This window comes from Arachis stenosperma, chromosome 8, assembly GCF_014773155.1.
Source record: "Arachis stenosperma cultivar V10309 chromosome 8, arast.V10309.gnm1.PFL2, whole genome shotgun sequence".
NCBI classification, from domain to species: Eukaryota; Viridiplantae; Streptophyta; class Magnoliopsida; order Fabales; family Fabaceae; genus Arachis; species Arachis stenosperma.
Window position 1 is genome coordinate 11,261,492 of NC_080384.1, and position 61,384 is coordinate 11,322,875.

The 61,384-nt window shown below is 32.2% G+C and overlaps 4 protein-coding genes, 2 long non-coding RNA genes and 1 other non-coding gene across 7 annotated transcripts; 5 read left to right on the top strand and 2 right to left on the bottom strand.

The window, feature by feature from the left end:
• The first annotated feature begins 9,801 nt into the window (after window positions 1-9,801).
• On the top strand, window positions 9,802-11,572 carry LOC130946883 (uncharacterized). The gene is made up of 4 exons (XM_057875775.1): window positions 9,802-10,069; window positions 10,598-10,879; window positions 10,992-11,484; window positions 11,556-11,572. The coding sequence occupies exons 1-3, from the start codon at window positions 9,880-9,882 to the stop codon at window positions 11,276-11,278; spliced, it is 759 nt and encodes a 252-aa protein (XP_057731758.1). The 5' UTR covers window positions 9,802-9,879; the 3' UTR covers window positions 11,279-11,484; window positions 11,556-11,572.
• A 403-nt stretch (window positions 11,573-11,975) lies between these two features.
• Window positions 11,976-12,475, top strand: LOC130944179 (uncharacterized). Its single transcript, XR_009071981.1, has 4 exons — window positions 11,976-12,050; window positions 12,138-12,203; window positions 12,284-12,352; window positions 12,428-12,475. It is a non-coding gene; the product is annotated as an uncharacterized LOC130944179 (long non-coding RNA).
• A 2,490-nt stretch (window positions 12,476-14,965) lies between these two features.
• Window positions 14,966-15,374, top strand: LOC130943689 (uncharacterized). Its single transcript, XR_009071865.1, has 3 exons — window positions 14,966-14,987; window positions 15,058-15,151; window positions 15,236-15,374. It is a non-coding gene; the product is annotated as an uncharacterized LOC130943689 (long non-coding RNA).
• An 11,054-nt stretch (window positions 15,375-26,428) lies between these two features.
• Window positions 26,429-28,172, top strand: LOC130946316 (transcription factor CSA-like). Its single transcript, XM_057874999.1, has 2 exons — window positions 26,429-26,669; window positions 26,800-28,172. The coding sequence occupies exons 1-2, from the start codon at window positions 26,510-26,512 to the stop codon at window positions 27,543-27,545; spliced, it is 906 nt and encodes a 301-aa protein (XP_057730982.1). The 5' UTR covers window positions 26,429-26,509; the 3' UTR covers window positions 27,546-28,172.
• An 11,697-nt stretch (window positions 28,173-39,869) lies between these two features.
• Window positions 39,870-41,816, top strand: LOC130945377 (probable indole-3-pyruvate monooxygenase YUCCA11). Its single transcript, XM_057874102.1, has 4 exons — window positions 39,870-40,487; window positions 40,735-40,968; window positions 41,219-41,344; window positions 41,625-41,816. Exons 1-4 carry the CDS (start codon window positions 39,870-39,872, stop codon window positions 41,814-41,816), a joined length of 1,170 nt encoding a protein of 389 aa, XP_057730085.1.
• A 2,447-nt stretch (window positions 41,817-44,263) lies between these two features.
• Window positions 44,264-47,673, bottom strand: LOC130946751 (cullin-4-like). The gene is made up of 6 exons (XM_057875594.1): window positions 47,254-47,673; window positions 46,053-46,165; window positions 45,592-45,937; window positions 45,468-45,522; window positions 45,128-45,250; window positions 44,264-44,557 (listed from the first exon to the last, which is right to left on the bottom strand). The coding sequence occupies exons 3-6, from the start codon at window positions 45,606-45,608 to the stop codon at window positions 44,450-44,452; spliced, it is 303 nt and encodes a 100-aa protein (XP_057731577.1). The 5' UTR covers window positions 45,609-45,937; window positions 46,053-46,165; window positions 47,254-47,673; the 3' UTR covers window positions 44,264-44,449.
• Window positions 47,674-59,835: 12,162 nt separating this feature from the next.
• Window positions 59,836-59,938, bottom strand: LOC130947115 (small nucleolar RNA R71). Its single transcript, XR_009072525.1, has one exon. It is a non-coding gene; the product is annotated as a small nucleolar RNA R71 (small nucleolar RNA).
• Between the last annotated feature and the right edge of the window lie 1,446 nt (window positions 59,939-61,384).

Sequence of the window (61,384 nt, forward strand, 5' to 3'; positions counted from 1 at the left end):
ATTAGGAGTTTTGGATTTCTCTCTGTGTGTATGTTCAGGGATTAGCGGGAATGGGGCGGGGATCCCGCTCGGGTCCCCGCACCTGCCTCGAAAAAATTTTGTCCCCAATCCCCATCCTCACGGAAAAAATTCCCCATAATCAGATCCCCATTCGAGGCAGTCTCCGCAGGGATCCCCATGTCTCGGGTAGTTTTGCCATCCCTAGCTGTTGTGCTATATATTTGCATCTAATTAGGGGCAAAAATATATTTTAGGATAAAATATGATTTTGTTTTTAATGTTTTTATTTTTTAAAAAAATACACTAACTTTTCATTTAATTTAATTTTATCTCTAATATTTTCAATTTATATTAAAATTACTTTTAGATTTAATTTTATCTAAAATATTAAGAATAGATTTAAAAATATTTAGAGATAATTTTGGTATAGAAAATATTTGAGATAAATTAAATGAGATAAAAATTCAGATATAATTAACTTTATGTGAAGTTGATAGTTGAGATCAGTTAAATAATTTTATTGATTTGATTAAATTTTTATCTGATAGCTCTCAATTATTTATTTTACGTGAAATTAACTGTATTTAAGTTTCTATCATTAAGTAAATCAAAAATATTATAAAATTAAACATCAAGATAGAATAATTAAAAAAAATTACAAACGAACGTTAAAAGAACAAAAGTATATTTTACCATATATATATATATATATATATATATAAAAGGCCGGGGTTGAATGGGAATTGAAGAATTGAAGAGTCAAAGTAGTTTGTTGAGGATTTTGAGGGCATAATAATGTTGATGTCAAACTACGATTGTGTGGGTTATGATGATGAAAGTGTTGTGTTTTGGTTGCTTAGGGTTACGTGGGAAGGTGAGAGAAAAGTATATAATTGCTTTCATACAGAGACAGTTTAAGCAAAATTAATTAATGGATGTTTGCCCCTCCAAGTTTTAATTTGAAAGCTCTTTCAAACCCTTCATTATTTCTATTTTGTTGTATGCTTCTCGCTCCCACGCACACTCACGCAGAGACAAAACACATCATCATAGAGGAGGAAAAAAAAAAGAGTTAATTACGAATATAGCATCTGTCTTCTGTCATATTTATTTTTAACGGTCTATTTTCTTTATACAAGTGAAACTTTAATCATATATATGTATTACTATGAAATATTTATCGTGATATGTAACTAAATGTTTGTGTTTATATGAATTTTTATATATATTAATGATAGCACGTTCTACCTTAAAAGCAAATTCATATGGCACTTCATATATACACATCAAAACCATGACGAAGTTCTTATTATTTGATTGACTGCTTGCTGAGTTTCTTTTAGGTAGTGGAGATATGTTTGTAAGTTATAACTAATATATATAAACAAGAATAAGCTAACCACACAAAAATAATTTTCAATGAGGCAATATTAGTTAATTTTTTTTATCGTAAAATTGTTTTAACTTTAATTTTTTAAGAGAATTTAGGATTTAGAATAAAAATCTAGGATTTAAAATTAGGATTTATTATTTAGAATTTAAAATTTACGATAAAAAATCATTTTTAAAAAAGTAACTGATATTAAGTAAAAATTAACTTCATAATTAAATTTTAAAAATAAAATCATTTTATTTGATTGATATCTAACTAGATAAAAAGTCTTCATTCTAAAGGTGTTATAACTAATTATTGCATTATTATACAATAAAAAATAGACTTTTTAATTCATTGTAAATTGAAGTCAATGCAATAATGCTCAAATTAAAGTTAGCTCCATCTGATTTAAGGTTGATAACAAATATTGCTGGTGCCAGCAAACTACAAGATCATGAATATCCCATTCTATACTATATCTGGAAAATCATCATTCCAATTTGGAAAACTAATAGTACATAGGAGTAAATTAAAGCATTAATAAAAAACACTTTTTTGACAAGTAATTATTTTCTGTCGTCTTCTTATTCTTAACTTCTCTAGTGTTTTTGTCTATGGTTTATTTAATATAATTAAGATTGCATTGCATCCATCAAATTGAGACTTCAATGGTTTCTGTTGATGGAGTCATTATCAAATTAAACTTATTGAGAGACTAACTCAACTAGGATGTTTCTTTTTGGTTGAACCTTTACTTAATTGGTCATGTAATAATCACAATCCTTCCTTATTACCCTTATCAATATAGACACTTCATCTTGTTTACACCTCCAATTAGTTTCCTAATCTTGGTGGGAAGCCAAATATGTAACTATATATTGATACCTACAATAATGTTTTTATTTATTTTATTTTATTTATCTATTAAAAAGAAAAAAAAAACTCTATAGGATTGCATGCACCAAAAGCATTGTCACTACTAAATAAAAAAAATTAAAATGACATTTGTATTGCGGCAATTTTAGAGAGTCGTCGTAATATTTAGATATTACGATTTTTCAATTTTGTGGTGGTTTTTGTTAATTTTGACGGCTTTAAACTACCATTATCAATAGTTTTATTAAAAGGTACAAATTGACCAAACCCTAATTTCAAAAATGCTACATTATATCACTGTGCGAGAGCAAAAAGTTGAAACATTACGCGATCTGATCTCCTCCTGCGTTTTCCTCTGACGGCGATCTTTTCCGACGATTTCTTCTTTGGTGACGATCTCCTCCGATAGCGAAATCTTTTGCACTACAAGAAAATGGAACATTTGTAGCAAAAATTTTGTAACAAATTTAAAATTGTTACAAAAAATTATTCTTTTGTAACAAAAATTAGTAACTGTTACATAATAATAATGTTTTGTAACAACAATACAATTTGTTACAAAACGTTTTGATATTTTGTAACGACTTGATTTTTTTGTTACAAATTATATTGGCTTTTGTAACGAACCAGTGTTTTGTTACAAAATTTTAAAATATTTTGTAACAAAAGATGAAGTTGTTGCAAAAGTTTAAAATATTTTGTAACAAAATATCCATTTATTTTAAAAACTCTAATTATTTTGTAATAAAAAATTAATTTATCACAAAATTCAATACTTAAAAAGTTATTTGTTTGTCACAAAATGTAAAAATTTTTGTAACTAAAAATTATTTTAAAATGTTAGAATCTTTAAGATAATTTTATTTTATTTTAAAAATTTTATTTTTTAAAATATTATTTGTGTTAATTAATTATTTTTTATAAAAAATTAAAGATTAAATGATTTATTTTTAAAAATGGTGTATATTATTTTATATTTTTTTATAAAATTAATATATAATTTTACTAATAATTAAGTCTTAAATGTTGATTAAAAATTAAATTTTTAAATTAAAAAAATTAATTATTAAATATAAATAAAAATAGTTAAAATTTAAAAATAAAAATAAATATAAAAAATAAAAATCCTAATTTTAACCCTCACCTTTATTTTTTATTTTGCTGTTTGTTATTCTCGTCCATTTAAATAAAATTTTAAAAAACTCCCTTAAGTATAAAATATAGAGCTTTGATTTTTTTTTCTCTCTACTAGTCCTAAACCCACTTTAACCTAACACTCATCATTAAGCCGGTAAAATCTCCAAATTTATTTATTTATTAGCAATTTTATTTTCAAAAATTATTTTATTGAGAATAATTAAATCAAGTTTTGGTAATTAAAATAAAAATTTTCATAATTATTGAATAATTTTTCATATTTAAATTATAAGGCTTAGTAGTTGTAAAGAAAAAGAATTTTATACTATTTAGTTTAAATAATTGAGATTTTAGAATTTAATATTTTAATTTTTATAATTAATTATATTATATTATATTTTAAATTAGAATACTTGATTGAGAATTAATTAGCAAATTGATAATTTAATTAATGTTTTAAAGTAATTTAAAGGGATTAAATTAGATTTTTAATAAAATACTCTATTTCCTATTTTAATTAAAATTACAAACCCTAATTCTTAAATTGGGAAAATCCTAACCCTAGAACCCCACCCCTCTTCAGCGTGCACATATACACATGGGTCTTCACCTGTTCCACACACCCACACACAGAAATATGAAAGAAAGAAAGAAACGGAAGAGGGAAGAGGGAAGGGGAAAGAGGGAAGAGAGAGTCGCGCCAGGAGAAGGGAAGGGGGGCTGTCCGCAGTGCCACTGCGTCGTCGTCACCTTGGAGTCTACCGTTCGTCGCTGCCCAGTCACTGTTTTGCCTTCTATCAAGCCGATTTCGTAGCCTGAGAAGAACCACGAAGAGGAGAGAGAGCGTGTGTGAAGGGCAACGCCACCACGAAGCTGTCGCCGCTGTTGCGTCTCACCAAGCCGTCATTATCGTGCTTCCTGGTGCCGTCGGTGGAGTTGTGTCTTGCCGGATCTGCTGTTGAAAGTCTGGAAGAAAAGCATTCTTTCATATGGCAAATAACTGCAAACAGCGACGGAACTTTTCTGACCCTCAAGGCTTGAACGACGACGGCGACAACAACTACTTCTTCTGCTGGTCTTCTTCTCTTCTCTAGCCCCTGCTCAAGTTCAGTTCAGGTAAATTATATGTTTTGAATTTCTGATTAGGGATTTGGTTATTAAAATTTCTTATTAGGGATTTGAATATTGGAATTTATGATTATCGATTTAGGGTTCTAATTATTGGAAATTTGGAATTTTCTGATTAAGATTGCTTCTTTTATGAAATTTGAGATTTGGTTATTAGAAATTCTGATTAGGTAAATTTAAAATTTGCTTCTCTTCTCTTTCGATCCTGTTAGTGAATGGTTCTGATTTTGTTCTTCCTGAATTCTTCTTAGTGTTTTGATTAAGGCTTTATAATATTGATTGATTTTGTTCTTCTTGAGTTTCTGTTAGTGTCAATCATCTAAATCTCCTTTCATGTATATAAAAAAACGTTAAGTCATGTCCTATTCCAGACTTAGATGATGGTTAATCTAATGGATGGATTGATATATTGATTTATTTATTATATATATGGAATTAAAATTGATGAGATAATGTGTAAATACTAATATTTAAAGCCATTTGCATCCAAGTTATGTAGCTGAATTGATAGCAAGAAGAAGATACATGTAAAACAAAATGTGAATATTCCTATAAAGAGATTTTCAAAGAAAAAATACTATGAATTGTTAAACTGTACTGATTATAAATTTTAATTATTGAAATTTATGAATTTTGATTAGAATTTAGGATGGGTATATAGTTTCTGTGATGAGGATATTGATGCTTTGATAAGCATGTGCTTATGCCTTTGGTTGGTAATGCAATAAGATTTTAAATTTCAACATATTGTTGAATATTGACAAAATTCTGCCATTGTACATGGAGCTTCAAACCTTAGGTGACAGGACGTGAAGAACCATGCTCAACAAAGTGTCTTGTTTTCAATGTTACAGGTCTCATTTAATTTGAGTTGAACCATTTGGTTATGTTGGCTGTGTGATTTTCTCACATGTTTGTGCTAACTGAATAATTTGAAACTATAGGCACTAGAGAAAGTAAAGCTCAAATTTTCTAGACAATCTTTTAGAATTGCATTAATTGACATCATATTGTTATTAATCTTGTCCTATATATTAATTGCTAATTTCATCTTATAACTATCTTTTGATCTTATAGGTATTTTACATCAACAAAGTGTTGGTGCTGAAGGTTTGAAAAATGTTTTAAAGCTTAGGAGGAATGGCTCTGCTGCATCTAATATAAGTAGTGTTGCTTCTTATTGTGTTGCAATATTATGCTTACTATTTCAGATTTTGTTTGTAGCTCTTTTAAAGTGTATGAGTAGCTTGTGTTTCAATGAAAAACTATTTGTTCAGTCACTTTACAAGGTGATTTAATTTTCTTAAACTTTTATTATCTCATATTTGATAACAACCTACTCTGTTACATAGATTTCGAAAAAAGAAGTTCTAACTTCTAAGAACATTTTCTTTGTGTAGGTCTTGGTTTCAATCTCAAAAACTGCGCCCATCATTTTATACATTAGAGATGTTGAGAGGCTTGTTCTACAATCACCAAGGTTATACAACTTGATACATAATACTTCACTATTTTTGAAAATTGGTAGGCATTTATCCTTTTTCGTGCTCTTATTGACAAAGAATCTAAGTTATAATTAGTGTTATATCTTATTTCTAATTTTTGTTTTGGTTTTTTATATCTTGTTTTTTATATCTTGATACATAATTCTTATTTTTGTTTTTTGGTTGGTGGTCTTTTCAGGTGTGTGGCACTTATTAGAAGTTTCTCCATGAAAAAGGAGTTGTATGAACATGATGGAGTTTGTAATTTGTAATTTATATTTTGGAGATTTATAATTCCTTATTTTTCTTGTCTTATGTATCTATCTAGTTCATCAGGGTTCTTCAATGTATTTTGTTAGTTTGTACTTTAAAGTTTATATATGTTGAAGATTTATAAAACAATCTTATTTAAATGAAAGATATTGAACTATCTATGTTATTATATATTATATAAATGTTCACTTGCTGAGTAAATTAGTTAATATATTAATTAATTAAAAAATAATATAATTTGGCAAATTATGCGTGTACTTTGTATTAAAAAAAATTATTACAAAATAAATAGTATTTTGTAACTAAAGAAAAAAATGTTACAAAATCAAGTTACATTTTGTAACAAAATTTTATGATAGAAAAAAATATATTGTCACAAAAAATATTTTGAAAATTAAAATTTGTTATCACTTTTGTAACGACCTTTGGTCTTTTGTATCAGAAAAAATTTGTTACAAAATATTACTTTCAATTGTAATAGTTTCATTTTTTGTTACAAAAATTTTTTGTAACGGGACATACTGCAACGGCCCCTTTTTTTTGTTACAAAATCCTTTTGTTTCAAATTTTCGATTTTTTGTAACAAATTTTTTTATTACAAATATTGCTTTTTCTTGTAGTGTCGGCGATGTCTCCTCCAGCGACAATCTCCCTTCTCCAATGTCTCCTCGATCTCCTCTGACTTCCTCCTTAACATCTTTTATGTCTTTTCTGTCAAATTCTCAATGTCTCCCTTTCGTTCTGGATCGGTAGGTCAACTTGCTACTTTTTTACATTCTAGGATTTAAAAGTGCGAATTATTTCTCTATTTTGCTAGATTTTTTGCCAATTTGATTAAAATTTGAGAGTGCATGAATACGTGGATATTAAAAGAGTAAAGAAAGAGCAAGTGATGCAGAGGAAGCAATGTACTATAAATTGAAAATTGAAACAAAAAATATATTTCAATGAATTACTAAAAGTAAATTTGATACACTCACGTTACATTCTACTCCTAAAAGACTTATATAGAGTGGTTAAAGTCCTTTCATAATAGCAATACACACAACACAACTAGTTATCACCTTTTAACAATTTCTTAGCCTTTCCTGATCAGTCCTTGATCTTATGCTTCTTTACTTGCCTCAACAATCCTTCTCAAACTCGAGTGAAGTCTGTGAATCATTCGAAATTTGTCCTTCAATCTCTAAAAAGCAGTTACCAAAAGAGGCTTGGTTAGTATATCAGTTACCTGTTCATGTCTCGAGATGTATACTACATGCGGAGAATTTGCCTTAAACTTTTCTCTAATAATTTGAACATCAAGTTGAAAGTGTTTAGTTTGATTGTGCTGAATAGGGTTGGCAGTAAGAAGAACTGTACTGAGATTTTCACAAAAAATTGTGAAAATCTCTTCATGGGTATCTTTAATTCAGTTAGCAGATTCGTGAGCCACACCAACTCTCCTTCACAGGCAGCTAAGCTTCGAAATTCTGCCTCAGTGGAGCTCTTACTTATGATAGTTTGTTTCCTACAACACCAAGTAATCAAGTTAGGCCCGAAGAATACACAATAGCCAGAGACAAAACGCATGTCCTCCAAGTCTGCTGCCCAATTCGTGTCTGCAAATCCATAGAGCCTGTAATCAATGCTGGGATGTATTAGCAATCCATGCTTTTTAGTGCCTTGTAGGTACCTAAGGATTCTCTTTACCACCTTCCAGTGAGAAAGTAAAGGAGAATGCATAAACTGACTCACTTTGCTCAATGCAAAAGATATATCTAGCTGGGTTATGCATAAGTATTGTAATGTACCTACCACATTACGATACAACTTAGCATCATCAAAATTTTCAGACCCGCTAGACAACAACTATAATGATGAAATTATTGGTGTAGGCATTTTGTTTGCTTCACCCATTCCTAGTTTAGAGAGTGGGTCATTAATATATTTTGTTTGGGACAAATGAAGCTTTTCTTGACCTGTTTTTTGAACTTTAATTTCCAAAAAATAATTTAGCTCACCTAAATTTTTTAAGAAAAATATTTTATCCAATTGAATGATCATATTACTAATATCATTTGAATGATCATCAATGATAATGATATCATCCACATAACACAAAATATACATATCAAAATCTGACCTAAATCTAATAAACAAAGAAGAATTAGAGTTAGAGTTATAAAAGTCAAAGGAGTTTAAAGTGTTAATCAATTGGTCAAACCACTCCCTTAGTGATTGCTTTAATTCATATAGGTACTTATTTAATTTACAAATATTTTGAGCAGCTTGTGTTTTAAAATTAGCTGGTTGATGCATATAAATGGTTTGATGCAAATTACTATTTAAAAATATATTGTTAAAATCAAATTGATGAATTATCCAATTTTTGAATACTGCAATACTCAATATAAGTCTCACAGTTGAAGACCTTACCACAAGATTAAAAATTTGGTCAAAATCAAAGTCTTTCGATTGATGAAAACTCTGAACTACCAATCTAGCTTTATATTTTTTAACAGTCTCATCTACATATCTTTTAATAGCAAATATCTATTTACTCCGAATAACCTTAGCATTATAAGGTGTTGGTACCAAGGTCCACATGTTATTCTTCATTAAGACTCTAAATACCTCATTCATAGCATGATGGCGATGAAGAATTTGTAGAGCAGATTTTGGAGATTGTTCAAGAAAATTGTTGGATAAAATTGTGGCTGCTAATGCTCTTGGCCATGATGAGTGAGTTTTAGGGTTTATAGGAGTAACTAATAGTACATAGAAGTAAATTAAAGTATTAATAAAAAGCACTTTTTTGGCAAGTAATTAATTTCTGTCGTCTTATTCTTAACTTCTCTAGCATTTTTGTCTATGGTTTATTTAATATAATTAAGATTGCATTGCATCCATCAAATTGAGACTTCAATGGTTTCTGTTGATGGAGTCATTATTGTCAAATTAAACTTATTGAGAGACTAACTCAACTAGGATGTTTCTTTTTGGTTGAACCTTTATTTAATTGGCCATGTAATAATCACAATCCTTCCTTATTACCCTTATCAATATAGACACTTCATCTTGTTTACACCTCCAATTAGTTTCCTAATCTTGGTGGAAAGCCAAATATGTAAACTATATATTGATACCTATAATAATGTTTATTTATTTATTTTATTATATTTTGTTTATTTATTTATTAAAAATATAAAAAAAAAACTCTATAGGATTGCATGCACCAAAAGCAATGTTAATTAGGTATTGACGAGTTTTCAGGTGTGGGATGCAAGAGTGTTATTGGGTGTGATAGGTCCATTTTTTTACTTTGACGGTCTGATTAAATTTATGATAATTAACTTAAAAAGAGTAATACAAGGAACTTAACTTTTTTTTTGGTCAATATTAGTTAATTTTTTAAAATTTATTTTATTTATTTTAAAGTCTAAATTATAAATCATAATTCTTGCAATTCTAAATCGTAAATTATAAATTATAAATTTTACGGGCCTGCTACACATACAAGCATACAAGCAACCAAGTTGGCCCAGCCCAAACACGAAACACGCGCACGAAAGAGAGATAAGATGCCGCGTCCAAATCACGCGCTCAGCATTCGAACGGTTACGTATGGGAGACTCTTCCACTTCTTCCACTTCTTCCATTTCTCAAGGCACTTTCAAATCAACGAAACCCTCTCATTTTCGAGCGAAGATCAACTTTCAAAATATAGAAATCGTAGTTCGAAAACTGCATCAAAACACCATCAACCTCTCTGTGAAGAAGAATCTGAAGAAAAAACAAACCAAGAATACTCAACGTAAGTGCATTAAAATACTGTATATTTTACTTTTCTTCTACGTCGTTCTGATAGGGTTTACTGTTACTGTTGCTTCTTTGTTATACGTCGTTCTTCTGAGTTATACGTCGTTCTTCTTAGTTCTACGTCGTTCTAAGTTCTCCTGCTATTTTTGTTGATTTTTGGGGGTTTATTCCGTATATTCGGGGGTGTAAACTGCTTAACCTTGTAATGTGGCTTTATATTGAAGCATGGCTGAGTGATATCTGTCTGATATCTATATGGATGTATCTGAATAATATCTATGGGTGTATGTCACTGTAATCAATGGGTGTATCTTGTTTGAGATCTTTGGGTGTATCTCACTGTTATGAATGGGTGTATCTCACTGTTATGAATGGGTGTATCTTGCGAATATCTGGCTGTCTTGACTCATATATATGGGTGTATCTTACTGTTATCAATGGGTGTATCTTAGTTGTTATCAATGGGTGTATCTGAGTCATATATATGGGTGTATATTACTGATGTCTTTGGGTGTATTTTTAGTTTCAGAGAAAATGGCAGCAAGAAACCAAACCAAAGACCTCAAATGTGCCACACATCTCCTGAATGATAAGTTCAGAAACATGACTGAGGAGAAGAAGGCCATTGTCAGGGATCTTGGATTCGGTGGGTTGATGCACATCCCACCACTGAGGGTGGATCACCAACTCTTGAGAGAGTTGGCAAAAAACTTCAAACTTGGGGAGAACAAACTGAGGACAGGATATGGTTCTTTCCATATAACCCCGAAAAAAATAGGTGATGCGCTTGGCATCAATGCAACAGGTAATTAGCTCAAAATTATAGATGTATATTAAGTTGTTGCTTGGTGTATATTAACCTGATGCTTGGGTGTATCTGAACTGACTTGGTTGCTTTGTTGTTTTCCTTTTTGTAGGAGATCTATTTCCTGAGAAAGTTGACTACAAGAAACTTTCTGAATCTGACAAAATAATTTATAAAAGATTCCAGGGTAAGACCCTCAAAAGTCTTACCGATGAAATGATGGAAATCGGCGTTGGCAACGAAGAGGAACGCCTGATGTTCAAGAGGATATTCATCCTCTACATACAGATGGCGTTCCTTTTGCCAACGACGATAAACAAAATATCGCCGGTGCACCTGGTCCCGATTTTTGAGATGGAGGGCATAGAGGAGAGAAACTGGGGGGGGGGCATGTCTTGACCTTCATGATCAGGGGCATAACAGACTACCAGGAGAAGAAGAAGAAGGCAATCAATGGCTGCCTCTTCGCCCTGATGATAATCTACTTTCACCTTTCAAAAAACAAACGCAACAACAGGGGTGAAAGACCACCAAAGCCATGGATTGCCAACTGGACTAAGGAGCAGTTGGTGAAAAGAATGAATGAAGAGAGAGAGGAAACTTTGGTGAGTAATCATAATAAGTTAGTGTACTTTATTTACCCTAATGGTGCTAACTAAAATATCTCATGTTTCAGGGGATTCTGAATTTGGCAGAGACAAAAGAAAAAATGAGAAAAAAAGAAAAAAAAAAACAAAAAGAACAGGAAATAAAAAAAACAAAAAAAGGAAGGCGAGCTCAACATCGTCTTCGGAGACAGAAACTACCGAGAGTGACACTTCTACCTCTGAGTCTGAGGCTCAAGAAGACTCGGAGGATTCGGAAATTAAACACCCCGGCAAAAAGGGGAAAAAGTAAGTACCATACTTGGGTGTAATTTCTTTATAGGGTTTGGGTGTATTTTGCTTGTCCACGTTGGGTGTATGTAGCTTATTAAGCAGGGTGTGTTTCTTTTGCTGCGTTGGGTGTATATTGTATACTCAGTTGGGTGTGTCTCATGAATTCAATTGGGTGTATTTTTAGTATGTTCTAAATGATGATTGTTTGCCTGCAGAATGGACTCAAGAAAAAGAAAGCAGAGGGAAGAGGAGTCGGATTCTGATTCAGAATCTGAATCTGAACCAAGTGACGAGTAATGTCCTGAAATTATTACTCCTTTCTTTTGGCTTCGTTATAAAGATTTCGTGTATTAACTAAAGCGTCTGTTATTGACTTATAGGAGCGAAGAATCATTGCCTGCGGAGAAGGAGAAGAAAAAGAAAGAAACAAAAACAACTCCAAAAGAGTAAGCACTTCTTTGGATAAAATTCTGTGATAAAATTAATTTTTTATTTCTGATTGGTACTGTTTTTTTTTTCCACCCAGAACACCACAAAAAAAGAAAAAAGTAGTTGTGGAGGATTCACCTCCTGAAGAAGATCAATACTTTGACGGGTACAGTACCTCGTAAGCTATACTATGGTCTATCATCGTAATTATTTTTGTTAACGTCTTATTTTATGAATGTAGTGAGACATATGAAATATCGAGTGACGAACTCGATGAATGGCTAGGGGAAAATGTTCGTAAATCTGCTGCAGAGGGGTATGTCTTGTTGTGCTGTGTATTTGAGATTTTGGTGTCTTTTGTTTGCTAATAATTGTATCTTGTTTCGCAGGGACAACCAGCCTGACCTGGGATCGACAGAAGATCGCTATGTGTCCTCTGAAACGTAAGAAGCTTTATTATTTAATAAAATCTTGTTATGTATTCTGTGAAACAATATGGGTGTATTCTGTGCATCAAGTTGGGTGTATCTTGTTCACTAAGTTGGATGTATATTTGTTTTGAATAACATGAAATCTGTTTAGACTACCGGCTGTCAACTTGGGAAGTGATGATACTTCCTCTCAAAGACGCACAGAACAAAGTAGTGTAACCCTGCCGTCTCAGAGCATGTAATTTCTCTTTCAAATAACCGTTACTTTTCTTCTTCTAATAACTTCTACTTCTAATTCTGTATATATTTTTTTAGAAAAAAAAGCCCTTTATTATTTTATTCAAGAAAAAAAAGGCAGCAAAAAAAAGCAAAAACTGCAACTATGTAAGTTCTCAAAAAACAAAGCCCGTCTTCTTTTTGAATTGTTCGGGTGTATTTGTTGACCTTCTTTGCGTGTATTTTAGGTTGACTCCGGACGATTCGAATATGATGGTTGTTAGGGAACAAACGCCGTCGGAAGCGCTTGCAATGTGAGATATGCAAGAATATTTCAACCTTATAACCTTAATATTTTCAAATATGTTGTTAACCTTTCATTTTTATTCTTGTTTAGAGTCCCGATCCAATTTTTTGTGCCGCCATCCCAGCAAACAACCACTGACGCAGATTCCGAACCAACCCCTATGCTACAGATTGAAGGGGCTAGAGAAACGTAAGAAAATAGTATTGGGTGTATATTTGCTTAATGTTTGGGTGTATATTTGCTAAGAGTTTGGGTGTATACTCTTCCTGATCGATTTTGTGCAACTGTGCAGCACTCCTGAAACCCCCAAACAACATCAAGAAACAACACCCAAGCTTCCCCCAGCTCCAACAAAAATGTAAGTTAATTAGACTAGAATCAATCCTTGCTTGTCATCCGTATATTCTTATTCTTACTCTCATTCTTATACATACTGATGCAGTCATCCAGACGCCGAGGACGCTGCTGCCCTGTTGATGATGGCACGGACAGCAAGCTATGTTCCTAAAACAGATCTGCCGATGCCATCATTCAGCCTCGGATTGACAGATTCAAGCCAGGAGGGGGCGTCGACGCAGGAGACAGAATGGGAAAAATCTCCAGAAACTGCAACTATACTGGAACAATTGGACAGTTTGGTCCAAAAGTTAGCAAAGGGAAAAGACGAAAGTCCGCAAATTCGGAGGGAGACTGGGGGAGAAAGTTCTGCTAAGTTTGAAACACCGGGGGGAACAAATCAAATTCCGGATGATATGAAAGAAAAGTGCTACATCTGGGGGACGAGACTGAAGGAGGATGCAAAGGGCGATACTAACGAGTTTGAGGAGATATGCACTGTGACTGGCCAAGGAGAGTACATTTTGATGAGAACGCACCTTGCATCCCTCCAGGCAAACAGTGATATAGAATGTCAGGTAATTTTAGACTAACATTAATGTTTTTACACCAAAGTCAACTGCAATGGTTATTAATTTAAAATTGATTTCTAGGTTGTATCTGCCATCTGCCTCATCCTAAACCAGAAAAAGGAAAAGAGGTTTCATGCACAAATATACTGTCTCCCCCCAGATATTGTGGTAAGTGTTACTTCTACGAACTTTGGGTGTATTTTATGCATTGGTTTGGGTGTATTTTTTTAGCTTAGATTGGGTGTAAGTTGTTTATGTTCATGTTTTCATTTCTTGTATTGCAATTCTTGCAGAGCATGGCACTTTCTGATCACCCAAAGGGGGAATTCATATCTCCGAAAACGAACAGAGAATTCAGGGTGGAAGCCTACCCCAATTTCATTCCCTTCATAGATAGGAAAAAATTAAGTTCGCATCCATATGTAAGTTTTTGTTTCGTAAATTTGTTAGTACGCTTATTTACTTATATGCCAAGTAAAATAACAGACTGTTGAAATGTGGCAATCTTTCAGATTTTTGCTCCTGTTTGCCACTCGGGACATTGGTGGTTATGGCTGATAAATACAAGAACGCGGAAATGTCAAATACTTGACCCGCTGCACAAAAAGCTCCAAGCCATGAGAGAAAAGACATTAATAAATTCACTGTAAGTTCCCTCTGTCTTCTTTACTTTAATAGATACGTCTGTTTTGAAAGTTGAGTTGGGTGTATATTCTATATTCAATTGGGTGTATATTCCATATTCAATTGGGTGTATATTCCATATTAAGTTGGGTGTGTCTTGTCAATTGACTCGGGTGTATTACTGACTTGTTTTGGTATTTAAGGGATATGTATTTTCGAGATTGATAGCATATGCCGGCGGGAAACCTCTCGAGAAAGGCGAAAAGGAGAAGGAAATTAAAGCCCCATATGTTAAATTTCAGGCCAAAAAACAAGGTATAGATTTGTGACTCTGAACCTTAAACTTTCCTAAATGAGATTTGTAATTTATTTTCTTCGTTTTCAGCTATGACTGCGCTATTTACGTAATGAAGTGGCTTGAGTTAATAGAGCCGGAAAACATTAAAAAGGGGAAGTATGAATGGGATAACTGGACACAGGTAACTGTCTTTAGAAGTATATAACTCTGTATTACTTACTGAATTAATATTTCTGTTTAAACATAACATACTTTTTAATTGTAGGAGGAGGTGGACCACTACAGAGTGGAATATGCTTCCCGGATACTATTTAGTGAGTTGAATAGACAGAGAGATCAGGCAATTAGAGAGAGTAGTGCTATAAGGCTGTCGAAGCCATCCTCTGTATTATTGAGTCCGTTCTGTCAGATTAATTATGAGGATATAGAAACTGGGTAGTTTGTAAATTGAACAAATGATGTAAATGTTTGCCATTCAATTTATTCAATGTATATTTTTTCCCATAGTTAAACTATCTGTGCTAATAAACTGTCTGTGATGTATTTAAAAACTGTATTACAGGTGGTAAAACATAAAGCAAAAAATCAAGGCATACGCATATTATAATTGTTACACCCAACGCTAGTCTAATAATACACCCGAGGTTGAGTAATAATATACACCCAATTGTCTGTGCAGTATTCAAAATGAATGAATTACAACTACTAAAATATAAAAAAAAACATCAACTGAAAAATACGCCCATAACCTGTGAATTTTTACAGCTTTTGTTCTATATGTATCTATATATGTGTCTATATGTAAATTGTCTATTAACAAAAATACACCCAAAGGTAACAGGGATTTTACACCCATACTCCCTATAACTATACACCCAAAGAGTTATCCCCTGCTGCTGGTACCCTGAACTGATAATTTATAACTTGTCCCTGGTATTGGCTGCTACTTGAATGCGCCGCTGATGCAGCATCAAACAGGTTTATCTGAATATAACACTCACGCATTAGCTAAACAATTAACTAGAAAATAAACTCAATCGCCACAGATTTAAAGAACATCACATTTACCTCGCTTAAAACTTTTGTCTTCTTCTTCTTTGTGGCATTTGCAATCTGTTTCTCCAGCTTTGAACCTAGCCTGTTTTTTGGACGTCCTCTTGTTCGAATCCTTGGCGGGCTTTGAAGCTCGTTAACGGATTCCAAGTTGGCGTCTTCGTGGGATAAAGAAGATGTCCCCTTCCTTTTGGCTTTTACTGCTTCCATCTCGGCCATGACGTTGTCGTACGCACGGTGCAGAATTGCAGTCAGCTCCTCTGATTCGGAGGCAAATTCGCAAATATTTTGCGAATGGAAAACAAGTTGGTCGAACCTCTTGCTTCTTGGCTCAATTAGTGGCTCGTCGTGGCTGCTCTTGATGTGTGTGTGTCGCCTCTTTACCTTCTTGCTCCATCGTTCCAGTATGTACCTAGGGGACACTTGGCTTACTTGTTCGAAGCTTAACACGCTTAGTGCGTGACGGCACAGTATCCCTCTCGACTCGAATAATAAACATTGGCATTTTACCTCGGCTGCAACTGAGTCGTAGGTAACCGCGAACTTGTCCAATATTGAGCTGGAAACTTGTTCTCCAACTTCGTATACTGAATAGCCTAGAGCAGAATTCTTTAATCTGGTGATGCAATTCGCCTTTCCTCTGAATTGGGCTTGGACTTCCCTAAACTTTGCTTGGGTGTACGCATCTTGAAACTGAGTTTCGATGGGGGATTTGGTTGCACATGGTATGACCGTATGAAAATCTGCAGCATCTGATTCTCTCTCTGCTTGCTCCCTGCTTCCGAGGCAATTATCGTACTGTTTGACGAACTGAATGAGCGAGCTGTTACGGGTGATGTACTTGTTAAAAAATGAATGCATGCTCTCGCTCCTTTGTGTGCTTCTCATCCCTGCCCAGAAGTGGTGGTCCAGATAGATAGGAACCCATATGTGACGGTCTTCGTACAGATCTGCATAATACACCCAAACACACACTGTAAAATACACCCGAGAGACAGTACAATTTACACCTCTGCTGCAGAATTTAAAAACACATTACCTGAGAGCCACTTGTTGTCCGCAAGACCAAAATTCACCAGAAAATCGTTCCAATTCCTATCGAATGAGTCTTTGCTGTGAGAGTTCCAAACAACATGGCTCATTTGTTGTTCGACATCGGCGTGTGCCTTGTACCCGTTTAATTTGCTTGGAATCTTCTTCATGATGTGCCAAATACACCAGCGGTGAACTGTTGTTGGCATACAGGCCTCTAAAGCCCTTTTCATTGATGCGCACTGATCGGTGAGAAACCCTTTCGGAGCGTTTCCTCCCATGCAACGAAGCCAGCATTGAAATAACCATTTGAATGATTCAATTTCTTCGTTCTTCATCAAAGAACATCCGAGAAGTGTTGACTGGCCGTGGTGATTCACCCCGACAAAAGAACCACAGACCAAATTATACCTGAAACGAAGTGCCATGGTCCAGAATGCAAAATCATTAGGTACACCCCAACAAATGCTTATAATACACCCAATGACACGGCCAATATACACCTCTGCTGCGGATTAGTAAAAATAAATTAATTTAGCATCATAAAAAGGGACAGTTTGTTACCTGTTTGTATTGTAGGTGGTGTCGAATGAAATGACGTCTCCGAAATACTCACAGGCCGCTCTGCTTCTTGCGTCGGCCCAAAAGGCCAGCTTAATCGATTGATCCTCCTCGAGTTGGAGCTCGAAAAAGAAATTCGGATTCTTCTCTTTCATCCTTAACAAATATTTCCCGAATTCCTTTGCATCTTCTTGTTCGGAAACATTCCGCACTTCCCTGGTAATGTAATTCCTCACGTCCTTTTCGATGAAATTTAACTCGCGGTGACCCCCGGCAGCCGCAACAAATGATTGGTAGGTTTTGCTTGGTCTGATACCGGCCTCGTCGTTATTCTCTATCGTACGACGAATGGACATGCTTAGTTCCCTGTGCTGTTTGAGCATCTCTGCTTTGCTTGGACAGCAGGGGTGTGAATGATCCAGCACAACCTTTGAAATGATCCAAGCACCGACATCCTTCAATGTGTGTATATAAATTCTTGCAGGACAGTTTAAACCGGCTGTCGGATTGGTCTTCTCGGTTGGAGATATTTTAGATTTCCATTTTCCCTCTCTGCTACATGTAATCAGTTGATTCTTAATCTCGTTTCCCTTCCTATTTGTGCACCGAACTCTTGTAGAGAAACCTGCAGCCTTGGCGTAGTTCCTGTAAAATTTTCCGGCATCTTCAAGGGTCCTAAAGGTCATTCCGACCTTCGGAACAAGCTCGTCATCAACAACAGAGAGAGGCTGCACAATAAACCGTGTCAGAACTGTGAATACACCCATAGATATGATACAAAATACACCCAATCATGTCTTATATGATACACCCGAACCGAAACAACTCAACTACAGAATGACCTTTAAAGCCATAAACTGTGAATACACAGACTGCAGAATACACCATCTCAAAAACTAAAACACACACAATCATGTCTGATATAATACATATAATACAACTGAACAACAACAACTCAATTAAAAATAACAAAAAACCAGTAAGTGTATATACACCCACACTAATAGCTAAAATACACCCAAAGAAGAGATTGATCTACACCCGAGCGTCTGCTATAAATTCCAGATAATTAAACAATGTTCAGCAATTTTTAAACTACACAATGCTATACAAATTACTGTAAATCAAACCTCAGGAACTTCGTTAGATTCAAATTCATAATCCACATCGCCTGGATTCAGCGCAGAATCTGAGCTTGAAGGATCCATTATCTTCAAAACGAGTTCGAACTTTGATTTCAGAAAACAACAAATCTCAAAATAACGAAAACGAAGAAGGAAACAAATATTTTAAATTTGGAAGTTAGATATACGCGGCATATTATATAGCGCGTGTGATCAACGTAGCTGGAGGAGCGAGTATTTTAAATTTATTATTTAATAAACTTGTAAAGCATACAAGCCCTAATGGCTTGTATGCAGAGCTTTTCCGTAAATTTTAAACTCTAATTTAAAAAAAAAATTTAATATTCAACTAATTTTGTCATTCTTTCCCTTTTACTCTTTTTTTTATTATTTTATTAATTGGCTAAAAAGTTGTATTTAATTTATTTTTTTTAAAACATTTGCCCTAATTAGCTAGACTCAGATATCAGTTGATTATATTGATGAGTCAAAACTTGCTAGGATAATATATATGACTGGACTTGGTCTATATTATGACCGGGTTTGCTATATTACTATTTACTATCTAGTTCGTTATTGAGGTCAGTTTTCAACTCAAATAATGACAGAACAAGACCAGAATTATTTTTTAAAAGATATTTCTAGTAGTGAATAATTTATTGTAAATTTTTTATTCATTATTTATTTGTGAATGTGCCGAGTTTCTTAATTTATTAAAACCAAAATGTCTTGCCTATCAGAATCGTCCAAGAAATACTCCTACATAGAATCTTGTTTGGGGACGGCTTGATTATATGGCTGGTTTTTCTCGAATTTGGAAAGCAACAAAACTGTTACATAGCTATATATTCTCAACGGTAATTTTAGAAAGACTATGAAAAAAAAATAAAATTTATTTCATTTAGTATTAATTAATTATTATAATAAATAATAAATATTAAATAAAATAAATTTTAATTATTTTTGTTTAATTTTTTTGTTACTAAATATTTTCGTATTTTTAATTATTGCTCGTCACAAGAGAATTTAATAATTTGTAGATAAATTAAATAAATAAAAAGTTTTTCAGTTAAATTAATTTTTGAGAGATATATATAAATTTCGACGATGCTAAATTTACAAGCATTTTAGTAATCAAATTTAACTAAGTTGATACAAATTTAACTATATATATATATGTATATGTATATGCGTCACCATTTCTCTTTTTTCGAGCTTTTTCAGCACAAAAAATTTATTTTGAAGAGCACAATAACCTATATTAATATAACACATAAAATTTTATATATAAAAAAATTTATACATAATACAAATTTATCGATATAGTATAAAAATTTTGACTCCTCGTGGCACATAAATTTTTGCACAGCACCTAATTTTATTCTACGAATATATTTTGTTGGATGGGTGAGTTAATTGTAGTCCTTTAAAAATTCTTGTATTGTGCATAAATTTGTGTTGTACATACAAAATTTTTATATTGTACACTAAAATTTGTGTTGTATATATTTTGTACGTTGGGTATAAATATTTTTTATATGTAGTCTTTCAAAAATTTTTGTGCTACACAATTTTCTGTATTATGTACTAAATTTTTTATGTTGTATACTAAAATTTTTGTGTTGTGCGTATTTAATTTGTTAATTGGATATCCATATTCTAGCTACGTAATTTTTTAAAAATTTGTATTATGTACCAAAATTTTTGTGTTATGAATAAAAATTTTTGTATTTTAGCTTTTTAAATATATATAAAAAAAAGATAAAAAAAGATAACAATATTGATGATAGAAGATGAGGAGGAAAAAAAAGGAAGAGAAATCAAACGAGAAAAAGAAGGCAATGACAATAACAATGACGATAATATTATTGAAGAAGCGTTTAAAAGAAAAGCATAAAGAAGAATAGAGGAGGAGGAGGCATATATGACTTGGTTGATATTTGGCCAATAAAATACTTTTTAAAAATTTTTCTATTTATTCTTCATTATCCACATATTTATTGTTTAATGAGGTTAGATTATGGAGTACTAAGAAAAAAGTATTCACGAAAGCTTAACTTTTTTCACTTGGAGCATTTATTTATTTACTTCGTGAGGACATGCATTGCACATGGTTTTTCTTTTATCTATTTTTAAAAGCATGCATACATTACTTTTTGAATGTTATAAGACTTTCGAATGTGCCTCGTTGAGATTTTGTGTAGGTATGGATAATTTTAGATTCGCTGAGTGTTGAAAGATTGATGATTTTCTGAGCGCGTTATAGGTAATCAATGTTGTAATGAATTTGATGATATATAGGTAATGTAATGAATAATTACAATTATAATAAAATAATATATCTTAATGGTTTTGTGAAAAAAATATAATAAAAAGAAGTAAAAAAATTAACATGAATTACAAATATTAAGTTAGGAGACTAAATTGAGTATAGTAAAGTGAATATTATGTAATCAAGATAAATTGGTTGAATTATTTAAATTTAATTACAAAGACAGTTATATTTTAAATTCAAGAATTTGTTGGTTAAAATATTGGCAAATTACTTGTTGACTAACTAGAATTTTTCATTTTTATTTCATTAAGAAAATGAAATAAGTGACCAACAATAATTTAATTGGAAGTTTTAAAATTTAAATGCTAATTGTCAAATAAAAAATAGTTTTTAGCGCCAGTTTCTTGCGAAGCATCCCTTCAAATTAAAGAAGTTCTTGTCAATTTGTGTCAATTTAAGTCTCCAAAAACTTGTAACTCAAAAACGTTTTTGTCCATATATTAAATAAGATTTTGTCCAAATATTTTACAAGAGTAATGCTATATGTACACTAAAATCTATTATTAAAGTTAATTATTTAGTATAAAATATATGTTGAAATATAAATATACATTAAAAATAAATTAAACCACACATGTATTTATACACAAATATATTAATAATTGATTTTAATAACTGATTTTAGTGTACAAATAACATGATGTCACAAAACTAAATTTCATCAGTGCAATAACCATTGTATATATTAAAAAAAAGAGTTAAGTGTTTTGGATTTGAACTATGTACACATTGCAAGTAAAGCTGAACTAAGCTACACCTCCTGATTGCTCCATAAAAATTGAAATATAACGACTAAAGACAATTTGGTTTGAGATGTGACTCATCTAATAGACTTATATGAGTAGATCCACCTATTGCTATTAGATGGCCATTTAATTAATATCCAATTTACAATAATTTTACTGTTAGATTGATCAAATAATAATATGTTAATATGTAACATAACTAAAGTTAAATTTTGATGTATTAATAATTTACATAATTATTTAATTATATATATTTTTTAAATAATTATTTACGTAAATAAAAAATAATTATTTTTACTGATATTATAATATATATATATATATATATATATATATATATATATATATATAAACTGCTTTATTTTATATTCACCGTGTATTAAAATTAAATTCTTATAATTATATGTATATATGTTGATGATAGTTAAGATGACTATTTGATTTCGTGGGGTATGAAATCTCAATCGGTTAAGAAACACAATAGAATATTAGTTACTTCACTATGTGTTTCAATGTTTTATTTGACTTGCCATCTGCATGGAATTGAAGAATGGAAAACAAAGGAAGACGGTTTAGAAGTACTTTTCTTGATGCTATACTTACACGGCATTTGAATTAATCCTTAAGATTAAAATTGATTTGACAATTCTGTCTCCTCCCTCATTATATTCATATTCATGCCCATCAATTAGAACAACATATATATTTTTGCATTAAAAAATAATAATAATTAAGATGTTTAACTACCAGGTTCACTGCATTCTTAGAATTTAATTTTTTCAAAGAAAAATAATAAATAAACAAACAAATTAAATTAGTTGAGTAATTAACTTATCATTTTATTAAAATAAGTATCGAAACTTTAATACCTATTTTATATATGTAATAATTTAGTGACTAATAATTTTTTTTTTAAATAGAGTTATGAGTTGCGATGAATTAATTGAATTGAATAATACGGTAAAAAATAAAAAATATAATGTCAAAACAAATTAGTTACGTTAATGATCTTAGACTGTGTATTATATATTATATATATTTTTCCATAGACAAGTTTTCGCTATATTCTTAATTCTTACATCACCTTGGAGATTATTGACTCTCTACACGATGGCTATTTTATTTGGATTTGGACAAAAATAACCATATTTTGACTATCTTATAACTCAAGTTACTCAACTATTTTACAGTTTAGTGTTATAACTCTTAGGAACCAATAAAAAACATTCCTAAAAGAAAATTAATGCACACTACAAAATGGATGTTAATATGCCAACTTATTAGTTATTCTTGTTAGGCAAATTGAAAATGCAAGAGATATAATTTGCAAGTCTAAAGTCAAATTTTATGGAGGTTATAATAAGTAGTTAATTTGTTAGATCTACGGATGAAACTTTGCTTGAACCAACTTGACCAAATATAGAAAATAAAAAATTATTAATTATTACTAGAAATGAGTGTGAACAAAATATATATTTGTCCGTTAGCTTATTTCCAAAACGCCTCACATCCAAATGGTAATCTTTCTAGCTCTAGCAAACCCTAAAGTTAATTAATTATCACAAAACTTCAATATACTTTAATTTCTATCCGTGATCCAAGGAAATCATCAAGTCACAAAGTCTATTAATAAGAGCGATTAAGAGTTCTAACATTTAGTTATACTTTCTAAACAGCTAGTCATCAATAGTTCAAGTTCTTATCGTGCATAGTACAATTGTACAAAAGGTTTTTTTTTCTTTTTAACCAACATAGAAAATTAATTTTTAACTAGCTAATTAGTATTAATTTTTTAATTTTCATCTTTTATGTTTTAGAAGATTTAGGATTTCGAGTTTAGATTTAGAGTTTAAATTTTAGAATCTAGGGTTTAATATTTAAAATAAAAACAAAATAATTTCAAAAATTAGATGAAAAAATTGACTCCATGTCTCCATCCCTAATTAAACTCTTTTTAAAAATATTTCTCCGTGCCAAAGAATTTAGGTATCACTTTTGATAATACTTATTAAAAACCAAGGATTGGATAAGACCAAATTAAAAGGTCTACTAAGAGTTTTTTTTTTTTTTTTTAAATATGTAACTATGAAAGGGTTAACTCTCAAAGAGGTGTAAAAAATATCACATGTTTATATAACTTTTTTAAAACAACTAAAACTTAAACTTACAAAAAATTAAGAGAATTATAAAACTATACTCAATTTTCCAACGAACTCACCAAACTAAAATAATGAGGAAACTACCAATCATTCTACCACTTGACGAAATTCCTGTCTTATCTTCCCACAAAGTTTACTAATCAATAAGAATGATTGTTTGGGATATTTGTGACACTTGATATTTGTTGGTTTGCTCTTGAAAGTTCAGAAAACAAAAATGTGAGTTAAAAAGTAAACTAACTCTTGAAATTAATGTTATTAATTAACACCGATGCTGATGCTGGTTCTAATTTTAGTTTTATTTTATATCCTACAAGATGATATAAAAATATTTGTAGAATCATATGTCATAAATAATGATTTAAAATTAAAAATAAAATTTATTCTTTTAATGCTTAATTTTAATCTAATTAAAATGTTATATTATTTTTAATTATTTCATCAACATAATTATACGAGTAATAAAATTTTATTAATTTTTCACTAAGATGATATTATATTTTTAAAGTGATACCAATTTTATTATATTAATTTATTTTAATATAAATTTTATTTTAAATTAATTTACTTCTTAAAAATATAAAAAATGATATTCTAAAAATACTCTAGCTAAGATACCAGTCATAAAAAAGAATTACAGCTTTGTTGATATTGGAAACATGTGGATGTATTTAAAGCTCACCAAATCAATATTGTCATTTTTTCAATTAGGGCATGATGAGGACCTTGGTTTTACCAACTTTATTATGCATTAATTTAGGAAAATTTTGCTTTGTAACTTTGTATCTGATTATGCTACACACGTTTTCCTAGTTAAAACTGGATAAGCCAACCTGGGCAAAGTTCACTTGATGGCAAGTTAGCTGCATTTGAATTTATGTAATATAGGTTAATATTATCTCCCAACATAAAGTGATCAGATTATTTTGTTTTAAGAAAATATTATCAAATAAAAAATTTATAAAATTAAACAAAGAAAATAATTTTTTTTACCAAAAATTAAAGTACCTTAAACAAAAGCAAACACATTTTAAAATTAAATGCCTTTGGCAACAAAAACACAAGAGGAGAGAAATGTTAGGAGTTAGTAACTTTTGTGATTTATAGTCATCAAATAATTATTAATGATGATTTTAATAGTGTGAGACTTCATCCAATGACTCACTTTTTTTTGCTGGTTACATACTGACCAAAATTTAATGAAGTTGCTGGTTCTAAACTTTTCTAAACGAAAATATTAATTGCCGTTACTCTAGAAGAAAAAAAAAAACATAAATAAAGCTTCATATCATCGTATATATTATATGCTATACAACATCTGAAGAAAAAGGGGTCACATATATATGTTGCTAAAAAGTATTATTGTTGCACCATAAGAAAAGACAGATTTTGGAAGGATTTTATCGCAGGTACATTAATACAATGTTCCATTATTGACTAAGATTGGCAATTCTCCAACCACTTGTTCCATATTTTTTTCTTAGAATTGGTTTCAACCGCAGAGATATGTCCCTTTAACAAAAACTATAAGGTAACCAAAATTATTAACATGCTTCTATGGACTATGGTTAAATAGCTCGAAAACGATTGCCAATAGTAGAAATAAACAAGAGTTTTGTTTTTCTTACTTGTGTCAAAAATAGAGAGGAATTTGATAAAGGTAGACGTTGAAGGCTATAGAAAGAGTAATAATGCTATATATGTGAATTGTATATGTATATGTTGAATCTAAAAGAATAAAGTCTTACTTTCCTTTTTGTTTTTTCTTTTAGTTAGGTGTTCAACACCCATTTAATTTGAGACTCACTTAGTATTTTGTGAATAGAAAAATATAACAAAAAATTATAAAGAAATTTGAACTATATAAAGAAACAATAATTAAAAAACACTACTTTTTTTTTTTATTAAAGATCGAAAACTCAAACCCACAATTTTTTAGATGAATATGAAGAGATTATACTATTTGAATTATAATTCATTGGCAACCAAAAAACACTACTTACATATAAAGATTAGGAATATTTTATCATTCTCTCAATTTTAGCTAGTCTTAGGTATAAAATGTTTTAAAATTTCTGGACCGAATTTTACATGAAGAATTAACAAAAAATTAGTTGCCATTCTCAATCATAAATATTCCGACCATAAAAGGTAAATAAATAAAAAGAGAAAGAAAGAGATAGGAAAAAAGACAAGCAAAATTTTTACCATTTCATTCTAGTATTAAAATAAATAAAAAAATTTGGAATAACAGTTAAATTGTTTATATAATTTGATAGATAAATAGTGATGAATAATAAGATAGGGCAGAATAAGAAAGAAGAATAATAATATTTATGTCGTGTGAAGACAACAAAAGTGACTTGCCATCCACAACCCTAAACCAACCCCACTTTCCTATATATCTTCTTTCAGACTTATCTCTCACTGCTTCATGTTCAAGATTTCTCTCATTTCTTCTGAACCCAAAAACCTCAACTGTCTACCGTTAATAATTGAAATAATTCATCCAACATAGTTGTAGTATCCATGGAGGATTCTTCTAATAATAACAATACTTGTGAGGACACTAAGATTTGTCCCCGCGGTCACTGGCGACCCGCCGAGGATGAAAAGCTTCGCCAACTTGTTGAACAATATGGTGCTCAGAATTGGAATTCCATTGCTGAAAAACTTCAAGGAAGATCAGGTATATATTGAATTATTTTTAATATGTATTTTGTATTCTATACGAGTGACTGATTTAGGAACTAATTTTTTTTATAAGGTATGAAGGTTGTAATTATAGTTAATCACAAATTTAACCTATTGAATTATAGGGAAAAGTTGTAGATTAAGGTGGTTCAATCAGCTAGATCCAAGAATCAACAGGAGGCCATTCACGGAGGAGGAGGAAGAGCGGTTACTGGCGGCGCACCGCATTCACGGCAACAAGTGGGCCCTGATAGCGAGGCTATTTCCGGGAAGAACAGATAACGCCGTCAAGAATCACTGGCACGTGATCATGGCAAGAAAGCAAAGAGAGCAATCCAAGATTTGTGGCAAAAGAACCTTCCAAGACATGATGATTTTCAATAATAACAACAACGATTCCAATTCTTCTTCTTCTTCCAGTAACATCATCAAGAGACCAGCAAGAGTAATCGGGTTAGAATATTCCAGATTCTTCGATTTTCGCAACCTCGATAGCAATAAAGCTTCTACTTCTTGGAATTTCGCATCTTCTGTTCCGCCAGTAACTGATTCTTTTAGAAAAGGAGGAGGAGGAGGAAAAGACTATTTCACCATCAACGGTTCCAATATTTATCTTCCAGAAGGTTCTAGAACCTCCGATAGATTCTATTGCAGAGTTTTCCCGGGTCCTTCTACTACTACTACTGCTACTACTGCACCATTTGGTTCCTCTAATGGATTCTCATCATCGCTCCAAAACTACAAGAGGATCGTTCCGAATCCCTTCGCCTTCAAGGGTAGTTCTACGGAGAAGGAGAAAGAAGAAGATCATGAACCTAAAAATGAAGTTCCTTTCATTGATTTTTTGGGCGTCGGTGTCTCTTCTTCCTAGAAAATTAAAACATATTTTAATTAATTAACTTTATATATGCTTAATTAATTATATCATATAAATATATATATAGTTTAGTAGCTTCCTAGCTAGCTAGCTAGCTGTATTTAGTTTATATATTTTTTTCACTCCTTGATTATGAATTCTAGGAATTAGAAATTATGAAATACTACCTAGTTAGTTCTAGCTAGTCCATCATCCTCTGCATGAGGCTCCATCAAGCAATCAATCATCATATATAAGGTATGCTTCAATTAAGATTCAAGGTTATCTTACTTCTGATTTTGTTTAACTAATTAGAGTGATCAAAATTTCCAACTTTTTTGTGATTAGGATTTAGGAATATGATAATAATATTGAAGTCTTGTCTTAATTACGGTGAAAACTCATGTGCAGTCGACTTCACGTCAAGTTAATATTTGAGAGTCGTTAAATAAAAATTTAGTCAAATCAGTCAAATCATCTAACGACTCTCAGTATCAACTTTACGTGAAGTTAACTGTCCCTGAGTTTTCACCCTTAATTATACCAAGGGATAAAGTTTTGAGTATGGTATTTGCTTTGCTAGACTTGAATTTTATTGAAGATATTGACTGAAATTTCTTGTTTCTCTCTGTAATGACAAAATTAGTGACTGTTAATTAATGTTATATATATCTTTTCTCTCATCTTAGAAGATAATACTGGTTTACTGATTGGAGGGTTTTTAGAGGTAGGTGTAACTTCTTAATGAATGCAGTGTATGCATTAATTACATTCGGCAGTAAAAAATTCATGAGATGAATGCTTAATTAATCTATTGTTGCATGTGTGTTGCTATAGCTGTCGAATAATCTCGTATTAGAAATTAAAGTAAGCTTATAAACTTAGCTATGTATGATAGTAAATTAACAATTATGTTAGGTGATTACTAAAATCAGTCACTTATATTAAAATATAAAATTTATATTAAAAATAAGTTAAAATATACATATAATTATACATAAATATATGTTAGTTGATTTTAATATCTGATTTTAACGTGAAATTGTTTTTATGAGCAAAATACTTTTGATTTGTATCTAGTTATTTATCATAATGATTTATGAAAAGGAAATATGTCTGGTTAACATGTAAAAGCTAAGAAAAAGTAATTACAACTGAGTTAAATATCAGAATAAACATATACATCCCCAAAATGGTCTTGGGTTAATTTTTGTGAGTGCTTCCACATAATTATCGTAAATACAGAAATTATTAATTAATTATATTGCAGGATAAATTTATCGGAAGCTAAGGGTGCTTTTATTAGCCCAATGTTACATAACTAGTAAAATTTATTAATTTTGATTAATATTTTAAATTTTAAATAATAAATTATAAATTTTAATTTTTAAATTCTAATAATATAAAAATAAAATATTAATTAAATATTGACTAATATTAATAAAAAATACTAACATTTTTTTCTCTAATTCATTAGTTGTAAAGCTTCTTTATATATCACTGTCATTCCCTTATGTATGACAAGTTTTTTTCTTTCTCCTCAAAGTTCAAGAATGACTCGGTCTTACTTATTAAGAATGTTTAAAATGTGTAAAGAATTTTAATTCTTTTTAATGTTTAAAATGTATGTATGAAAGATGAAATGAACAAACAAATTAAATTGATAATATTTAAATTTAAATAAATAAATAATAAAAATATTAAATACACATTAAAAATTAATCACTAAATTAATTATTAAGTATTTATGTATGAATATATATATATATATTATTTAATTAATTTTTAATAAATATTTTATATTTTAACATATATTTTATACGAATAATTAATTTATGAGTGACTGAGTTCTAGTGTATTATTACATTACATTATGCCTGAATTAATAATGTGTAACTAAATGCTTGAAAGTAAGTTTTGGTTAGGTGCTACGTTATGTATAACATGTATATTCTCTGGAAATGCGACAACCATTTTCTTTGCTACTCTTGATATCGTAATGAAACGATGTATATTATTCTCTGATGTATAATGTTAACTAGCTAGGATAGGATCAAACAATGACGTCATAACTGTCAATTGGGACATATGCCAATAAAATGAAGAAAGGTGGAGCTAGCTAAAAGGAAATAAAGCAGGTATGAAAAGGGGTTCAAGTAATACCAAAAAAGAAAGAAGGAGCAAGAGATATATATGTGCATATAGAACATGAATAATATGCATAACAAGTTTTGATTGGGTCTTTTAGAAGTTTATTAGACTTTAGAACCATATTAAAGAAATAACAAAGTATTTGTTTTGGTACGTAGATCTTAATTAATGCATTGTTTGGACTTGGGCAAGAACTACAATATAATTTAATTTGTGACAAAAGGAAATAAATAAGTCAAAGAATGAAATCAATACTTATAATAATGTGTATATATGTAGTTAGGTTTAGCAGACTAATAAATCAAGAGTTTTAAACCCGAATAAAACAGCGCTATATGAATGAAAAAAAAAATATTTGATAACAAAAATTATTAGCTAAAAACTGTTAAAATTTATTATTTTTAGTTTTATTCAATGTTATACAATAAATAAATATTAAATAAAATATTTTTTTGTCTTTTTAACATCACCCTTAATAAAATATTAAAAGCGTTTAACAAAGATTATATATATTGTTAATTCTAGCATGTGAACCATATATATATCATCATTACTTCTATTTTTGTGTATGATAAAAGTATAGTTTTTAATAGCGTGGATGAAAATTTGATAAATAAATCAAGCTATATAATAAAGATCTAAATTAAAGGAAACATGTAGGAATATACAATAATCAACCACAGGATGTGTAATTTTCAGATGTACCAAAACAGAAAACCACAGGATGTAGATAGTTTAATACTGCCTCTATTACAAAAAAAAATAGTTTCGCATACAAGAAATGTCCTTTTGTAAGAAAAGTGATGTCTTACCATAAACAATAGTTACTTGAGTTTTATTTTTCCCATGTGTTTTCTTTATAGTATAATGGATTTGTTTTCTTTCATATTGCTAACACTTCCGATGACTTGTATGAAATAACATCATATTTAGTCAATAAGTCATCGTGCCACTTCTTTTAAAAATTTAAGTTAATAAAAAAATATATAAATAATTATATTTTTAATATATTTTTTAAATAATTTTTTAAATTTGTTTAAATTTTTGCATAAATTTTTTTTCTTTTATTAATTTTTTTTCTTTTGAAATTCAATAAGAATCAAATCTAGACTTTTGGTAATAAAAATTTTGATATCATGCATTCATCTAAAAAATTTAAATTGATAATAAAAGACATATAAATAATTATATTTTTAATACACCTAAATAATAATAATCATAACATCACATTTGCATGCATGCTGTGGACATATATATCAATTTTTAAAAAAGTTTTAGGGGCCAGCTTGAATAATATTTGAATCAAGATCAATAAATAAGCCAAAATCAACCATGTACGAAACCTAATGAAAGGTTCTGTCATAAAATCTTTAATTGCCATCTCTGTATAGTATATACTTGATCGGTAATTAAGTTAATTAGAGTGAACATGCATGGCTATGTGTAATATTACTAATTACTAATAAGCTAATTACGATGCTAGTTACAATAGCCACTTGAAGATTTATCGGATAGAAAGAACAAAAGTAGAGTATATGCATGAAACTATGAAAGTAACCCTTAGCTAGATTCCTATATATGCCATTAAACAGCAGTATGTTTATTATATTACTTCTTTCATTTTGTGCGTTTTCCAAGGCTTTTATTTTACATAAATAATTATATCTCTAATATATTTATTGAGATAAACTTTTATTAAAATTTGTATGACTTTTTGCATAATAATTTTTTTAGTATATACTCTACTCAGAATGTTTTTATCTCTAAAATTTTTTTATTATATTATAATCCTTAAACTTTATAAAAATAAGATATATAAGTTATTCTATCATATTTTTTAAAACTTATTTATTCAAATAAAAACAATAGAATTAACTAAAATAAAGACTTATATGTATTATTTTTATAAAGTTCAGAGACCTCGACGTAAAAAAAAATTTTTTGAGAGACAAAAATGTCCAATGCAAAATTTTTTAAAAACCTATTTTGGTATAAACTCAATTTTTTTCTTTCATTTATACTAATTTTTTTAGGATTATCGATCATTGAACTCTAAATTTAGACTTTTAAATTATAAAATTTTTTTATCATGAATTATTATTTTTTTAAAATTTAAATTGATAGAAAAAAATAAATAAATAATTCTATCTCTAATATAATTAATGGTTAAAAATATCCAAATATACAGTTAATATATGTTAAAGGGGGCCGATGAAACCGCCCAAGATCGCTTAGAAAGTGAGATCCTTCATCCTTGTAACATTTTTTTGACATGTTTGGTGATATTTCTTTCTACTGAAAATTTAGTGTATACCACTTTTGTCAAATGCACTTTTCAAGAAGTAATACTACTTTCGACCATTAATAATTGTTGGGTTGATAAAATTATTGACAAGCATATATAGAATTTATTGTATCAGATGCAATAGTGTTTAGAATTTAGATGCATTATTTTCTTTTTGAGTAAAATGTTATTTTACCCCGAAAATATTAACTTAGCTTGTTTATAAAATGACCTTTCGGAAAAAGGAAAATATATTTTAACCCTCCAAAAATGATTTTAATGTAATCAAATGCATTAAATATGAGGGAGCCAAGTAAAAACATACGGATTTTAAAGATTATATTTAATGTAATTTTGTAAGTCTATTTTGTAAAATAAGATTTTTCTACCTTCTAAGTTTAGTAATTTTATGTTAAGTAAATTTTTTGAAATTCAAAAATAAAATTGAAAAAGTCTAAAAATTGACTTTTTTTTTGTTTCTTATATACATCTTATTTTTCAAATGTTTCAAAAAATTTTGGACCAAATGCATCAATTATTTATAAAAAAAATAGTATATTTTTTTTAAATTGAAATTCTCGAAGGGTTAAATTTTTTTTTGGGAAATTATTTTATCAAAAATTAACTTTTTGAAGGGCAAAATGGTAGCTTATTATTTTTTTTTAAAAATACCAATTTTTACAAAGTAATAATAATAGTATGTATTATTACTCCAATTGACCATTTTCAATTGTAAAGCTTAAATTATAGCAAAAAATTTTCAAATAAAAGCTTTATCGGCTAGCTGCTTCTTTTATTAAATGATTTAGTTAATAAAGCAAGAATACATATTTTTATTTTCAATAGTAACTAGCTTAACAAGTAAACCTTAAAGTATTGATTAATAAAAACAATTTTTTAAAGAGAAACTCTTAATAAGTATCGGCAATTTTTAGTATTTTTAATTATTATTTAATTAGTATAAATATTAAATTATTTTTAATAAATAAATTTTATTAATTTATGTGTGTAAATTTTAAAAAATATAAGTATAAATTATATGTATTAAATCATGCATGCAAACGTTGATAAATATAATTATAAATTATATATTTTTTATACGTAAAACATCTATAAATATAAATATAATTTTTTATTGACAAAAAATAATAATATTTAATGATCATATATAGTGGTGGGCATTTCTTCTAGAGGAACAGTAGAAATTAAAATCTCCCATGTTTCAGTAAAAGTTCAAAATAGGTTGTGCCGGCAGTTGGCAGGTGCAAATAAAAATTAAATTAATTAACACACAATTGCTTTCAATAATGTATGAGTCAAATAGATCCACCATCAAAATCAAGTGTATGTTAATAAATTCAGAGTATTATATAATGTGCACGCCCGTGCATTTCAATTCCCAAACCAAGCTTTTCTTTTTGCTTTAACAGAACGATTTATTAATAATATTATAACTATAAATAATAATTGTGCGGTATTATTATTAATCCTTTTCTTTAACTTGCAGCATTCGTCGCATCATAGTGTCTAGTCATGGCCACTATATTTGACATATACTAATTAATAGTATAGCTTCTTAGTTCTTGTGATGGAATTAACATATGTGCGAGGCTAAAATTAAAACTTTGAATGTTTAATTGCTTAGAAATCATAGAATCCGTCAGTTAAGAAATATGGTCAATGTTAAACATCACATGACTTTTCATTTTCAAATCAGCTAGAAGAAATGATTTCTAAATAGACTACACACCTCAATTGATGATATAGTAATTACTAGTAAAAGTTTTAGTTATGCACCGGATCATATATTAAAAATCTTGAAAATAATTTTTCATTTTTAATAACTTTATATGTACCTCACTTTAAATATAAATAATACAATACAGTTAATTATATATCTGTATAGCTATATATAACACCAATTAAAAGTTATTCAAAGAATAGAATTGTGTAAGTACAATGAGAAGAGTTGCTTTCTATATTAAACTGGTGAATATTGTTAAGGGAAAAGATTAGTGATGTGTGTGGTAAATTAACTAGAATTAGTTAGAATCTGTTTGAATTAGTTATAATTCTGTTAAGAAGGATTTAAATTTCTATCAATTAGTTATGCTGATGCATTTCTGAAATATGTATATATAGAAGTATGCTATATTGTAATAGGTGATTACATATCAAATAAAGAAATACATTCAGTTTTTAAAACATTCTGTATATTCACTGCATAAAGTGCCGTTTTCCATTTTTGGGTATATAAAGAACACTTACATGGTACCAAGAGCTTGGTGTATGATCATCATAGTCTTCCTTCTTACATCATCTTTCAATTCCATCGGAAATATGTTAGTTTCAGTGGCTAATAAGTTGAAAGAGAACAACTTCACTACCTGGAATCATAGCATTCTTCTCACGATTCAGATGCTAGAACTACTTGAAGATCATCTCGATCAATTAAAAGCTTCAGCAAAATATGAATCAGTGATACCTATTGAAGGAAAAGAAGACTCAGAATTATCAAAGAAATCAGCAATTTCTGCAAAAAGAAAAGATCCTACAAAAATTACAACAAGCTCTTCCACAACTAAAAAAAGAATCAGATCGATATAAAGAATGGCTTCAACATGATCATGCTCTCATGACATGGTTGGTATCATCTATTTTTAACACTTTCAAGAATAAGGTTGTGCATTGTACCTCCTTTTCGGAACAGTTGAAAAAGATCACTGATATCTTCACCACTTCATCAAGAACAAAAATACAAAGTTTGAAGACTCAATTGAGAGCGTGCAAGAAAACTTCTACCATAGCTGATTACTTCTCAACAATATGAAAATTGGTAGATTCCCTTCTTGTAATTGGCTATCCATTTCAGGAAAATGATCATATCCAAGCTATTATGGATGTCTCACAGAAGAATACCAAGGCTACATTACTTTAGTAATGTCTCGGATGACAAATTTCACCGTCAGTAAAGCTGAATCTTTTCTTTTGGCCTATGAAAACATGCTTGAGAAGTTCAAGAAGCCTGAACAAGGTATAGCTTTAGCCAATTTCACTCAAATTCCAACATCATCAACCCCTAATTTTGGAAGAGGAATTAATGGAAGAAGAGGTAGGGGAGGAAGGCCCTTGAGAGGAGGGGGCCGGTTCACCAATCAGAGGCCACAATGCCAATTATGTGGAAGAATTGGCCATGTAGTTCAGAATTGTTTTCATCGCTTTGATGCTCAGTACCAAAATTCTTCTTCCTCCACCTCATCTCAACCACCAATTCCATATGCAAACTCTTTTCCACCACCTCCAGCAACCTCATTTTATCAACCAAAAGCCTACATATCTATATCAACACCAACAAATGATGGAGCTTGGCATGCAGATTCGGGTGATTCTCATCATATCACAGCTGAGCAAGCTAATTTCTTGAATATCACTGAGTCAATTCAAGGCCCTGAGCAGTTATTCGTTGGTAATGGTCAGGGAGTGCCTATCTTAAATTCTGGTTCTACTATTCTTTATGATAAATCTCAAAATATCTGCTTTAAATTAACCAAATTACTTCATGTTCCTACCATTACCCAAAATCTATTAAGTGTCTCACAGTTGTTGAGGATAATAATATTTATTTTGAATTTTGGCCTAAATTCTGTTTGATTCGTGATCAAGTTACCAAGGAACTTCTCCTACAAGGCAAAGCTGAAGGAGGAATCTACTCCTTCAATGATTTAGTGATACCTAAAGCTACTGATTTGAATCCTACTACAAGACATTATTCTACTGCTAATTTGTCTTCTTTACATAACAAGTGTAATTTTGTTTTTTCAAAGAATAATAATAGTCAGCCACCTACTGTAGCATATAACAATAATCCATCATATATTCCTTCTACTACTACTGATTGTGTAGGTGATGGCAATTTTGCTATAATAAATCATAACTCAATAAAGCATGTGCCTGATTCATCTTCTTGTATTAATTCTAATTATTCTCCTCCTAATTCTAGCACATCTAAACTCCATGTTTTTAATAAGACTAATGACAAAAAAAATTTTAGATTCCCCTCCTGTAGCCTTCAAGACACAAACCAACAAATTCAATGATACTGAATTATGGCACAAGAGACTTGGTCATAGTGCCTTAAGAATTGTATCTCAAGTTATGAATTAGTGTGGTTTAAATATTTGTAGTCAAAATAAACAACATAGAGTGTGTGAATTTTGTACCATGGCAAAGATGCATCAATTGCCATTCCATAATTCTGAACATATTTACACCACTCTCTTAGAATTAGTTTATATAGATATTTGGGGTCCAGCACCATTTACCTTATTTAATGGCTTTAGGTACTACATCAGTTTTTTAGATGCATATAGCAAGTTTACTTGTCTTTACCTTCTAGTTAACAAAAGTCAAGCCTTAGAAGTATTTCAAAAGTACAAAACTTACATAAAAAATCAAACAGTATGTAAGATTAAATCCCTACAAAGTGATCATGGGCAAGAGTTCTTATCAAAGTCTTTTAGTTCCTACTTATCAGCTCATGGTATTTTTCATAGAATGTCATGTCCATATACACACTAAAAACAAGGAAGTATTAAGAGAAAACACAAACACATCACTGAAATTGGTCTATCTCTTTTAGTTTTTGAAACAGATCATATAATCATCAATATTTTTACTATCTTCACATTTCAAAGCCACTAAGTCAGTAACTGCCTCGTTCATTTCTCTCCGATAAAATTGGGCATGAAAAGCATTTTCTAACTGTGCCCATGTTATTATCGAATTTGGTCTAAGATTTGAAAACTAAGTAAATGCATTCTTCATTAACGAAGAAGGAAAAAACTTCATTTTCAAATTTTCATCATTAGCCAAGTTTCCAGTCTCGACCAAATATCGAGCAACATGTTTAGTAGTTGATTCCCCAACTTCTCCAGCAAACATTGTGACTATTTTAGGATTTTTTATTCCTCTTGGCACTTCAGCCATTTGAACAGTAGGAGGAAAAGTTGACATAAAATGGGGTCGATTCATGAATACTACGTTGAACCCAACCCTATTGAGGACATCTTTCACAATTCTCGAAACCTGATAACGTTCACCGACTTGATTAGCATGTAATCGAGCCAGTACATCAACAGCATTTTGGCTACCAGGAATAAACTGAGAATTTTTCCTGCCCCTAAGAGCATAATTTTCATTTTAAAACAAATTTTTTAAAACCCTCATAATTTCCTCCTGCATTTTGCCTTTCTTCTTCATCATATATAATCGACAATTTGAGTGATTCGCTCTATTTGTCTAGCAAGACGATCAAACTTTGTTTCATGATCTGCCATCACGGGATTTACGATTGTTGTCATTTGTTGGGTCAACAAATTAACCAAATCATGATGACTTGCTATATACATGTTGTCAAAATGCTGCCACTGAATTAGAAGCATTCAATATAGAACCCACATTGAAATCTCGAGAATACTCGGGATATTGTTGTGGCATTTGAACATTATTTACTCCACCCGCACCTCCAAATCGAACTGGGGGGCAAAGCCACTTATTAGTGGCGTATAACCTAGAGGAAGGCCATACGGAGGCCAGCCAGCAGTTACTTGGGATTGTGTTGGTATTGGATTACCACCTGGGTGAGTATTACGCCCACTATTTTCTGTCTGAACATTGGTAACCACCATACTTTCACTTATTACCACACCATCCGAACGTGAAGTACGTCCGAAGATTGTGCAACTACTGGTGCACTATCATTTGTGGATGAACCACCTTTAGCATTCGAAAGTGGTGCACAATCCTTCCACTTCTCAATTGCATACACTATGACCACATAAAAATCATTTGACACACTTAATTTTAAAACTATCCCACCGGGCGTACCAATTTATTTTGTCAATTTTTAGCAAATCAAAAGTGGTTCGATATCTAATGGTCTAAGAGCGAAACCTACTTCTTTTTGCGAGTACCTGTTTTTCAAAGAGCATCAAAGACCTTTCAATCGGACAAAAAAACTTAAGGAAATCTGAAAATATTAAATAAGACGTTGTAAATTGACTGAATTTAAAATGATTTGCGTTGAAATTAAATAAAGCAAAAAAATGCCTTCGATTAGATCAAAGGACTTTTGAAACTGAAATTAAAGTATTGAAACATAAAATTGAACAAGGAAAATAAATGTTGCTTGAAAGATTAATTTGCAAGGAAAGTAAAGTTTGCAGAAAATGTAAATGAAAAGTAAAAATAAGTGGAAAGAACCCTACAGAAAATTGACTCGAAGCAGACTCAGAAATTCGCTAGGATGTGAGTGTGCGTGTGTAATTTCTGAAGCAAAGTTCCAACCCCTGTGCCTTCGAGTCTTCTTCTATTTATAAAAGTCTTCAACCAATTACATTGAAGTGTAACTCCCACGTTCATTAATCTAAAGGTAACTGTTCCCGCTTCTTTTGCTAAACAAAAGGTAACGTTCAAAAGCAACCCTCAAACCTTGGGACCTTCGATTTGGCCCGTCGATCAGCTTGTTGACTGGTCATGATAAAGTCTTGCTCGATCTTCCTTGCCAAAGGGCTCTCTTTTGATGTTGACTTTTCTTTGAAGACATACGCTTACTGACTCTTCGAATGCTCCCTTTTTCGAAACAAATTATTTTCGACTAACAGTTATCAACTTTATGTGCTGTTAACTGCACCTAAATTTTCACCTTAAAATAATTGTATAGCTAACCCAACATGAGTCATAAAGAGAGGTATAGCTATAACAATAAAGGTTAAGTTACATTAGTGTAACTTGTTTACTCTCATTCATAATGGTGTATAAATACCTCATATTGTCTTTTTATTAATTGCAATATATAATCACATTTTCTGTATTAATATCAAATACAATTCACTCTCTTTTCTTTCTGTATCATTCTTTCTTTGTCTTTCTTAGCACACAAGAAACTGGGCATTACCAAGCTCAGTTCATGATTCTTCATCACTTTTTCAATTAAGTTCACATGACATTAAAGCCTTTTAATCATCTATGGCTGTCACACTTCCTTCTATCAATTTCAAAAAATTTTTAGCTCCAATCTCAAATTAATTCAATGACAAAAACTTTGTAACTTAGCAACAACATGCTTTTTTGGCTATTAAAAAGTCAGAATCTTAAAAATCATATACAAAAAGATAAAATACTTCTTCGATTTGATTTTAATGCAGCCAAAACAAGCTGCACTACTAATACAGATTAGCCTTTATCCTTATAGCTATATCTCTCAATACAAACCGACAATGCAAGAAAATTCTTCTCACACATTTTTAAGTATATTTTTATAGCGAAATGGTATTAATCATAGACTTTTCTACCTTTATGTTAATGTTGCAAGTATGAAAATTAATGTATGAAATTAGTCCCATATTAAAAAAAAATAAGAAAGAGTGAGAAGTAGTTAAGATGAAAAATTCATTAAATTACTACCTTAATTTTTTTATTAATAATAACTTTAAAATGTATAAGCTTAAAACACATGTTCATTAAATCATCTTCTTAAATTATATATTATTCTTATTGTATAGTATGTTATGTATAAAAATAAAATATATATATATATATATATATTACCTATATATAATGTTTCATATATTTTAAATATATATTTTTAATTTTAATTTCAATTTTATAATTGATTTTTAATTTTAGACAGTAAGAATAAATTTTCTCTAAAAATTAATTGACTAACCAGTAATCAGTTACACTATCTCCAAAACATACGCATTGCCCTATAATTAATTACAACAAAACAAACAAAAAACTATAAAAAGATCATCACAACTCATGGATGTTTTCAATAATAACAGAACTTTATAAAACTATAAAAACACCAAGAGTAAATTAATTATTAACTATAACAATCAAGCATGCAGATTATTGAAGTACCTGTTGTGATTGTAGGTGCAGGACCTGCTGGAATAGCAACTGCAGGGTGTCTCAACAAACTCAGAATCTCTAACATTGTTCTTGAAAGAGATGATTGCCCTGCTTCTCTTTGGAGGAAAAGAGCCTATGATCGTTTGAAACTACACTTAGGAAAAGACTTTTGTAGCCTTTCACATTATCCTTTTCCTTCTGACTTTCCCAAATTTGTCCCTAGGGTTGATTTCTTGCGCTACATTGACTCTTATGTCGCGCATTTCGATATTGCCATCAACTACAACTGTTCTGTTGACTCTGCTTTCATTGACCAAAGCAGTAGAAAGTGGAGGCTCCTTGTTACCAACAACTCTTCTGGTGCCGACGAGATCTATGAGGCAGAGTTTCTGGTGGTTGCGAGTGGAGAGAATAGTGAAGAGTACATCCCAAACATTCAAGGGCTTGAGAGCTACCAAGGAGAGTCCATGCATTGTAGCAAGTATTTGAATGGGAGAGAAATGTACAAGAAGAATGTTTTGGTTGTTGGATGTGGCAATTCTGGCATGGAAATTGCTTATGATCTTTCAAATTGGGGTGCATATACCTCTATTGTCATCAGAAATCAGGTAAATTATTTTTTTGTTGATAGATATATAACTATTTATATGTCTGGTTCTCTAAAAAAGAAAGTTTTATAATTCTTGCAAATTAGAGTGTTAACAAATCAACTCAAAATATACGTGAGCTACTTAATTATGTAAATTATTGTGCTTGCAATCAAATTGCATGCATTGCATCTGTTCTAATATATGAACCCTATATAGTTCAAAATAACGAATAAAATTTAATAGTGGGTGTATGCTATTCATTCAGGTGCATTATTTTACTAAGGAAATGGTGTATGCGGGTATGTTGATGCTGAAACACTTCATGGTGGAGAAAGTGGACAAGATGATGGTTCTTATGAGCAAATTGAAGTATGGGAATATGTTTAAGTATGGTTTGACGAGGCCAAAGGAGGGACCTTTTGCACTAAAAATAAAAGGTGGTACTACTCCTACCATTGATGTTGGTTGTGTAGAAAAGATTAAGAAGGGAAAAGTGAAGGTAATAACTACATATATACTTGTTTAATGCTAAATAATAAAATTTTTAAAATTATTTTATTTATCTAAAATTTTATACTTTAAATTATAAATATTTAATCTTAAATATTAAGTTATAATCTAAACATTAAAGTCGGTTAATGTTGTTTAAGTAAAAGTTAATTTTTTATACTTTCAATTAATTAATTATAATTTATAAATTGATTTGTTAATTAACAATATTAGTTATTCTTGTCTTAAATTAAATTTAGGTTTATCCTGGTATTTCAAGTATCAAAGAAGGTAAGGTCGTTAAATTTGTTGATGGACAACATGCTCATTTCGATGCAATCATCTTTGCTACTGGATACAAAACCAATGTGCTGAAGTGGCTTAAGGTGCGTATATTTGTATTTTTATTTTGGAAATAATATATTATTTTCTAAAGAAACAAATCTATTCAATGGATAGTGGGTATAGTAGTCTCAAATTCAATTTTAAATCACCAAAATATTTTATAACAAAAAATAAATAAATAAAATCAATTAGAATTTATCTTATTTAATATTTATTAATAATAAATTTTGACTTTTTTTTCTTTCTAACATTACTATTTGGATTAATGTATTTTATAAATATGTTTGTGTAATTAATTGTATTACATTTTTGGCCGTTCAGGATTACAAGAATCTATTCAATGAGAATGGAATGCCAAAACCAAGTTACCCAAATCATTGGAAAGGAGAACATGGAATTTACAGTGCTGGATTTTCGAAAAGAGGATTAGAAGGCATCTCGTTTGATGCGATGAAAATAGCAAATGATATCAACTTTACTTTGACTTCAAGGGTCAATCAAATTACATCTTAGTGCAATTTTACAGTGATACATGCAAGTTGATCGATTGATTGAAATAAGGTGAAAACTCAGATGCAGTCAACTTCATGTGAACTTGATAGCTGAGAGCAGTTAAATGATTTAATTGATTTGACTAAATTTTCATCTGACGATTCTTAGTTATTGTTTTGTCGATTTTTTGCAAATCGAAAGTGGTTCGATATCTAATGGTCTTGGAGCGAAACCTACTCCTCTTTGCGAGTACCAATTTTTCAAAGTGCATCAAGGACCTTTCGATCGGACAAAAACTTAAGGAAATCTAAAAACAATAAATAAGACTTTGAAAATAAATTGACTGAATTTAAAATGATTTGCGTTGAAATTAAATAAAGTAATAAAATTCCTTCAATTAGATTAAAGGACTTTTAAAACTGAAATTAAAGTAATGAAACATAGAATTGAACAAGGAAAATAAATATTGCTTGAAAGATAAATTTTCAAGGAAAGTAAAGTTTGCAGAAAATGTAAATGAAAAGTAAGAACAAGTGGAAGGAACCCTACAGAAAATTGACTCGAAGTAGACTCAGAAATTCGCTGGGATGTGAGTTTGCATGAGTAATTTCTAAAGCAAAGTTCCAACCTCTGTGCCTCTGAGTCTTCTCCTATTTATAAAAGTTTTCAACCAATCAAATTGAAGTATAACTCCCACGTTCATTAATCTAAAGGTAATCGTTCCCGCTTCTTTTGCTGGACAAAAGGCAACGTTCAAATGCAACCCTCAAACCTTGGGACCTTCAATTCGGCCCATCGATCACCTTGTTGACTGGTCATGACAAAGTATTGCTCGATCTTCCTTGCCAAAAGGGCTCTCTTTTAATGTTGACTTTTCTTCGAAGACATACGCTTACTGACTCTTTGAATGCTCCCTTTTTCGAAACAAATTATTTTCGACTAACAAATTGTCCCCTAGGATTAATAACACTTAATCCTAACATGCTCTTATTATATCATCATAAGACATTAATCAATCATAAATGAAATTCACTTCCTGTCATTTACTCGCACCTATCTGACACGTTTCCCACTATTCTTAATTTCTCTCTCCACTACTTCGCATTCTCTAGGAAGTTACCCAATTTCAAATTTTGAACTTCCTCATATGAAACGGTAAAACACCTTTTTTGATACGTGTTTCAAATGTTCGTGATTTGAAGAGTTTAAGCGTTATTTAGATGATATTAGTTTATATTTTTAGAATATTTAATTTAATTTGATATATTTTGATTTTGTTTATTTAATTACTAGATTGGGCCTTATGTTTATAGGCTTTAGGTTTTCTTTGTTTTAACTAATATGAGGTTAAAACAAAGAAAACCTAAAGCCCATAAGCATAAGGCCCAATATAGTAATTAAATAAACAAAATCAAAATATATCAAATTAAATTAAAACATTCTAAAAATGTAAACTAATTTTTTCTAAATAACGCTTGAACTCTTCATATCAGGAACATTTGAAGCACGTATCATGAACAAGTCGAGGCATACTCTTCCCTGGACAGTGAAAGGGGGTTCAACTCTATTCTGAACGTCAAGAACTTTTAGCATATTTCCTTCCATCAATTTAGAACTCTCAATATTTGTAACTTCCTTTTTTATATATCTAAGCTTGATTTTCTATGCATCGATACTGTTTCAAGTACCTTCACTACAAGAATATGGTCGATTAGCTACAACAAAAAGAGTCGTAAAATTATCGCTAATCTAACGCAAAATATAATTTGGGACGAATTAGCTACCGTGTAGCAACTAATGCTTTCCTCGCTAATTACAAGTCGCAGATCAGTGAGGCAAACAGAACAGTCGCTATTTCATTGGAAAGTTTTTTAGCTACCGAATAGATAGTCACAAATCCATCATTAAAGTAAAAGCTAATTCCATAGAAGAAATAGACTAAACGGTAGTTGCTAATTAGTGACAAACTCTACTGCAGCAGACTCATTGCTAAATACAAGCTAACTTCGTAGACAAAATGGAATGCTTAGTTGACGCTAATTAGCGAATAATTTTTTCGAACCTAACTCGTCGCAAGTTATCCGCTAATATGATTGCAAATCTGTCACATTTTGTAGCTAATCTTTGAAAATCCTTAATCAAATTTGTAAGAATTTTGTCGCTAAACAATAGCTATTTTAAACGAGAAAGTAGAGTTATAATATAGTCGCTAACTTGCTAGGAAATAATATATAATCAATTAATTATAATACTATCACAAAATATCATCGCAATTTCCTTTTAAATTAGTAACAAATCGATAGATATCTCATAAATGTTATAGTCGCAATAGAGTTTTTAATTTGTCTCCATCATCAACAGCATGTATGTCGTTATACTAAAATAAACCTAATTATTTTTTTATTTTAGTCATTGAACTAAAAAATATCACATACAAAATAAATTAGTTCATCAAAATTATACACGTTTAAAAAGTAGGTTTAAACCATGTTTCAAGAAAGTAAGTATTGAAGCTTAACCTAATAATAACCAAGCATTTGGGCTTGATCAAATTCCTACTCTATCTTTTCAATAGCTTGAAATAAGATGACTTAGTAAACTAAGCAAGCAAAAGTGAAAAATACACATCTCGGTACCTCATTTCACATTGAAAATTAAAAAAAATGCAAACACCTAAAACTTGGCATATCAATTGCACAAAGAACATGTCCGCCAATTCCACCTTTAGTTTTACCAATATTGTCACTTATACTGTGGTCAAACTGCAAAAATGTCACGGAAAAATAACATCAGTAAATAACAGCACATCAGTGAATCAAAACCAAAAACAAAACAATAAATTATTTAATCAACAATAAATTAAATGCAAAAAATAGCAATCATCAGAACAGCAGCGAAGATAAAAAATTAAAATCAAGAACAAAAAATAACAGAACCAATAAATTAAAATCAACAATTAACAAATTCAAAATAAAAATAACAGTAGATGCAGCCAACAGTGAAGAATAACAAATTAAAAATCAACAAAAAATAGCAACAATGAAGAACAGAAAATCAAGAACAAACAATAGCAAGAAGCCAAGAACAATAAATAAATAGCAGTGAAGAACAACAAACCATAGCAAGAACAGAGAAAATCAAGAACAGAACAAAATTGTGTTGAATTAATTAATTAATTGATCATTGATCAATAAAGACCCAATAATCAAGCTAAAGTCAAAATCAAATGAAATCACTATACCCCTAATAATAATCAAGCTATGTAAGGTGAAAAAAGAAGGGGGAGGGAATTGAACACCCAGAAAAATCATGAAGCTGGTAATAGTCACAACCTTATCAAGAATGGCAGGTATATGGCGTTCAAGAAGTTGCTTTTCTGCTGTGGCTATCAGCGGCTTCCTAGTACTCGCTTCCAAGTAGATCAGGCATCTATCATGTTCCTCTTGCAATCTTGTCTAAAAAAATGAGTACAAAAATATCCATTCAGTACATAAACAATCTGATATGCAAGAAGGGTTCAACTATGCAAGGATAACTATTATGCATGATCAGATAAAATACATACATGGCATGGCAAGATCCAATAGTTAAAGAACTACTTAAAGGAGCACATACAAATACCAACAATTCAAGCTAACAAGATAATAGAAGGGGATAAAGAAAAGGAAGCACCTCCACATGCTTCAAATAATCTGGAGCATCTGATTGCTGCATGTATTTACACTCCCTGCCACCGTCATATATAAAGAGGTCTGACATTCATTTGTAAGATTAGGATTGTAACATAAGGATTTACCTTTCACTTTCAATCATTCTTAGAAGACCGGTAACAGTTTTCTGTTCAACTTCAGGAGATAATGAAAGATGTTAGTGGAAAAGTTGTAAGCCCATGTCCCATAAGGACCGTACATTTGCTGTTTGCTTCACATATGTCCTATCCAGATACAAGAATATACCCCGAATCATCAACATTTGGTCACAAAGATCCTGCCAACATCTCTCAACTAGAGATAGAAAAACAACCAAATCTAGGCTTTGTCCAACCAAAGACTACAAAGCAGTAGATATATGTGCTTCCATTCCGTTTCAATTTGCTGATAAAGATTTCCAGCCATTTTATATATGCAAAGATCACTGACAGCCTACAGAAGAGTTCACCATAAAATACTAATGAGCTATTTCACCATAAAATTCACAGGGCAAACCCAAGCCAACCCAACTGTGAATAATAAATAATAACAGAATATCTAGGAATACCTGATAAAGCTTTTCCAAATCACAAGAGTCGGGTCTTCAAGAATATAGCACAAATAGAAACTTCAATTTTGCCCATATAACCTCCTCAAAATTTGTGGGCAATGTTGGCTTACCTTTGAAAGGAAAACAGGAACGTATGAATAATAAATTTAGAAGTTGTCCCTTTGTAAAGCTAAATATTCAAACTTATTTACAATACTACTGTGCCAATTTGTTTTCCAAAGAAAAACAAGAAATTACAAATATGTTCCGCTTCCATATAAAGAAAATAAGCTTAAAGTACCACCATGTGTTACATATACATTCACTATAATTATAACACAACCATAAGAAATACAAAGAAGTTTAGATGTAGAAGACTAGAAGTTATTGATAGATATCTCTAAATTAAATCCCATGATATCGTATCTTACATTATATAAAGTGAATTTCAATTTTGATGCATTGAGTCTTGCAATTGCATGACCATTCAAGTGAAAAATGCAAGACCGAACCACATTTTCTAATGTGGCAGGATACGATCGAAAGGCAGTTAGTGCATTAAATTTAAATTCTTACTACTTAGGGTCACCACAAGCGGGTAACGATAACTAATAGGCAAAAGTGAGTGTTTGGGTCTTACATTAGGAGCTTCTATGTTATGACTAACTCAGTAATTAACTTGTGTGGGTCTATAGACATAAGAATGACCTAAATAAGTACACCTATTGAGCCCATCTTATTGTTTGCCAAAGAAATTGAGGTTAGGAGAATCATCATGTATGCTAGTACAGAATAAACAAAAAGGATGCAATCTTCATGAAACCATACAATATAGTAGATGCTTCAACAGATGACAACCAAACAGTGAATCACCACGCAATGTATTAAATATAAGAAAAATTGAATAAATAATTAGAAACAGATCAAAATTAGAATAACACTAAAATTAAAACCACATAAATTAGAACAGCAAACCACAAATTCAAATTAGATAATTAAAACAAGAACACTTAGAACAATTTTTCAAAAATTATCTAACAACCACGCATTTTTAAATTAGAGAACTACAAATTATCAAAACTGCAAGAACAAATTAGAAAGAACAGAACCAAGAATCCTAAACTAAAAATCATAATAGCAAAATAAAAATAGAACTAAATATTAGAACAGAACTAAAAATAAATAACCAGATCCAAAAAAATTAGAACAAAGAATTTACTTGAGAGGCATCCCTATTCTAGATGCAGAGGAATGCTACTGTACTGACGGCAGCGCGAACGACGATGGACGACGTTATTGAAGTGTGACTGACGGGCGAGGAGCGACGAGCGACAGACGACGGCGGCTTCACCTGCGATGGAAGGAAGGGAGAGGTTGCGAGAGCGAGGGAGGGAAAGGGAGAAGTTGCGACGCGAGGGAGGGATACGGCGACTGTGAACTGCGAAAGGAGGGAGGGAGGGAGAGAGGACCGCGCCGAGGTGCTGTCCGTGAGGCTCTGTTCGGCGAGTTGGCGACGTGATGTGGACGGTGAAGGAAGACGCTGCTGGGAGGAAGGGGATCGGCGGATGGGGCTTGGGGATTGGGGATTGGGGATTGATGTTCCCTCGTCATAGAGAGAATGTGAGCGACTAAGAGTGGCGCTGCTACAGTTATTTAGTGTAAAGAGCGCTCAAATGAGCGCTTATACACAATTTTTTATTTGAAATAATGGAAAGGGCGCTCATTTATGCATTTTTAATTTTGAAATTAAACGTTTTTTAAATTAATATAATTTTTTTTTGAGTTATTAATTTTTTTCTTTTGTTTTAAAATATTTATTTTGATTTTTTTCAAAAAAAAATAAATTTAAAAAAATGATAAGATAGATAAAAAAAAAATTTAATAAACATGAAAAATCTTAATTCACTATTTTTTATGGTTAATCGAACTAAGTCTATAACTATCAAAACCGAACCAACAATCAATCTAGTCAAATTACTGGATCATTGGGTCAGTGGTTCAACGGTGAGTTATTGGTCAAACCATTTAATCCGATAATACTTTAATAAATATATAAAGTTATAATAAAATTAAATTTTAAATATTAAAAATAAAAATTAAATGATAATAACATTTTATATTATTTAAATTTAATTTAATTAAATTATATGTAAATTATGATATAATCCATACTTTTATATAATAGATAAAATAATGAATAAATATAATAAAAAATCTACTAGTGGCACATATAAAATAATATGGTATATATATAATTGTAAGCATTACATCTATTGAAGATTCACTTGTCACGGTGAGATGGAGTCTAATGGTGCACGAAATTGTGATCACTACAACTTCGCACAACTAACCAGCAAGTGCATTGGGTCGTCCAAGTAATAAACCTTACGCGAGTAAGGGTCGATCCCACGGAGATTGTTGGTATGAAGCAAGCTATGGTCACCTTGTAAATCTTAGTCAGGCAGACTCAGATGGTTATAGATGAAATATGAATAAAAGATAAAGATAGAGATACTTATGCAATTCATTGGTAAGAACTTCAGATAAGCGAATGGAGATGCTTTGTCCCTTCCGTCTCTCTGCTTTCCTACTGTCTTCATCCAATCCTTCTTACTCCTTTCCATGGCAAGTGGTGGACGAAATTGTGATCCATGTTCTAACTATTTTGAGAGAAATCATTATTATGGCACTGGTTGAATTCACAACTCCGTTCAACTAACCAGCAAGTGTACTGGGTCGTCCAAGTAATAAACCTTACGTGAGTAAGGGTCGATCCCACAGAGATTGTTGGTATGAAGCAAGCTATGGTCACCTTGTAAATCTCAGTTAGGCAGATTAAATTGGTTTATGAGTTCGAAAATTAATAATAAAAGAGAAGAAATAAAAGGGATAGAATACTTATGCAGATTCATTGGTGGGGATTTCAGATAAGCGAATGGAGATACTGTATGGCTCAAGAACGCCTGCTCTCCTACTGCTTCAACTCAATCCTTCTTACTCCTTTCCATGGCAAGCTGTATGTAGGGCATCACCGTTGTCAGTGGCTACATCCCATCCTCTCAGTGAAAATGGTCCTCTGCGGCTGTCACTCACATGGCTAATCATCTGTCGGTTCTCAATCAGGTTGGAATAGAATCCATTGATTCTTTTGCGCTTGTCATCACGCCCAGCCTTCAGGAGTTTGAAGCTCGTCACAGTCATTCAATCCTGGAATCCTACTCGGAATACCATAGACAAGGTTTAGACTTTCCGGATCCTCATGAATGCCGCCATCTATCTAGCTTATACCACGAAGATTCTGTTGGGGAATCTAAGAGATACGCATTCAAGCTCTGTTGCATGTAGAACGGAAGTGGTTGTCAATCACGTGCGTTCATAAGTGAGAATGATAATGAGGGTTATCTAATCATCACATTCATCATGTTCTTGGGTGCGAATGAATATCTTGGAATAAGAATAAAAGAGAATTGAATAAAAGAAAATAGAATTGCATTGATACTTGAGGTACAGCAGAGCTCCACACCCTTAATCTATGGTGTGCAGAAACTCCACCGTTGAAAATACATAAGTAAAAGGTTCAGGCATGGCCGAATGGCCAGCCCCCTAAAACGTGATCAATAGCCTCTTAGGATGAAGAATAAAACAAAACTGAGACCAAAGATGTCTAATACATTAGTAAATCATCCTATTTATAATAAACTAGCTCCTAGGGTTTACATGAGTAAGTAATTGATGCATAAATCCACTTCCGGGGCCCACTTGGTGTATGTTTGGGCTGAGCTTGATCAATCCACGAGCTGAGGCTTCTCTTGGAGTTGAACTCCGAGTTATGACATGTTTTGGGCGTTCAACTCCGGATCATGACGTTTTTCTGGCGTTTAACTCCAGACAGCAGCATGTACTTGGCGTTCAACGCCAAGTTACGTCGTCAATTTCCGAATAAAGTATGGACTATTATATATTGCTGGAAAGCCCTGGATGTCTACTTTCCAACGCCGTTGAGAGCGCGCTATTTGGAGTTCTGTAACTCCAGAAAATCTATTTTGAGTGCAGGGAGGTCAGATTCCAATAGCATCAGCAGTCCTTTTGTCAGCCTTTTTCAGAGTTTTGCTCAAGTCCCTCAATTTCAGCCAGAATTTACCTGAAATCACAGAAAAACACACAAACTCATAGTAAAGTCCAGAAATGTGAATTTAACATAAAAACTAATGAAAACATCCCTAAAAGTAGCTTAAACTTACTAAAAACTACCTAAAAACAATGCCAAAAAGCGTATAAATTATCCGCTCATCACAACACCAAACTTAAATTGTTGCTTGTCCCCAAGCAACTGAAAATCAAATAGGATAAAAAGAAGAGAATATACTATAGATTCCAAAATATCAATGAATATTAATTCTAATTAGATGAGCGGGACTTGTAGCTTTTTGCTTCTGAACAGTTTTGGCATCTCACTTTTTCCTTTGTAGTTTAGAGTGATTGGCGTCTCTTAGGAACTTAGAATTTTGGATAGTGTTATTGATTTTCCTAGTTAAGCATGTTGATTCTTGAACACAGCTACTTATGAGTCTTGGCCGTGGCCCTAAGCATTTTGTTTTCCAGTATTACCACCGGATACATAAATGCCACAGACACATAGCTGGGTGAACCTTTTCAGATTGTGACTTAGCTTTGCTAGAGTCCCCAGTTAGTGGTGTCCAGAGCTCTTAAGCACACTCTTTTTGCTTTGGATCACGACTTTAACCACTCAGTCTCAAGCTTTTCACTTGGACCTTCATGACACAAGCACATGGTTAGGGACAGCTTGATTTAGCCGCTTAGGCCTGGATTTTATTTCCTTGGGCCCTCCTATCCATTGATGCTCAAAGCCTTGGATCCTTTTTACCCTTGCCTTTTGATTTTAAGGGCTATTGGCTTTTTCTACTGCTCCTTCTTTTTCTATATACTCTCTTTTTTTTTTTCAAATGCTTCTTCTTTTTCACTGCTTTTTCTTGCTTCAAGAATCAATTTCATGATTTTTCAGATCATCAATAACATTTCTCTTTGTTCATCATTCTTTCAAGAGCCAACAAATTTAACATTCATAAACAACAAGATCAAAATTATGCACTGTTCAAGCATTCATTCAGAAAACAAAAAGTATTGTCACCACATCAATATAATTAAACTACATTCAAGAGCTGTTTTCGAAATTTATGTACTTCTTGTTCTTTTGAATTGAAACATTTTTCATTTAAGAGAGGTGAAGGATTAATGGATTTTATTCATAGCTTTAAGGCATGGTTACATACTAATGATCATGAAATAAAGACACAAAACATAGATAAACACAATACTAAAAACCGAAAACAGAAAGAAATAAAGAACAAGGAATGAATCCACCTTTAGTGGCATTTTCTTCTTGAAGGTCCAATAATGTCCTTAAGCTCTTCTATGTCCCTTCCTTGCCTTTGTTGCTCCTCCCTCATTACTCTTTGATCTTCTCTTATTTCTTGGAGAATGATGGAGTGCTCATGATGTTCCACCCTTAATTGTTCCACATTGTGGCTCAAACCTTCTAAGGAAGTGTTGAGTTGCTCCCAATAGTTGTTGGGAGGAAAGTGCATTCCTTGAGGCATCTCAGGAATTTGTTGATGATGAGCTTCCTCATGCACTTCTTGAGGGCCGTGAGGAGCTTCTCTTGCTTGCTCCATCCTTTTTTTGGTGATGGGCTTGTCTTCTTCAATAGAGACATCTCCTTCTATGATAACTCCGGCTGAGTAACATAGATGGCAAATAAGGTGAGGAAAAGCTAGCCGTGCCATAGGTGAGGGCTTGTCGGCTATTTTGTAGATTTCATTGGAGATGACCTCATGAACTTCTACTTCCTCTCCAATCATGATGCCATGAATCATGATGGCCCGATCCACAGTAACTTCAGATCGGTTGCTAGTAGGAATGATGGAGCGTTGAATGAACTCCAACCATCCTCTAGCTATAGGCTTGAGGTCCAGTCTTCTTAGTTGGACTGGCTTGCCTTTGGAGTCTCTCTTCCACTGAGCTCCTTCCACACAAATGTCCATAAGGACTTGGTTCAACCTTTGATCAAAGTTGACCCTTCTAGTGTAGGGGCGTTCATCACCTTGCATCATGGGCAAGTGGAATGCCAACCTTACATTTTTCGGACTAAAATCCAAGTATTTCCCCCTAACCATTGTGAGATAATTCTTTGGACTCGGGTTCATACCTTGGTCATGGTTCCTAGTGATCCATGCATTGGTATAGAACTCTTGAACCATTAAGATTCCGACTTGTTGCATGGGGTTGGTTAAGACTTCCCAACCTCTTCTTCGGACTTCATGTCGGATCTCCGGATACTCATTTTTCTTGAGCTTGAAAGGGACCTCAGGGATCACCTTCTTCTTTGCCACAACATCATAGAAGTGGTCTTGATGGCTCTTAGAGATGAATCTCTCTATCTCCCATGACTCGGAGGTGGAAGCTTTTGCCTTCCCTTTTCCTTTTCTAGAGGATACTCCGGCCTTAGGTGCCATTGATGGTAATGGAAAAACAAAAAGCTTATGCTTTTTACCACACCAAACTTAAAATTTTGCTCGTCCTCGAGCAAAAAAGAAAAAAAGAGAGTAGAAGAAGAAGAGAAGAAAATATGGTAGAGAGGGAGAGAGGTAGGTTCGGCTATTTGGGAGAAGAAGGGATTGTGTTGTGTGAAAATGAAGTAGAAGGGAAGGGTATTTATAGGGAGAGGGGAGGGTGGTTGTTCGGCCAATTTGGGTGGGAATGGGTGGGAAATTGAATTTGAATTTTATGAAGGTAGGTGGGGTTTATGGGGGAAGAGTGGGGTGATGTGAATGGTGAATGGGGGAATTGGGAAGAGAAATTGAGGTGATTGGTGATGGGTGTTGGGAAGTGTGACATGGGGAGTAGGAAAAATGAGATTTAGGATTAGGAGAGTGTGATTAGGATTAAAAGGTAAGGTGGGAATATGGTAGGTGGGGATCCTGTGGGGTCCACAGATCCTGAGGTGATCCTGTGGGGTCCACAGGATCCTGAGGTGTAAAGAAATACCATTCCTTCACCATATAGGCATGTAAAATGCCTTCATGCATCATTCTGGCATTCAAACGCCCATTGGTGCATGTTCTGGGCGTTCAACGCCCATGTAATGCATGTTTCTGGCGTTGAACGCTAGTTTCATGCTTGTTACTGGCGTTCAGCGCCAGCTTTTCTCCTCTAGGCACATTCCTGGCGTTCAACGCCAGGATGTTGCTTGTTTCTGGCGTTCAGTGCCAGAATGGTGCTCTGTTCTGGCGTTGAACGCCGGCCAGATGCACCTTACTGGCGTTGAACGCCAGCCTGTGCGTCCTCCAGGGTGAAAATTTTTTCTTCTGCTATTTTTGATTCTGTTTTTAATTTTTTTGATTTTTTCGTGACTCCTCATGATCATGTACCTAATAAAACACAAAATAACAATAAAATAGTATAAAATAGAAATTAGATAAATAAAATTGGGTTGCCTCCCAACAAGCGCTTCTTTAATGTCAATAGCTTGACAGTGGCTCTCATGGAGCCACAAGGTGATCAAGTCAATGTTGTATAGTCCCAACACCAAACTCAGAGTTTGGATATGGGATCTTAACACCAAACTTAGAGTTTGGTTGTGGCTTCACAACACCAAACTTAGAGTTTGACTGTGTGGGCTCTTCTTGACTCTGAACTGAGAGAAGCTCTTCATGCTTACTCTCTTTTGTCACAGAGGGATGGCCATGTGCCTTAAACACAAGGTAGTCCCCATTCAATTGAAGGACTAATTCACCTCTGTTGACATCTATCGCAGCTCCTGCTGTGGCTAGGAAGGGTCTTCCAAGGATGATGCAATCATCCTCTTCCTTCCTAGTGTCTAAGATTATGAAATCAGCAGGGATGTAAAGGCCTTCAACCTTTACTAGCACGTCCTCTACTAATCCATAAGCTTGTCTCAATGACTTTTCTGCCAATTACAATGAGAACAAGGCAGGCTGTACCTCAATGATCCCCAGCTTTTCCATTACAGAGAGTGGCATAAGATTTATCCCTGACCCCAGATCACACAGAGCTTTTGCAAAGTTCATGGTGCCTATGGTGCAAGGTATTAAGAACTTGCCAGGATCTTGTTTCTTTTGAGGTAGAATTCTCTGAATCCAAGTATCCAGTTCATTAATGAGCAAGGGAGGTTCACTTTCCCAAGTCTCATTACCAAACAATTTGGCATTCAGCTTCATGATAGCTCCTAAATATTGAGCAACTTGCTCTCCAGTTACATCTTCATCCTCTTCAGAGGATGAATAGTCTTCAGAGCTCATGAATGGCAGAAGGAGATTTAATGGAATCTCTATGGTCTCTGTATGAGCCTCAGATTCCTTTGGATCCTTAATAGGAAACTCCTTCTTGCTTGAGGAACGTCCCAGGAGGTCTTCCTCACTAGGATTTTCGTCCTCCTCCTCCTTTGTGCATTCGGCCATATTGACTATGTCAATGGCTTTGCACTCTCCTTTTGGATTCTCTTCTGTATTGCTTGGGAAAATACTGGGAGGAGTTTCAATGACTTTCTTACTCAGCTGGCCCACTTGTGCCTCCAGATTTCTAATGGAGGATCTTGTTTCACTCATGAAACTGAAAGTGGCCTTTGACAGATCAGAGACTATATTGGCTAAATTAGAAGTGTTTTGTTCAGAATTCTCTGTCTGTTGCTGAGAAGATGATGGATATGGCTTGCTATTGCCCAGCCTATTGCGTCCACCATTGTTAAAGCCTTGTTGAGGCTTTTGTTGATCCTTCCATGAGAAATTTGGATGATTTCTCCATGATGAGTTATAGGTGTTTCCATAAGGTTCACCCATGTAATTAACCTCTGCCAATGCAGGGTTCTCAGGATCATAAGCTTCTTCAGAAGTTGCCTCTCTAGTACTGTTGGATGCATGTTGCAATCCATTCAGATTTTGAGAGATCATGTTGACCTGTTGAGTCAACACTTTGTTCTGAGCCAATATGGCATTCAGAGTATCAATTTCAAGAACTCCTTTCTTCTGAGGTATCCCATTGTTCACGGAATTCCTCTCAGAAGTGTACATGAACTGGTTATTTGCAACCATGTCAATGAGTTCTTGAGCCTCTTCAGGCGTTTTCTTCAGGTGAATAGATCCACCTGCAGAATGGTCCAATGACATTTTCGAAAATTCAGAGAGACCATAATAGAATATATCTAATATGGTCCATTCTGAAAACATGTCAGATGGACATCTTTTGGTCAGCTGCTTGTATCTTTCCCAAGCTTCATAGAGGGATTCACCATCTTTTTGTTTGAAGGTTTGAACATCCACTCTCAGCTTGCTCAACTTTTGAGGAAGAAAGAACTTATCCAAGAAGGCAGTGACCAGCTTATCCCAGGAGTCCAGGCTATCCTTGGGTTGTGAATCCAACCATACTCTAGCTCTGTCTCTTACAGAAAAAGGGAAAAGCATGAGTCTGTAGACTTCAGGATCAACTCCATTTGTCTTTACAGTCTCACAGATCTGCAAGAACTCTGTTAAAAACTGATAAGGATCTTCAGATGGAAGTCCATAAAACTTGCAGTTTTGTTGCATTAATGCAACTAGTTGAGGCTTAAGCTCAAAGTTGTTGGCTCCAATGGCAGGAATGGAGATGCTTCTTCCATCAAACTTGGACGTTGGCTTTGTGAAGTCACCAAGCATTCTCCTTGCATTATTATTATTTTCGGCTGCCATCTCCTTCTCTTGTTCTAATGTTTCTGAAAGGTTACCTTTAGAATAATTTAATTTAGCTTCTCTTAATTTTCTCTTCAGAGTCCTTTCAGGTTCTGGATCAATTTCAACAAGAGTGCCTTTATCCTTGTTCCTGCTCATATGAAAGAGAAGAAGAAAACAAGAAAAGAAAGAGGAATCCTCTATGTCACAGTATAGAGATTCCTTTATGTTAGTAGAAAAAGAAGAGGTAGAAGAATGAAGAAGGAGATTCGGAATTTTGGATGAAGAGAGGTGAAGAGAAGTGTTAGTAATTAAATAATTAAATAGAAGAAGAAAAGAGAAAGAGAATTTCGAAAATAATTTTAAAAAGGGGTTAGTGATTTTCGAAAAATTAGAGATAAATGTAATTGAAATTAAAAATTGAAACAATTAATTAATTAAAAAGAATTTTTTTGAAAAGAGAGAGATATTTTTCGAAAATAGAAGAGGGAGAAGTAGTTAGGTGGTTTTGAAAAAGATAAGAAACAAACAAAAAGTTAGTTAGTTGATTGAAAAAGATTTGAAATCAAATTTGAAAAAGATGAAAAGATAATAAGTTAGATAAGATTTTTTTTTTGAAATCAAATTTTGAAAAAGATAAAATTTTTGAAAAAGATCAAAATAAAAGATAAAAAGATTTAATTCAAAAATTTTGAAATTATTTACTTCACTAACAAGAAACTACAAGATAAGATTCTAGAACTTAAAGATTGAACCTTTCTTAACAAGAAAGTAACAAACTTCAAATTTTTGAACCCATCACATTAATTATTAGTGAATTTTCGAAAATTAGATGTAAAGATAAGAAAAATATTTTGAAAATATTTTGAAAAAGATTTTTGAAATTTTCGAAAAAATAGAAAAAATGAAAAAGATATGATTTTTGAAAAAGATTTTAGAAAGATAAGAATTTTAAAATTGAAATTTTGACTTGACTTGTAAGAAACAACTAATTTTGAAAATTTTTTGACCAAGTCAACCCAAATTTTCGAAAATTTGGAGGGAAATAAGGAAAAGATATATATATTTTTTTTATTTTTGAATTTTTAATTATGAGAGAGAAAAACAACAAGAATACTCAGTGCATGAAATTTTTAGATCAAAACCATGAATGCATGCAAGAATGCTATGAATGTCAAGATGAACACCAAGAACACTTTGAAGATCATGATGAACATCAAGAACATATTTTTGAAAAATTTTTGATGCAAAGAAAACATGCAAGACACCAAACTTAGAAATCTTTAATGCATGGACTCTAACAAACAAAAAATGCATATGAAAAACAACAAACAACACAAATCAAGAAATCATCAAGATCAAACAAGAGGACTTATCAAGAACAACTTGAAGATCATGAAGAACACTATGAATGCATGGGATTTTCGAAAAAATGCAAGAAAAAATTTTTAAAGCATGCAATTGACACAAAACTTAAAAATTGACTCAAGACTCAAGCAAGAAACACAAAATATTTTTTATTTTTATGATTTTCTAATTTTTTTTTTTATAAAATTTTTTTTTTCGAAAATATAGTTTGAAAAACGAAAAATAAAAAGAAAAATTTTGAAAAAGATTTTTGAAAAGAAAATTACCTAATCTGAGCAACAAGATGAACCGTCAGTTGTCCATACTCGAACAATCCCCGGCAACGGCGCCAAAAACTTGGTGTTGTTGCCGGATTAAAACTTGGCACCATTGTGGTCTGGAAACAATTGTGAAATTGTTGTTCGAAATTGATTGTTCCCCGGCAACGGCGCCAAAAACTTGGTGGACGAAATTGTGATCCATGTTCTAACTATTTTGAGAGAAATCATTATTATGGCACTGGTTGAATTCACAACTCCGTTCAACTAACCAGCAAGTGTACTGGGTCGTCCAAGTAATAAACCTTACGTGAGTAAGGGTCGATCCCACAGAGATTGTTGGTATGAAGCAAGCTATGGTCACCTTGTAAATCTCAGTTAGGCAGATTAAATTGGTTTATGAGTTCGAAAATAGAAATAAGAAAATAGATGAAATAATAAAAGGGATAGAATACTTATGCAGATTCATTGGTGGGAATTTCAGATAAGCATATGGAGATACTGTATGGCTCAAGGACGCTTGCTCTCCTACTGCTTCAACTCAATTCTTCTTACTCCTTTCCATGGCAAGTTGTATGTAGGGCATCACCGTTGTCAGTGGCTACATCCCATCCTCTCAGTGAAAATGGTCCTCTGCGGCTGTCACTCGCATGGCTAATAGTGTTCTTCATGATCTTCAAGTTGTTCTTGATAAGTCCTCTTGTTTGATCTTGATGATTTCTTGATTTGTGTTGTTTGTTGTTTTTCATATGCATTTTTTGTTTGTTAGAGTCCATGCATTAAAGATTTCTAAGTTTGGTGTCTTGCATATTTTCTTTGCATCAAAAATTTTTCAAAAATATGTTCTTGATGTTCATCATGATCTTCAAAGTGTTCTTGGTGTTCATCTTGACATTCATAGCATTCTTGCATGCATTCATGGTTTTGATCTAAAAATTTCATGCATTGAGTATTCTTGTTGTTTTTCTCTCTCATAATTAAAAATTCAAAAATAAAAAAAATATATATATCTTTTCCTTATTTCCCTCCAAATTTTCGAAAATTTGGGTTGACTTGGTCAAAAAATTTTCAAAATTAGTTGTTTCTTACAAGTCAAGTCAAAATTTCAATTTTAAAATTCTTATCTTTCTAAAATCTTTTTCAAAAATCATATCTTTTTCATTTTTTCTATTTTTTCGAAAATTTCAAAAATCTTTTTCAAAATATTTTCAAAATATTTTTCTTATCTTTACATCTAATTTTCGAAAATTCACTAATAATTAATGTGATGGGTTCAAAAATTTGAAGTTTGTTACTTTCTTGTTAAGAAAGGTTCAATCTTTAAGTTCTAGAATCTTATCTTGTAGTTTCTTGTTAGTGAAGTAAATAATTTCAAAATTTTTGAATTAAATCTTTTTATCTTTTATTTTGATCTTTTTCAAAAATTTTATCTTTTTCAAAATTTGATTTCAAAAAAAAAATCTTATCTAACTTATTATCTTTTCATCTTTTTCAAATTTGATTTCAAATCTTTTTCAATCAACTAACTAACTTTTTGTTTGTTTCTTATCTTTTTCAAAACTACCTAACTACTTCTCCCTCTTCTATTTTCGAAAAATATCTCTCTCTTTTCAAAAAAATTCTTTTTAATTAATTAATTGTTTCAATTTTTAATTTCAATTACATTTATCTCTAATTTTTCGAAAATCACTAACCCCTTTTTAAAATTATTTTCGAAATTCTCTTTCTCTTTTCTTCTTCTATTTAATTATTTAATTACTAACACTTCTCTTCACCTCTCTTCATCCAAAATTCCGAATCTCCTTCTTCATTCTTCTACCTCTTCTTTTTCTACTAACATAAAGGAATCTCTATACTGTGACATAGAGGATTCCTCTTTCTTTTCTTGTTTTCTTCTCTTTCATATGAGCAGGAACAAGGATAAAGGCACTCTTGTTGAAATTGATCCAGAACCTGAAAGGACTCTGAAGAGAAAATTAAGAGAAGCTAAATTAAATTATTCTAAAGGTAACCTTTCAGAAACATTAGAACAAGAGAAGGAGATGGCAGCCGAAAATAATAATAATGCAAGGAGAATGCTTGGTGACTTCACAAAGCCAGCGTCCAAGTTTGATGGAAGAAGCATCTCCATTCCTGCCATTGGAGCCAACAACTTTGAGCTTAAGCCTCAACTAGTTGCATTAATGCAACAAAACTGCAAGTTTTATGGACTTCCATCTGAAGATCCTTATCAGTTTTTAACAGAGTTCTTGCAGATCTGTGAGACTGTAAAGACAAATGGAGTTGATCCTGAAGTCTACAGACTCATGCTTTTCCCTTTTTCTGTAAGAGACAGAGCTAGAGTATGGTTGGATTCACACACCCAAGAGCCTGGACTCCTGGGATAAGCTGGTCACTGCCTTCTTGGATAAGTTCTTTCCTCCTCAAAAGTTGAGCAAGCTGAGAGTGGATGTTCAACCTTCAAACAAAAAGATGGTGAATCCCTCTATGAAGCTTGGGAAAGATACAAGCAGCTGACCAAAAGATGTCCATCTGACATGTTTTCAGAATGGACCATATTAGATATATTCTATTATGGTCCTCTGAATTTTCGAAAATGTCATGGACCATTCTGCAGTGGATCTATTCACCTGAAGAAACGCCTGAAGAGGCTCAAGAACTCATTGACATGGTTGCAAATAACCAGTTCATGTACACTTCTGAGAGGAATTCCGTGAACAATGGGATACCTCAGAAGAAAGGAGTTCTTGAAATTGATACTCTGAATGCCATATTGGCTCAGAACAAGTGTTGACTCAACAGTCAACATGATCTCTCAAAATCTGAATGGATTGCAATATGCATCCAACAGTACTAGAGAGGCAACTTCTGAAGAAGCTTATGATCCTGAGAACCCTGCCATGGCAGAGGTTAATTACATGGGTGAACCTTATGGAAACACCTATAACTCATCATGGAGAATCATCCAAATTTCATGGAAGGATCAACAAAAGCCTCAACAAGGCTTTAACAATGGTGGACGCAATAGGCTGGCAATAGCAAGCCATATCCATCATCTTCTCAGCAACAGACAGAGAATTCTGAACAAAACACTTCTAATTTAGCCAATATAGTCTCTGATCTGTCAAATGCCACTTTCAGTTTCATGAGTGAAACAAGATCCTCCATTAGAAATCTGGAGGCACAAGTGGGCCAGCTGAGAAAGTCATTGAAACTCCTCCCAGTATTCTCCAAGCAATACAGAAGAAATCCAAAGGAGAGTGCAAAGCCATTGACATAGTCAATATGGCCGAATGCACAAAGGAGGAGGGACGAAAATCCTAGTGAGGAAGACCTCCTGGGACGTTCCTCAAGCAAGAAGGAGTTTCCTATTAAGGATCCAAAGGAATCTGAGGCTCATACAGACCATAGAGATTCCATTAAATCTCCTTCTGCCATTCATGAGCTCTGAAGATTATTCATCCTCTGAAGAGGATGAAGATGTAACTGGAGAGCAAGTTGCTCAATATTTAGGAGCTATCATGAAGCGATGCCAATTGTTTGGTAATGAGACTTGGGAAAGTGAACCTCCTTTGCTCATTAATGAACTGGATACTTGGATTCAGAAAATTCTACCTCAAAAGAACAAGATCCTGGCAAGTTCTTAATACCTTGCACCATAGGCACCATGAACTTTGCAAAAGCTGTGATCTGGGGCCAGGGATAAATCTTATGCCACTCTCTGTAATGGAGAAGCTGGGATCATTGAGGTACAGCCTGCCTTGTTCTCATTGCAATTGGTAGACAAGTCATTGAGACAAGCTTGGATTAGTAGAGGACATGCTAGTAAAGGTTGAAGGCCTTTACATCCCTGCTGATTTCATAATCTTAGACACTAGGAAGGAAGAGGATGATTGCATCATCCTTGGAAGACCCCTTCCTAGCCACAGCAGGAGCTGTGATAGATGTCAACAGAGGTGATTAGTCCTTCAATTGAATGGGGACT

Excerpts from the sequence above, each read along its gene's own strand:
- LOC130946316 (XM_057874999.1), top strand. The coding sequence starts at position 26,510 with ATGGAGGATTCTTCTAATAATAACAATACTTGTGAGGACACTAAGATT. Across the intron at positions 26,670-26,799 it reads AAAACTTCAAGGAAGATCAG|GGAAAAGTTGTAGATTAAGG; the intron begins GTATATATTGAA and ends ATTGAATTATAG.
- LOC130946751 (XM_057875594.1), bottom strand. Across the intron at positions 45,251-45,467 it reads ATTATTTGAAGCATGTGGAG|ACAAGATTGCAAGAGGAACA; the intron begins GTGCTTCCTTTT and ends TCATTTTTTTAG. Across the intron at positions 44,558-45,127 it reads TACCTGCCATTCTTGATAAG|TTTGACCACAGTATAAGTGA; the intron begins GTTGTGACTATT and ends ACATTTTTGCAG.
- LOC130946883 (XM_057875775.1), top strand. The coding sequence starts at position 9,880 with ATGGGAGACTCTTCCACTTCTTCCACTTCTTCCATTTCTCAAGGCACT. Across the intron at positions 10,070-10,597 it reads ACAAACCAAGAATACTCAAC|TTTCAGAGAAAATGGCAGCA; the intron begins GTAAGTGCATTA and ends GTGTATTTTTAG. Across the intron at positions 10,880-10,991 it reads GCTTGGCATCAATGCAACAG|GAGATCTATTTCCTGAGAAA; the intron begins GTAATTAGCTCA and ends TCCTTTTTGTAG.
- LOC130945377 (XM_057874102.1), top strand. The coding sequence starts at position 39,870 with ATGCAGATTATTGAAGTACCTGTTGTGATTGTAGGTGCAGGACCTGCT. Across the intron at positions 40,969-41,218 it reads TTAAGAAGGGAAAAGTGAAG|GTTTATCCTGGTATTTCAAG; the intron begins GTAATAACTACA and ends AATTAAATTTAG. Across the intron at positions 41,345-41,624 it reads ATGTGCTGAAGTGGCTTAAG|GATTACAAGAATCTATTCAA; the intron begins GTGCGTATATTT and ends TTGGCCGTTCAG.